Here is a 65491-nt window from a genome sequence, read left to right on the forward strand (position 1 = left end):
CTCTCTCTCTCTCTCTCTCTCTCTCTCTCTGTCTCTCTCTCTCTCTCTCTCTCTCTCTCTGTCAACACACACACACACACACACACACACACACACACACACACACACACACACACTGTAAGGTCTGAAGTGCAAAATTTGAATTACATTCCTTTGTATCTCTCCCTCTCTCTCTCTCTCTCTGTCTCTCTCTCTCTCTCTCTGTCAACACACACACGCACACACACACGCTCAATGGAGTATAAAATAAAGACCGGGGCAGTTCTCTCACTGGAGTCTCTTAGAGTGGAGGCTGCCCTTGCTAGCAAGAAGTTCTGTGTGTTTCTCTTCTCTGAGTCTTTACTGAAGAAGTGTTTTATAACATTTTCCTTAACAACTGACATGTGTTTTTTGTGTAAAAGAGAGAGACACACACACACACACACACACACACACACACACACACACACACACACACACTCACACTCAGCGGCTCAGAGATGAGGGAAAAACAACAGAAATCAGGATAGATTTTAATGTCAGGAGATGCCCTGTGATGCTGGGGCCATTGTGTAAGATTGGAATGTGTACCAGTGGCTGGTGGGTGGTCCTTGAAGGTCCCGGGAGGAGGCGGCGAGGAGGCAGCGGGTGGCTGGGCTTCGGCCTTGGCCCAGGAACGTCATTTATTCTGCGTGGTGCCGCGTGTGCCCTGTGCAGCTTCGATGTGTGCGGCTGACGCTCTGTGGTTCCTGTTCCTGTCATAAAAGGCCCTGTACAAGGGGATAAGAAATGCATCATTGGTTACCAAAATAAAACAGTGTCTTTCTGCCTGTGTCATTCTGTTTGGTTTCTTTGAGCGTTTGTTTCTTAAATACACAGCAAGTGTCACTCTCTCTCTCTCTCTCTCTGTCACACACACACACACACACACACACACACCAAAGCACACACACCAAAGCGCGCACACACACACACACACACACACACACACACACCAAAGCGCGCACACACACACACACACACACACACACACAGACACAGACACTGTGAGGTTTGCAGTGCAAAATTTGAATTTTAGTGCATGGTGATTTGTCTCCCTCCAGTGGCCCACGGCAGGTATGATGAGGCTTAAATGATAGGATAGGTTATGGGGAAAAAGCCAGGAGAGGATGGGACAAAAGTGGAATAACTGAAAAAGTAAGAGGTGTAGAGGGCTGATGTTGGTGTCTAGGTGGGGGTTTTGGTGGGTGCCGGACGCTGTGGCGAAGAGGCCACGCCGATGGCTTCTTCGGTTCTGGAGATATGGCGAATCGGACCAAAAAGGATGGGACAAAACGGTCCCAGTCGGAGAAAGGAAGGTGCAGAGGGCCTGGGTCCACCACCACTGTACTCAGCAGGCCCTGCCGGGTCGTTCGACACGCAGCATGGCAGGGATCGGTGACATAACATGTAGCAGTTTCCCTTCACAGAAGCGTCTGCAGCAGGTGGGTGGAGGAGGAGGCAGCAGAACCAGGCCTTTGGAGCACTGTGTCATCTCCTGGTCCTGATGCTTTGAATCTCCCTCTCTGTCTGTCTGTCTGTCTGTCTGTCTGTCACACACACACACACACACACACACACACACACACACACACACACACACACACACAGAAGCTGGTCAAGTGCTGTGCAACTGGGATTGCACCTGTCGTCCACAGGAGGGCGCCTAGCTGGGAAGTCCAGTACATTCCATATTAAAGTTGTTGCAAGTGCATTTTTTGTGTAAAAGACAGACACACACACACACACACACACACACACACACACACACACACACACACACAGTAAGGTCTGAAGTGCAAAATTTGAATTACATTCCTTTGTATCTCTCCCTCTCTCTCTCTCTCTCTCTCTCTCTCTCTCTGTCTCTCTCTCTCTCTCTCTGTCAACACACACACACACACACACACACACACACACTCAATGGAGTATAAAATAAAGACCGGGGCAGTTCTCTCACTGGAGTCTCTTAGAGTGGAGGCTGCCCTTGCTAGCAAGAAGTTCTGTGTGTTTCTCTTCTCTGAGTCTTTACTGAAGAAGTGTTTTATAACATTTTCCTTAACAACTGACATGTGTTTTTTGTGTAAAAGAGAGAGAGACACACACACACACACACACACACACACACACACACACACACACACACACACTCACACTCACAGGCTCAGAGATGAGGGAAAAACAACAGAAATCAGGATAGATTTTAATGTCAGGAGATGCCCTGTGATGCTGGGGCCATTGTGTAAGATTGGAATGTGTACCAGTGGCTGGTGGGTGGTCCTTGAAGGTCCCAGGAGGAGGCGGCGAGGAGGCAGCGGGTGGCTGGGCTTGAGCTGTGGATCAGGGACGTCATTAATTCTGCCTGGTGCTGCGTGTGCCCTGTGCAGCTTGGATGTCTGCCGCTGACGCTCTGTGGTTCCTGTTCTGCTGATCTCCTGGTCCACACACGGCTTCAGGGTGTACTGTACAAGGGGAGAAGAAATGCATCATTGGTTACCAAAATAAAACAGTGTCTTTCTGCCTGTGTCATTCTGTTTGGTTTCTTTGAGCGTTTGTTTCTTAAATACACAGCAAGTGTCACTCTCTCTCTCTCTCTGTCACACACACACACACACACACACACACACACACACACACACACAGACACTGTGAGGTCTGCAGTTCAAAATTTGAATCTCAGAGCTTGGTGTTTTTGTCTCCCTCCAGTGGACAAATGCAGGTATGATGAGGGTTGGTTAGGTTAGGGGGTAATAGCCAGAGCTTGACGGAATAAAATGGAATAACTGGGAAAGTAAGTGTCGTAGAGGGATGAAAGTGGTGTCTACGGGGGGGTTTCGGGGTGCTCCGGACACCCTGGTGAAGACCCCATGTCGATAGCACCAACGGTTCTGGACTTGGTGTAAATGGGTCCAAATTTGACGGAATAAAAAGGTCAAAGTGGCAGATAGGAGTGTCCGATCGGGCCGATTCCACCACCACTGTACTCAGCAGGCCCTGCCGGGTCGTTCGACACGCAGCATGGCAGGGATCGGTGACATAACATGTAGCAGTTTCCCTTCACAGAAGCGTCTGCAGCAGGTGGGTGGAGGAGGAGGCAGCAGAACCAGGCCTTTGGAGCACTGTGTCATCTCCTGGTCCTGATGCTTTGAATCTCCCTCTCTGTCTGTCTGTCTGTCTGTCTGTCACACACACACACACACACACACAGAAGCTGGTCAAGTGCTGTGCAACTGGGATTGCACCTGTCGTCCACAGGAGGGCGCCTAGCTGGGAAGTCCAGTACATTCCATATTAAAGTTGTTGCAAGTGCATTTTTTGTGTAAAAGACAGACACACACACACACACACACACACACACAGTAAGGTCTGAAGTGCAAAATTTGAATTACATTCCTTTGTATCTCTCCCTCTCTCTCTCTCTCTCTCTCTCTCTCTCTCTCTGTCTCTCTGTCTCTCTCTCTGTCAACACACACACACACACACACACTCACACACACCAAAGCACACAGACAGAAGCTGGTCACAACTGCTGTGCAACTGGGATTGAACCAGGGGGGCTCCCTCTGCTGGCTCAATGCGGTACAAAGTGTCAGAAGCTGTTAGATATCTGCTTTTGACAATCAATTGCACCTGTCATCCACAGGAGGGCGCCTAGCTGGGAAGTCCAGTACATTCCATATTAAAGTTGTTGCAAGTGCATTTTTTGTGTAAAAGACACACACACACACACACACACACACACACACACACACACACACACACACACACTGTAAGGTCTGAAGTGCAAAATTTGAATTACATTCCTTTGTATCTCTCCCTCTCTCTCTCTCTCTCTCTCTCTGTCTCTCTCTCTGTCTCTCTCTCTCTCTCTCTCTCTCTCTCTGTCAACACACACACACACACACACACACACACACACACACACACACACACACACACTGTAAGGTCTGAAGTGCAAAATTTGAATTACATTCCTTTGTATCTCTCCCTCTCTCTCTCTCTCTCTGTCTCTCTCTCTCTCTCTCTGTCAACACACACACGCACACACACACGCTCAATGGAGTATAAAATAAAGACCGGGGCAGTTCTCTCACTGGAGTCTCTTAGAGTGGAGGCTGCCCTTGCTAGCAAGAAGTTCTGTGTGTTTCTCTTCTCTGAGTCTTTACTGAAGAAGTGTTTTATAACATTTTCCTTAACAACTGACATGTGTTTTTTGTGTAAAAGAGAGAGACACACACACACACACACACACACACACACACACACACACACACACACACTCACACTCAGCGGCTCAGAGATGAGGGAAAAACAACAGAAATCAGGATAGATTTTAATGTCAGGAGATGCCCTGTGATGCTGGGGCCATTGTGTAAGATTGGAATGTGTACCAGTGGCTGGTGGGTGGTCCTTGAAGGTCCCGGGAGGAGGCGGCGAGGAGGCAGCGGGTGGCTGGGCTTCGGCCTTGGCCCAGGAACGTCATTTATTCTGCGTGGTGCCGCGTGTGCCCTGTGCAGCTTCGATGTGTGCGGCTGACGCTCTGTGGTTCCTGTTCCTGTCATAAAAGGCCCTGTACAAGGGGATAAGAAATGCATCATTGGTTACCAAAATAAAACAGTGTCTTTCTGCCTGTGTCATTCTGTTTGGTTTCTTTGAGCGTTTGTTTCTTAAATACACAGCAAGTGTCACTCTCTCTCTCTCTCTCTCTGTCACACACACACACACACACACACACACACCAAAGCACACACACCAAAGCGCGCACACACACACACACACACACACACACACACACCAAAGCGCGCACACACACACACACACACACACACACACAGACACAGACACTGTGAGGTTTGCAGTGCAAAATTTGAATTTTAGTGCATGGTGATTTGTCTCCCTCCAGTGGCCCACGGCAGGTATGATGAGGCTTAAATGATAGGATAGGTTATGGGGAAAAAGCCAGGAGAGGATGGGACAAAAGTGGAATAACTGAAAAAGTAAGAGGTGTAGAGGGCTGATGTTGGTGTCTAGGTGGGGGTTTTGGTGGGTGCCGGACGCTGTGGCGAAGAGGCCACGCCGATGGCTTCTTCGGTTCTGGAGATATGGCGAATCGGACCAAAAAGGATGGGACAAAACGGTCCCAGTCGGAGAAAGGAAGGTGCAGAGGGCCTGGGTCCACCACCACTGTACTCAGCAGGCCCTGCCGGGTCGTTCGACACGCAGCATGGCAGGGATCGGTGACATAACATGTAGCAGTTTCCCTTCACAGAAGCGTCTGCAGCAGGTGGGTGGAGGAGGAGGCAGCAGAACCAGGCCTTTGGAGCACTGTGTCATCTCCTGGTCCTGATGCTTTGAATCTCCCTCTCTGTCTGTCTGTCTGTCTGTCTGTCTGTCACACACACACACACACACACACACACACACACACACACACACACACACACACACAGAAGCTGGTCAAGTGCTGTGCAACTGGGATTGCACCTGTCGTCCACAGGAGGGCGCCTAGCTGGGAAGTCCAGTACATTCCATATTAAAGTTGTTGCAAGTGCATTTTTTGTGTAAAAGACAGACACACACACACACACACACACACACACACACACACACACACACACAGTAAGGTCTGAAGTGCAAAATTTGAATTACATTCCTTTGTATCTCTCCCTCTCTCTCTCTCTCTCTCTCTCTCTCTCTCTGTCTCTCTCTCTCTCTCTCTGTCAACACACACACACACACACACACACACACACACTCAATGGAGTATAAAATAAAGACCGGGGCAGTTCTCTCACTGGAGTCTCTTAGAGTGGAGGCTGCCCTTGCTAGCAAGAAGTTCTGTGTGTTTCTCTTCTCTGAGTCTTTACTGAAGAAGTGTTTTATAACATTTTCCTTAACAACTGACATGTGTTTTTTGTGTAAAAGAGAGAGAGACACACACACACACACACACACACACACACACACACACACACACACACACACACACACACTCACACTCACAGGCTCAGAGATGAGGGAAAAACAACAGAAATCAGGATAGATTTTAATGTCAGGAGATGCCCTGTGATGCTGGGGCCATTGTGTAAGATTGGAATGTGTACCAGTGGCTGGTGGGTGGTCCTTGAAGGTCCCGGGAGGAGGCGGCGAGGAGGCAGCGGGTGGCTGGGCTTGAGCTGTGGATCAGGGACGTCATTAATTCTGCCTGGTGCTGCGTGTGCCCTGTGCAGCTTGGATGTCTGCCGCTGACGCTCTGTGGTTCCTGTTCTGCTGATCTCCTGGTCCACACACGGCTTCAGGGTGTACTGTACAAGGGGAGAAGAAATGCATCATTGGTTACCAAAATAAAACAGTGTCTTTCTGCCTGTGTCATTCTGTTTGGTTTCTTTGAGCGTTTGTTTCTTAAATACACAGCAAGTGTCACTCTCTCTCTCTCTCTGTCACACACACACACACACACACACACACACACACACACACACACACACACACACACACACACACAGACACTGTGAGGTCTGCAGTTCAAAATTTGAATCTCAGAGCTTGGTGTTTTTGTCTCCCTCCAGTGGACAAATGCAGGTATGATGAGGGTTGGTTAGGTTAGGTTAGGGGGTAATAGCCAGAGCTTGACGGAATAAAATGGAATAACTGGGAAAGTAAGTGTCGTAGAGGGATGAAAGTGGTGTCTACGGGGGGGTTTCGGGGTGCTCCGGACACCCTGGTGAAGACCCCATGTCGATAGCACCAACGGTTCTGGACTTGGTGTAAATGGGTCCAAATTTGACGGAATAAAAAGGTCAAAGTGGCAGATAGGAGTGTCCGATCGGGCCGATTCCACCACCACTGTACTCAGCAGGCCCTGCCGGGTCGTTCGACACGCAGCATGGCAGGGATCGGTGACATAACATGTAGCAGTTTCCCTTCACAGAAGCGTCTGCAGCAGGTGGGTGGAGGAGGAGGCAGCAGAACCAGGCCTTTGGAGCACTGTGTCATCTCCTGGTCCTGATGCTTTGAATCTCCCTCTCTGTCTGTCTGTCTGTCTGTCTGTCACACACACACACACACACACACAGAAGCTGGTCAAGTGCTGTGCAACTGGGATTGCACCTGTCGTCCACAGGAGGGCGCCTAGCTGGGAAGTCCAGTACATTCCATATTAAAGTTGTTGCAAGTGCATTTTTTGTGTAAAAGACAGACACACACACACACACACACACACACACACACACACACACACACACACACACACAGTAAGGTCTGAAGTGCAAAATTTGAATTACATTCCTTTGTATCTCTCCCTCTCTCTCTCTCTCTCTCTCTCTCTCTCTCTGTCTCTCTCTCTCTCTCTCTGTCAACACACACACACACACACACACTCACACACACCAAAGCACACAGACAGAAGCTGGTCACAACTGCTGTGCAACTGGGATTGAACCAGGGGGGCTCCCTCTGCTGGCTCAATGCGGTACAAAGTGTCAGAAGCTGTTAGATATCTGCTTTTGACAATCAATTGCACCTGTCATCCACAGGAGGGCGCCTAGCTGGGAAGTCCAGTACATTCCATATTAAAGTTGTTGCAAGTGCATTTTTTGTGTAAAAGACAGACACACACACACACACACACACACACACACACACACACACACACACTGTAAGGTCTGAAGTGCAAAATTTGAATTACATTCCTTTGTATCTCTCCCTCTCTCTCTCTCTCTCTCTCTCTCTGTCTCTCTCTCTCTCTCTCTCTCTCTGTCAACACACACACACACACACACACACACACACACACACACACACACACTGTAAGGTCTGAAGTGCAAAATTTGAATTACATTCCTTTGTATCTCTCCCTCTCTCTCTCTCTCTCTGTCTCTCTCTCTCTCTCTCTGTCAACACACACACGCACACACACACGCTCAATGGAGTATAAAATAAAGACCGGGGCAGTTCTCTCACTGGAGTCTCTTAGAGTGGAGGCTGCCCTTGCTAGCAAGAAGTTCTGTGTGTTTCTCTTCTCTGAGTCTTTACTGAAGAAGTGTTTTATAACATTTTCCTTAACAACTGACATGTGTTTTTTGTGTAAAAGAGAGAGACACACACACACACACACACACACACACACACACACACACACACACACACACTCACACTCAGCGGCTCAGAGATGAGGGAAAAACAACAGAAATCAGGATAGATTTTAATGTCAGGAGATGCCCTGTGATGCTGGGGCCATTGTGTAAGATTGGAATGTGTACCAGTGGCTGGTGGGTGGTCCTTGAAGGTCCCAGGAGGAGGCGGCGAGGAGGCAGCGGGTGGCTGGGCTTCGGCCTTGGCCCAGGAACGTCATTTATTCTGCGTGGTGCCGCGTGTGCCCTGTGCAGCTTCGATGTGTGCGGCTGATGCTCTGTGGTTCCTGTTCCTGTCATAAAAGGCCCTGTACAAGGGGATAAGAAATGCATCATTGGTTACCAAAATAAAACAGTGTCTTTCTGCCTGTGTCATTCTGTTTGGTTTCTTTGAGCGTTTGTTTCTTAAATACACAGCAAGTGTCACTCTCTCTCTCTCTCTCTCTGTCACACACACACACACACACACACACCAAAGCACACACACCAAAGCGCGCACACACACACACACACACACACACACCAAAGCGCGCACACACACACACACACACACACAGACACAGACACTGTGAGGTTTGCAGTGCAAAATTTGAATTTTAGTGCATGGTGATTTGTCTCCCTCCAGTGGCCCACGGCAGGTATGATGAGGCTTAAATGATAGGTTATGGGGAAAAAGCCAGGAGAGGATGGGACAAAAGTGGAATAACTGAAAAAGTAAGAGGTGTAGAGGGCTGATGTTGGTGTCTAGGTGGGGGTTTTGGTGGGTGCCGGACGCTGTGGCGAAGAGGCCACGCCGATGGCTTCTTCGGTTCTGGAGATATGGCGAATCGGACCAAAAAGGATGGGACAAAACGGTCCCAGTCGGAGAAAGGAAGGTGCAGAGGGCCTGGGTCCACCACCACTGTACTCAGCAGGCCCTGCCGGGTCGTTCGACACGCAGCATGGCAGGGATCGGTGACATAACATGTAGCAGTTTCCCTTCACAGAAGCGTCTGCAGCAGGTGGGTGGAGGAGGAGGCAGCAGAACCAGGCCTTTGGAGCACTGTGTCATCTCCTGGTCCTGATGCTTTGAATCTCCCTCTCTGTCTGTCTGTCTGTCTGTCTGTCACACACACACACACACACACACACACACACACACACACACACACACACACACACAGAAGCTGGTCAAGTGCTGTGCAACTGGGATTGCACCTGTCGTCCACAGGAGGGCGCCTAGCTGGGAAGTCCAGTACATTCCATATTAAAGTTGTTGCAAGTGCATTTTTTGTGTAAAAGACAGACACACACACACACACACACACACACACACACACAGTAAGGTCTGAAGTGCAAAATTTGAATTACATTCCTTTGTATCTCTCCCTCTCTCTCTCTCTCTCTCTCTCTCTCTCTCTGTCTCTCTCTCTCTCTCTCTGTCAACACACACACACACACACACACACTCACACACACCAAAGCACACAGACAGAAGCTGGTCACAACTGCTGTGCAACTGGGATTGAACCAGGGGGGCTCCCTCTGCTGGCTCAATGCGGTACAAAGTGTCAGAAGCTGTTAGATATCTGCTTTTGACAATCAATTGCACCTGTCATCCACAGGAGGGCGCCTAGCTGGGAAGTCCAGTACATTCCATATTAAAGTTGTTGCAAGTGCATTTTTTGTGTAAAAGACAGACACACACACACACACACACACACACACACACACACACACTGTAAGGTCTGAAGTGCAAAATTTGAATTACATTCCTTTGTATCTCTCCCTCTCTCTCTCTCTCTCTCTCTCTCTGTCTCTCTCTCTCTCTCTCTCTCTCTGTCAACACACACACACACACACACACACACACACACTCAATGGAGTATAAAATAAAGACCGGGGCAGTTCTCTCACTGGAGTCTCTTAGAGTGGAGGCTGCCCTTGCTAGCAAGAAGTTCTGTGTGTTTCTCTTCTCTGAGTCTTTACTGAAGAAGTGTTTTATAACATTTTCCTTAACAACTGACATGTGTTTTTTGTGTAAAAGAGAGAGAGACACACACACACACACACACACACACACACACACACACACACACACACACACACACACTCACACTCACAGGCTCAGAGATGAGGGAAAAACAACAGAAATCAGGATAGATTTTAATGTCAGGAGATGCCCTGTGATGCTGGGGCCATTGTGTAAGATTGGAATGTGTACCAGTGGCTGGTGGGTGGTCCTTGAAGGTCCCGGGAGGAGGCGGCGAGGAGGCAGCGGGTGGCTGGGCTTGAGCTGTGGATCAGGGACGTCATTAATTCTGCCTGGTGCTGCGTGTGCCCTGTGCAGCTTGGATGTCTGCCGCTGACGCTCTGTGGTTCCTGTTCTGCTGATCTCCTGGTCCACACACGGCTTCAGGGTGTACTGTACAAGGGGAGAAGAAATGCATCATTGGTTACCAAAATAAAACAGTGTCTTTCTGCCTGTGTCATTCTGTTTGGTTTCTTTGAGCGTTTGTTTCTTAAATACACAGCAAGTGTCACTCTCTCTCTCTCTCTGTCACACACACACACACACACACACACACACACACACACACACACACACACAGACACTGTGAGGTCTGCAGTTCAAAATTTGAATCTCAGAGCTTGGTGTTTTTGTCTCCCTCCAGTGGACAAATGCAGGTATGATGAGGGTTGGTTAGGTTAGGGGGTAATAGCCAGAGCTTGACGGAATAAAATGGAATAACTGGGAAAGTAAGTGTCGTAGAGGGATGAAAGTGGTGTCTACGGGGGGGTTTCGGGGTGCTCCGGACACCCTGGTGAAGACCCCATGTCGATAGCACCAACGGTTCTGGACTTGGTGTAAATGGGTCCAAATTTGACGGAATAAAAAGGTCAAAGTGGCAGATAGGAGTGTCCGATCGGGCCGATTCCACCACCACTGTACTCAGCAGGCCCTGCCGGGTCGTTCGACACGCAGCATGGCAGGGATCGGTGACATAACATGTAGCAGTTTCCCTTCACAGAAGCGTCTGCAGCAGGTGGGTGGAGGAGGAGGCAGCAGAACCAGGCCTTTGGAGCACTGTGTCATCTCCTGGTCCTGATGCTTTGAATCTCCCTCTCTGTCTGTCTGTCTGTCTGTCTGTCACACACACACACACACACACACAGAAGCTGGTCAAGTGCTGTGCAACTGGGATTGCACCTGTCGTCCACAGGAGGGCGCCTAGCTGGGAAGTCCAGTACATTCCATATTAAAGTTGTTGCAAGTGCATTTTTTGTGTAAAAGACAGACACACACACACACACACACACACACACACACACACACACACACACACACACACACACACAGTAAGGTCTGAAGTGCAAAATTTGAATTACATTCCTTTGTATCTCTCCCTCTCTCTCTCTCTCTCTCTCTCTCTCTCTCTGTCTCTCTCTCTCTCTCTCTGTCAACACACACACACACACACACACTCACACACACCAAAGCACACAGACAGAAGCTGGTCACAACTGCTGTGCAACTGGGATTGAACCAGGGGGGCTCCCTCTGCTGGCTCAATGCGGTACAAAGTGTCAGAAGCTGTTAGATATCTGCTTTTGACAATCAATTGCACCTGTCATCCACAGGAGGGCGCCTAGCTGGGAAGTCCAGTACATTCCATATTAAAGTTGTTGCAAGTGCATTTTTTGTGTAAAAGACAGACACACACACACACACACACACACACACACACACACACACACTGTAAGGTCTGAAGTGCAAAATTTGAATTACATTCCTTTGTATCTCTCCCTCTCTCTCTCTCTCTCTCTCTCTCTGTCTCTCTCTCTCTCTCTCTCTCTCTGTCAACACACACACACACACACACACACACACACACACACACACACACACTGTAAGGTCTGAAGTGCAAAATTTGAATTACATTCCTTTGTATCTCTCCCTCTCTCTCTCTCTCTCTGTCTCTCTCTCTCTCTCTCTGTCAACACACACACGCACACACACACGCTCAATGGAGTATAAAATAAAGACCGGGGCAGTTCTCTCACTGGAGTCTCTTAGAGTGGAGGCTGCCCTTGCTAGCAAGAAGTTCTGTGTGTTTCTCTTCTCTGAGTCTTTACTGAAGAAGTGTTTTATAACATTTTCCTTAACAACTGACATGTGTTTTTTGTGTAAAAGAGAGAGACACACACACACACACACACACACACACACACACACACACACACACACACTCACACTCAGCGGCTCAGAGATGAGGGAAAAACAACAGAAATCAGGATAGATTTTAATGTCAGGAGATGCCCTGTGATGCTGGGGCCATTGTGTAAGATTGGAATGTGTACCAGTGGCTGGTGGGTGGTCCTTGAAGGTCCCAGGAGGAGGCGGCGAGGAGGCAGCGGGTGGCTGGGCTTCGGCCTTGGCCCAGGAACGTCATTTATTCTGCGTGGTGCCGCGTGTGCCCTGTGCAGCTTCGATGTGTGCGGCTGATGCTCTGTGGTTCCTGTTCCTGTCATAAAAGGCCCTGTACAAGGGGATAAGAAATGCATCATTGGTTACCAAAATAAAACAGTGTCTTTCTGCCTGTGTCATTCTGTTTGGTTTCTTTGAGCGTTTGTTTCTTAAATACACAGCAAGTGTCACTCTCTCTCTCTCTCTCTCTGTCACACACACACACACACACACACACCAAAGCACACACACCAAAGCGCGCACACACACACACACACACACACACACCAAAGCGCGCACACACACACACACACACACACAGACACAGACACTGTGAGGTTTGCAGTGCAAAATTTGAATTTTAGTGCATGGTGATTTGTCTCCCTCCAGTGGCCCACGGCAGGTATGATGAGGCTTAAATGATAGGTTATGGGGAAAAAGCCAGGAGAGGATGGGACAAAAGTGGAATAACTGAAAAAGTAAGAGGTGTAGAGGGCTGATGTTGGTGTCTAGGTGGGGGTTTTGGTGGGTGCCGGACGCTGTGGCGAAGAGGCCACGCCGATGGCTTCTTCGGTTCTGGAGATATGGCGAATCGGACCAAAAAGGATGGGACAAAACGGTCCCAGTCGGAGAAAGGAAGGTGCAGAGGGCCTGGGTCCACCACCACTGTACTCAGCAGGCCCTGCCGGGTCGTTCGACACGCAGCATGGCAGGGATCGGTGACATAACATGTAGCAGTTTCCCTTCACAGAAGCGTCTGCAGCAGGTGGGTGGAGGAGGAGGCAGCAGAACCAGGCCTTTGGAGCACTGTGTCATCTCCTGGTCCTGATGCTTTGAATCTCCCTCTCTGTCTGTCTGTCTGTCTGTCTGTCACACACACACACACACACACACACACAGAAGCTGGTCAAGTGCTGTGCAACTGGGATTGCACCTGTCGTCCACAGGAGGGCGCCTAGCTGGGAAGTCCAGTACATTCCATATTAAAGTTGTTGCAAGTGCATTTTTTGTGTAAAAGACAGACACACACACACACACACACACACACACACACACACACACACACACACAGTAAGGTCTGAAGTGCAAAATTTGAATTACATTCCTTTGTATCTCTCCCTCTCTCTCTCTCTCTCTCTCTCTCTCTCTCTCTCTCTCTCTCTCTCTGTCTCTCTCTCTCTCTCTCTGTCAACACACACACACACACACACACACACTCACACACACCAAAGCACACAGACAGAAGCTGGTCACAACTGCTGTGCAACTGGGATTGAACCAGGGGGGCTCCCTCTGCTGGCTCAATGCGGTACAAAGTGTCAGAAGCTGTTAGATATCTGCTTTTGACAATCAATTGCACCTGTCATCCACAGGAGGGCGCCTAGCTGGGAAGTCCAGTACATTCCATATTAAAGTTGTTGCAAGTGCATTTTTTGTGTAAAAGACAGACACACACACACACACACACACACACACACACACACACACTGTAAGGTCTGAAGTGCAAAATTTGAATTACATTCCTTTGTATCTCTCCCTCTCTCTCTCTCTCTCTCTCTCTCTCTCTGTCTCTCTCTCTCTCTCTCTCTCTCTCTCTGTCAACACACACACACACACACACACACACACACACACACACACTGTAAGGTCTGAAGTGCAAAATTTGAATTACATTCCTTTGTATCTCTCCCTCTCTCTCTCTCTCTCTGTCTCTCTCTCTCTCTCTCTGTCAACACACACACGCACACACACACGCTCAATGGAGTATAAAATAAAGACCGGGGCAGTTCTCTCACTGGAGTCTCTTAGAGTGGAGGCTGCCCTTGCTAGCAAGAAGTTCTGTGTGTTTCTCTTCTCTGAGTCTTTACTGAAGAAGTGTTTTATAACATTTTCCTTAACAACTGACATGTGTTTTTTGTGTAAAAGAGAGAGACACACACACACACACACACACACACACACACACACACACACACACACACACACACACACACTCACACTCAGCGGCTCAGAGATGAGGGAAAAACAACAGAAATCAGGATAGATTTTAATGTCAGGAGATGCCCTGTGATGCTGGGGCCATTGTGTAAGATTGGAATGTGTACCAGTGGCTGGTGGGTGGTCCTTGAAGGTCCCAGGAGGAGGCGGCGAGGAGGCAGCGGGTGGCTGGGCTTCGGCCTTGGCCCAGGAACGTCATTTATTCTGCGTGGTGCCGCGTGTGCCCTGTGCAGCTTCGATGTGTGCGGCTGATGCTCTGTGGTTCCTGTTCCTGTCATAAAAGGCCCTGTACAAGGGGATAAGAAATGCATCATTGGTTACCAAAATAAAACAGTGTCTTTCTGCCTGTGTCATTCTGTTTGGTTTCTTTGAGCGTTTGTTTCTTAAATACACAGCAAGTGTCACTCTCTCTCTCTCTCTCTCTGTCACACACACACACACACACACACACCAAAGCACACACACCAAAGCGCGCACACACACACACACACACACACACACCAAAGCGCGCACACACACACACACACACACACACACACAGACACAGACACTGTGAGGTTTGCAGTGCAAAATTTGAATTTTAGTGCATGGTGATTTGTCTCCCTCCAGTGGCCCACGGCAGGTATGATGAGGCTTAAATGATAGGTTATGGGGAAAAAGCCAGGAGAGGATGGGACAAAAGTGGAATAACTGAAAAAGTAAGAGGTGTAGAGGGCTGATGTTGGTGTCTAGGTGGGGGTTTTGGTGGGTGCCGGACGCTGTGGCGAAGAGGCCACGCCGATGGCTTCTTCGGTTCTGGAGATATGGCGAATCGGACCAAAAAGGATGGGACAAAACGGTCCCAGTCGGAGAAAGGAAGGTGCAGAGGGCCTGGGTCCACCACCACTGTACTCAGCAGGCCCTGCCGGGTCGTTCGACACGCAGCATGGCAGGGATCGGTGACATAACATGTAGCAGTTTCCCTTCACAGAAGCGTCTGCAGCAGGTGGGTGGAGGAGGAGGCAGCAGAACCAGGCCTTTGGAGCACTGTGTCATCTCCTGGTCCTGATGCTTTGAATCTCCCTCTCTGTCTGTCTGTCTGTCTGTCTGTCACACACACACACACACACACACACACACACACACACACACACACACACACACACACACACAGAAGCTGGTCAAGTGCTGTGCAACTGGGATTGCACCTGTCGTCCACAGGAGGGCGCCTAGCTGGGAAGTCCAGTACATTCCATATTAAAGTTGTTGCAAGTGCATTTTTTGTGTAAAAGACAGACACACACACACACACACACACACACACACACACACACACTGTAAGGTCTGAAGTGCAAAATTTGAATTACATTCCTTTGTATCTCTCCCTCTCTCTCTCTCTCTCTCTCTCTCTGTCTCTCTCTCTCTCTCTCTCTCTCTGTCAACACACACACACACACACACACACACACACACTCAATGGAGTATAAAATAAAGACCGGGGCAGTTCTCTCACTGGAGTCTCTTAGAGTGGAGGCTGCCCTTGCTAGCAAGAAGTTCTGTGTGTTTCTCTTCTCTGAGTCTTTACTGAAGAAGTGTTTTATAACATTTTCCTTAACAACTGACATGTGTTTTTTGTGTAAAAGAGAGAGAGACACACACACACACACACACACACACACACACACACACACACACACACACACACACTCACACTCACAGGCTCAGAGATGAGGGAAAAACAACAGAAATCAGGATAGATTTTAATGTCAGGAGATGCCCTGTGATGCTGGGGCCATTGTGTAAGATTGGAATGTGTACCAGTGGCTGGTGGGTGGTCCTTGAAGGTCCCGGGAGGAGGCGGCGAGGAGGCAGCGGGTGGCTGGGCTTGAGCTGTGGATCAGGGACGTCATTAATTCTGCCTGGTGCTGCGTGTGCCCTGTGCAGCTTGGATGTCTGCCGCTGACGCTCTGTGGTTCCTGTTCTGCTGATCTCCTGGTCCACACACGGCTTCAGGGTGTACTGTACAAGGGGAGAAGAAATGCATCATTGGTTACCAAAATAAAACAGTGTCTTTCTGCCTGTGTCATTCTGTTTGGTTTCTTTGAGCGTTTGTTTCTTAAATACACAGCAAGTGTCACTCTCTCTCTCTCTCTGTCACACACACACACACACACACACACACACACACACACACACAGACACTGTGAGGTCTGCAGTTCAAAATTTGAATCTCAGAGCTTGGTGTTTTTGTCTCCCTCCAGTGGACAAATGCAGGTATGATGAGGGTTGGTTAGGTTAGGGGGTAATAGCCAGAGCTTGACGGAATAAAATGGAATAACTGGGAAAGTAAGTGTCGTAGAGGGATGAAAGTGGTGTCTACGGGGGGGTTTCGGGGTGCTCCGGACACCCTGGTGAAGACCCCATGTCGATAGCACCAACGGTTCTGGACTTGGTGTAAATGGGTCCAAATTTGACGGAATAAAAAGGTCAAAGTGGCAGATAGGAGTGTCCGATCGGGCCGATTCCACCACCACTGTACTCAGCAGGCCCTGCCGGGTCGTTAGACACGCAGCATGGCAGGGATCGGTGACATAACATGTAGCAGTTTCCCTTCACAGAAGCGTCTGCAGCAGGTGGGTGGAGGAGGAGGCAGCAGAACCAGGCCTTTGGAGCACTGTGTCATCTCCTGGTCCTGATGCTTTGAATCTCCCTCTCTGTCTGTCTGTCTGTCTGTCTGTCACACACACACACACACAGAAGCTGGTCAAGTGCTGTGCAACTGGGATTGCACCTGTCGTCCACAGGAGGGCGCCTAGCTGGGAAGTCCAGTACATTCCATATTAAAGTTGTTGCAAGTGCATTTTTTGTGTAAAAGACAGACACACACACACACACACACACACACACACACACACACACACACACACACACAGTAAGGTCTGAAGTGCAAAATTTGAATTACATTCCTTTGTATCTCTCCCTCTCTCTCTCTCTCTCTCTCTCTCTCTCTCTGTCTCTCTCTCTCTCTCTCTGTCAACACACACACACACACACACACTCACACACACCAAAGCACACAGACAGAAGCTGGTCACAACTGCTGTGCAACTGGGATTGAACCAGGGGGGCTCCCTCTGCTGGCTCAATGCGGTACAAAGTGTCAGAAGCTGTTAGATATCTGCTTTTGACAATCAATTGCACCTGTCATCCACAGGAGGGCGCCTAGCTGGGAAGTCCAGTACATTCCATATTAAAGTTGTTGCAAGTGCATTTTTTGTGTAAAAGACAGACACACACACACACACACACACACACACACACACACACTGTAAGGTCTGAAGTGCAAAATTTGAATTACATTCCTTTGTATCTCTCCCTCTCTCTCTCTCTCTCTCTCTCTCTGTCTCTCTCTCTCTCTCTCTCTCTCTGTCAACACACACACACACACACACACACACACACACACTCAATGGAGTATAAAATAAAGACCGGGGCAGTTCTCTCACTGGAGTCTCTTAGAGTGGAGGCTGCCCTTGCTAGCAAGAAGTTCTGTGTGTTTCTCTTCTCTGAGTCTTTACTGAAGAAGTGTTTTATAACATTTTCCTTAACAACTGACATTTGTTTTTTGTGTAAAAGAGAGAGAGACACACACACACACACACACACACACACACACACACACACACACACACACACACTCACACTCACAGGCTCAGAGATGAGGGAAAAACAACAGAAATCAGGATAGATTTTAATGTCAGGAGATGCCCTGTGATGCTGGGGCCATTGTGTAAGATTGGAATGTGTACCAGTGGCTGGTGGGTGGTCCTTGAAGGTCCCGGGAGGAGGCGGCGAGGAGGCAGCGGGTGGCTGGGCTTGAGCTGTGGATCAGGGACGTCATTAATTCTGCCTGGTGCTGCGTGTGCCCTGTGCAGCTTGGATGTCTGCCGCTGACGCTCTGTGGTTCCTGTTCTGCTGATCTCCTGGTCCACACACGGCTTCAGGGTGTACTGTACAAGGGAAGAAGAAATGCATCATTGGTTACCAAAATAAAACAGTGTCTTTCTGCCTGTGTCATTCTGTTTGGTTTCTTTGAGCGTTTGTTTCTTAAATACACAGCAAGTGTCACTCTCTCTCTCTCTCTGTCACACACACACACACACACACACACACACACACACACACACTGTGAGGTCTGCAGTTCAAAATTTGAATCTCAGAGCTTGGTGTTTTTGTCTCCCTCCAGTGGACAAATGCAGGTATGATGAGGGTTGGTTAGGTTAGGGGGTAATAGCCAGAGCTTGACGGAATAAAATGGAATAACTGGGAAAGTAAGTGTCGTAGAGGGATGAAAGTGGTGTCTACGGGGGGGTTTCGGGGTGCTCCGGACACCCTGGTGAAGACCCCATGTCGATAGCACCAACGGTTCTGGACTTGGTGTAAATGGGTCCAAATTTGACGGAATAAAAAGGTCAAAGTGGCAGATAGGAGTGTCCGATCGGGCCGATTCCACCACCACTGTACTCAGCAGGCCCTGCCGGGTCGTTAGACACGCAGCATGGCAGGGATCGGTGACATAACATGTAGCAGTTTCCCTTCACAGAAGCGTCTGCAGCAGGTGGGTGGAGGAGGAGGCAGCAGAACCAGGCCTTTGGAGCACTGTGTCATCTCCTGGTCCTGATGCTTTGAATCTCCCTCTCTGTCTGTCTGTCTGTCTGTCTGTCACACACACACACACACAGAAGCTGGTCAAGTGCTGTGCAACTGGGATTGCACCTGTCGTCCACAGGAGGGCGCCTAGCTGGGAAGTCCAGTACATTCCATATTAAAGTTGTTGCAAGTGCATTTTTTGTGTAAAAGACAGACAGACACACACACACACACACACACACACACACACACACACACACACACAGTAAGGTCTGAAGTGCAAGATTTGAATTACATTCCTTTGTATCTCTCCCTCTCTCTCTCTCTCTCTCTCTGTCTCTCTCTCTCTCTCTCTGTCAACACACACACACACACACACACACACACACACACTCACACACACCAAAGCACACAGACAGAAGCTGGTCACAACTGCTGTGCAACTGGGATTGAACCAGGGGGGCTCCCTCTGCTGGCTCAATGCGGTACAAAGTGTCAGAAGCTGTTAGATATCTGCTTTTGACAATCAATTGCACCTGTCATCCACAGGAGGGCGCCTAGCTGGGAAGTCCAGTACATTCCATATTAAAGTTGTTGCAAGTGCATTTTTTGTGTAAAAGACAGACACACACACACACACACACACACACACACACACACACACAGTAAGGTCTGAAGTGCAAAATTTGAATTACATTCCTTTGTATCTCTCCCTCTCTCTCTCTCTCTCTCTCTCTCTCTCTGTCTCTCTCTCTCTCTCTCTGTCAACACACACACACACACACACACTCACACACACCAAAGCACACAGACAGAAGCTGGTCACAACTGCTGTGCAACTGGGATTGAACCAGGGGGGCTCCCTCTGCTGGCTCAATGCGGTACAAAGTGTCAGAAGCTGTTAGATATCTGCTTTTGACAATCAATTGCACCTGTCATCCACAGGAGGGCGCCTAGCTGGGAAGTCCAGTACATTCCATATTAAAGTTGTTGCAAGTGCATTTTTTGTGTAAAAGACAGACACACACACACACACACACACACACACACACACACACACACACACACTGTAAGGTCTGAAGTGCAAAATTTGAATTACATTCCTTTGTATCTCTCCCTCTCTCTCTCTCTCTCTCTCTCTCTGTCTCTCTCTCTCTCTCTCTCTCTCTGTCAACACACACACACACACACACACACACACACACACTCAATGGAGTATAAAATAAAGACCGGGGCAGTTCTCTCACTGGAGTCTCTTAGAGTGGAGGCTGCCCTTGCTAGCAAGAAGTTCTGTGTGTTTCTCTTCTCTGAGTCTTTACTGAAGAAGTGTTTTATAACATTTTCCTTAACAACTGACATGTGTTTTTTGTGTAAAAGAGAGAGAGACACACACACACACACACACACACACACACACACACACACACACACACACACACTCACACTCACAGGCTCAGAGATGAGGGAAAAACAACAGAAATCAGGATAGATTTTAATGTCAGGAGATGCCCTGTGATGCTGGGGCCATTGTGTAAGATTGGAATGTGTACCAGTGGCTGGTGGGTGGTCCTTGAAGGTCCCGGGAGGAGGCGGCGAGGAGGCAGCGGGTGGCTGGGCTTGAGCTGTGGATCAGGGACGTCATTAATTCTGCCTGGTGCTGCGTGTGCCCTGTGCAGCTTGGATGTCTGCCGCTGACGCTCTGTGGTTCCTGTTCTGCTGATCTCCTGGTCCACACACGGCTTCAGGGTGTACTGTACAAGGGAAGAAGAAATGCATCATTGGTTACCAAAATAAAACAGTGTCTTTCTGCCTGTGTCATTCTGTTTGGTTTCTTTGAGCGTTTGTTTCTTAAATACACAGCAAGTGTCACTCTCTCTCTCTCTCTGTCACACACACACACACACACACACACACACACACACACTGTGAGGTCTGCAGTTCAAAATTTGAATCTCAGAGCTTGGTGTTTTTGTCTCCCTCCAGTGGACAAATGCAGGTATGATGAGGGTTGGTTAGGTTAGGGGGTAATAGCCAGAGCTTGACGGAATAAAATGGAATAACTGGGAAAGTAAGTGTCGTAGAGGGATGAAAGTGGTGTCTACGGTGGGGTTTCGGGGTGCTCCGGACACCCTGGTGAAGACCCCATGTCGATAGCACCAACGGTTCTGGACTTGGTGTAAATGGGTCCAAATTTGACGGAATAAAAAGGTCAAAGTGGCAGATAGGAGTGTCCGATCGGGCCGATTCCACCACCACTGTACTCAGCAGGCCCTGCCGGGTCGTTAGACACGCAGCATGGCAGGGATCGGTGACATAACATGTAGCAGTTTCCCTTCACAGAAGCGTCTGCAGCAGGTGGGTGGAGGAGGAGGCAGCAGAACCAGGCCTTTGGAGCACTGTGTCATCTCCTGGTCCTGATGCTTTGAATCTCCCTCTCTGTCTGTCTGTCTGTCTGTCTGTCACACACACACACACACAGAAGCTGGTCAAGTGCTGTGCAACTGGGATTGCACCTGTCGTCCACAGGAGGGCGCCTAGCTGGGAAGTCCAGTACATTCCATATTAAAGTTGTTGCAAGTGCATTTTTTGTGTAAAAGACAGACACACACACACACACACACACACACACACACACACACACAGTAAGGTCTGAAGTGCAAAATTTGAATTACATTCCTTTGTATCTCTCCCTCTCTCTCTCTCTCTCTCTCTCTCTCTCTGTCTCTCTCTCTCTCTCTCTGTCAACACACACACACACACACACACTCACACACACCAAAGCACACAGACAGAAGCTGGTCACAACTGCTGTGCAACTGGGATTGAACCAGGGGGGCTCCCTCTGCTGGCTCAATGCGGTACAAAGTGTCAGAAGCTGTTAGATATCTGCTTTTGACAATCAATTGCACCTGTCATCCACAGGAGGGCGCCTAGCTGGGAAGTCCAGTACATTCCATATTAAAGTTGTTGCAAGTGCATTTTTTGTGTAAAAGACAGACACACACACACACACACACACACACACACACACACACACACACACTGTAAGGTCTGAAGTGCAAAATTTGAATTACATTCCTTTGTATCTCTCCCTCTCTCTCTCTCTCTCTCTCTCTCTGTCTCTCTCTCTCTCTCTCTCTCTCTGTCAACACACACACACACACACACACACACACACACACACACTCAATGGAGTATAAAATAAAGACCGGGGCAGTTCTCTCACTGGAGTCTCTTAGAGTGGAGGCTGCCCTTGCTAGCAAGAAGTTCTGTGTGTTTCTCTTCTCTGAGTCTTTACTGAAGAAGTGTTTTATAACATTTTCCTTAACAACTGACATGTGTTTTTTGTGTAAAAGAGAGAGAGACACACACACACACACACACACACACACACACACACACACACTCACACTCACAGGCTCAGAGATGAGGGAAAAACAACAGAAATCAGGATAGATTTTAATGTCAGGAGATGCCCTGTGATGCTGGGGCCATTGTGTAAGATTGGAATGTGTACCAGTGGCTGGTGGGTGGTCCTTGAAGGTCCCGGGAGGAGGCGGCGAGGAGGCAGCGGGTGGCTGGGCTTGAGCTGTGGATCAGGGACGTCATTAATTCTGCCTGGTGCTGCGTGTGCCCTGTGCAGCTTGGATGTCTGCCGCTGACGCTCTGTGGTTCCTGTTCTGCTGATCTCCTGGTCCACACACGGCTTCAGGGTGTACTGTACAAGGGGAGAAGAAATGCATCATTGGTTACCAAAATAAAACAGTGTCTTTCTGCCTGTGTCATTCTGTTTGGTTTCTTTGAGCGTTTGTTTCTTAAATACACAGCAAGTGTCACTCTCTCTCTCTCTCTGTCACACACACACACACACACACACACACACACACACACACACACACACACACACACACACACACAGACACTGTGAGGTCTGCAGTTCAAAATTTGAATCTCAGAGCTTGGTGTTTTTGTCTCCCTCCAGTGGACAAATGCAGGTATGATGAGGGTTGGTTAGGTTAGGTTAGGGGGTAATAGCCAGAGCTTGACGGAATAAAATGGAATAACTGGGAAAGTAAGTGTCGTAGAGGGATGAAAGTGGTGTCTACGGGGGGGTTTCGGGGTGCTCCGGACACCCTGGTGAAGACCCCATGTCGATAGCACCAACGGTTCTGGACTTGGTGTAAATGGGTCCAAATTTGACGGAATAAAAAGGTCAAAGTGGCAGATAGGAGTGTCCGATCGGGCCGATTCCACCACCACTGTACTCAGCAGGCCCTGCCGGGTCGTTAGACACGCAGCATGGCAGGGATCGGTGACATAACATGTAGCAGTTTCCCTTCACAGAAGCGTCTGCAGCAGGTGGGTGGAGGAGGAGGCAGCAGAACCAGGCCTTTGGAGCACTGTGTCATCTCCTGGTCCTGATGCTTTGAATCTCCCTCTCTGTCTGTCTGTCTGTCTGTCTGTCACACACACACACACACAGAAGCTGGTCAAGTGCTGTGCAACTGGGATTGCACCTGTCGTCCACAGGAGGGCGCCTAGCTGGGAAGTCCAGTACATTCCATATTAAAGTTGTTGCAAGTGCATTTTTTGTGTAAAAGACAGACACACACACACACACACACACACACACACACACACACACACACACACACACACACACACACACACAGTAAGGTCTGAAGTGCAAAATTTGAATTACATTCCTTTGTATCTCTCCCTCTCTCTCTCTCTCTCTCTCTCTCTCTCTCTCTGTCTCTCTCTCTGTCAACACACACACACACACACACACTCACACACACCAAAGCACACAGACAGAAGCTGGTCACAACTGCTGTGCAACTGGGATTGAACCAGGGGGGCTCCCTCTGCTGGCTCAATGCGGTACAAAGTGTCAGAAGCTGTTAGATATCTGCTTTTGACAATCAATTGCACCTGTCATCCACAGGAGGGCGCCTAGCTGGGAAGTCCAGTACATTCCATATTAAAGTTGTTGCAAGTGCATTTTTTGTGTAAAAGACAGACACACACACACACACACACACACACACACACACACACTGTAAGGTCTGAAGTGCAAAATTTGAATTACATTCCTTTGTATCTCTCCCTCTCTCTCTCTCTCTCTCTCTCTCTGTCTCTCTCTCTGTCTCTCTCTCTCTGTCAACACACACACACACACACACACACACACACACACACTCAATGGAGTATAAAATAAAGACCGGGGCAGTTCTCTCACTGGAGTCTCTTAGAGTGGAGGCTGCCCTTGCTAGCAAGAAGTTCTGTGTGTTTCTCTTCTCTGAGTCTTTACTGAAGAAGTGTTTTATAACATTTTCCTTAACAACTGACATGTGTTTTTTGTGTAAAAGAGAGAGACACACACACACACACACACACACACACACACACACACACACACACACACACACACTCACACTCAGCGGCTCAGAGATGAGGGAAAAACAACAGAAATCAGGATAGATTTTAATGTCAGGAGATGCCCTGTGATGCTGGGGCCATTGTGTAAGATTGGAATGTGTACCAGTGGCTGGTGGGTGGTCCTTGAAGGTCCCAGGAGGAGGCGGCGAGGAGGCAGCGGGTGGCTGGGCTTGAGCTGTGGATCAGGGACGTCATTAATTCTGCCTGGTGCTGCGTGTGCCCTGTGCAGCTTGGATGTCTGCCGCTGACGCTCTGTGGTTCCTGTTCTGCTGATCTCCTGGTCCACACACGGCTTCAGGGTGTACTGTACAAGGGGAGAAGAAATGCATCATTGGTTACCAAAATAAAACAGTGTCTTTCTGCCTGTGTCATTCTGTTTGGTTTCTTTGAGCGTTTGTTTCTTAAATACACAGCAAGTGTCACTCTCTCTCTCTCTCTGTCACACACACACACACACACACACACACACACACACACACAGACACTGTGAGGTCTGCAGTTCAAAATTTGAATCTCAGAGCTTGGTGTTTTTGTCTCCCTCCAGTGGACAAATGCAGGTATGATGAGGGTTGGTTAGGTTAGGGGGTAATAGCCAGAGCTTGACGGAATAAAATGGAATAACTGGGAAAGTAAGTGTCGTAGAGGGATGAAAGTGGTGTCTACGGGGGGGTTTCGGGGTGCTCCGGACACCCTGGTGAAGACCCCATGTCGATAGCACCAACGGTTCTGGACTTGGTGTAAATGGGTCCAAATTTGACGGAATAAAAAGGTCAAAGTGGCAGATAGGAGTGTCCGATCGGGCCGATTCCACCACCACTGTACTCAGCAGGCCCTGCCGGGTCGTTCGACACGCAGCATGGCAGGGATCGGTGACATAACATGTAGCAGTTTCCCTTCACAGAAGCGTCTGCAGCAGGTGGGTGGAGGAGGAGGCAGCAGAACCAGGCCTTTGGAGCACTGTGTCATCTCCTGGTCCTGATGCTTTGAATCTCCCTCTCTGTCTGTCTGTCTGTCTGTCTGTCACACACACACACACACACACACAGAAGCTGGTCAAGTGCTGTGCAACTGGGATTGCACCTGTCGTCCACAGGAGGGCGCCTAGCTGGGAAGTCCAGTACATTCCATATTAAAGTTGTTGCAAGTGCATTTTTTGTGTAAAAGACAGACACACACACACACACACACACACACACAGTAAGGTCTGAAGTGCAAAATTTGAATTACATTCCTTTGTATCTCTCCCTCTCTCTCTCTCTCTCTCTCTCTCTCTCTCTCTGTCTCTCTGTCTCTCTCTCTGTCAACACACACACACACACACACACTCACACACACCAAAGCACACAGACAGAAGCTGGTCACAACTGCTGTGCAACTGGGATTGAACCAGGGGGGCTCCCTCTGCTGGCTCAATGCGGTACAAAGTGTCAGAAGCTGTTAGATATCTGCTTTTGACAATCAATTGCACCTGTCATCCACAGGAGGGCGCCTAGCTGGGAAGTCCAGTACATTCCATATTAAAGTTGTTGCAAGTGCATTTTTTGTGTAAAAGACACACACACACACACACACACACACACACACACACACACACACACACACACACTGTAAGGTCTGAAGTGCAAAATTTGAATTACATTCCTTTGTATCTCTCCCTCTCTCTCTCTCTCTCTCTCTCTGTCTCTCTCTCTGTCTCTCTCTCTCTCTCTCTCTCTCTCTCTGTCAACACACACACACACACACACACACACACACACACACACACACACACACACACTGTAAGGTCTGAAGTGCAAAATTTGAATTACATTCCTTTGTATCTCTCCCTCTCTCTCTCTCTCTCTGTCTCTCTCTCTCTCTCTCTGTCAACACACACACGCACACACACACGCTCAATGGAGTATAAAATAAAGACCGGGGCAGTTCTCTCACTGGAGTCTCTTAGAGTGGAGGCTGCCCTTGCTAGCAAGAAGTTCTGTGTGTTTCTCTTCTCTGAGTCTTTACTGAAGAAGTGTTTTATAACATTTTCCTTAACAACTGACATGTGTTTTTTGTGTAAAAGAGAGAGACACACACACACACACACACACACACACACACACACACACACACACACACTCACACTCAGCGGCTCAGAGATGAGGGAAAAACAACAGAAATCAGGATAGATTTTAATGTCAGGAGATGCCCTGTGATGCTGGGGCCATTGTGTAAGATTGGAATGTGTACCAGTGGCTGGTGGGTGGTCCTTGAAGGTCCCGGGAGGAGGCGGCGAGGAGGCAGCGGGTGGCTGGGCTTCGGCCTTGGCCCAGGAACGTCATTTATTCTGCGTGGTGCCGCGTGTGCCCTGTGCAGCTTCGATGTGTGCGGCTGACGCTCTGTGGTTCCTGTTCCTGTCATAAAAGGCCCTGTACAAGGGGATAAGAAATGCATCATTGGTTACCAAAATAAAACAGTGTCTTTCTGCCTGTGTCATTCTGTTTGGTTTCTTTGAGCGTTTGTTTCTTAAATACACAGCAAGTGTCACTCTCTCTCTCTCTCTCTCTGTCACACACACACACACACACACACACACACCAAAGCACACACACCAAAGCGCGCACACACACACACACACACACACACACACACACCAAAGCGCGCACACACACACACACACACACACACACACAGACACAGACACTGTGAGGTTTGCAGTGCAAAATTTGAATTTTAGTGCATGGTGATTTGTCTCCCTCCAGTGGCCCACGGCAGGTATGATGAGGCTTAAATGATAGGATAGGTTATGGGGAAAAAGCCAGGAGAGGATGGGACAAAAGTGGAATAACTGAAAAAGTAAGAGGTGTAGAGGGCTGATGTTGGTGTCTAGGTGGGGGTTTTGGTGGGTGCCGGACGCTGTGGCGAAGAGGCCACGCCGATGGCTTCTTCGGTTCTGGAGATATGGCGAATCGGACCAAAAAGGATGGGACAAAACGGTCCCAGTCGGAGAAAGGAAGGTGCAGAGGGCCTGGGTCCACCACCACTGTACTCAGCAGGCCCTGCCGGGTCGTTCGACACGCAGCATGGCAGGGATCGGTGACATAACATGTAGCAGTTTCCCTTCACAGAAGCGTCTGCAGCAGGTGGGTGGAGGAGGAGGCAGCAGAACCAGGCCTTTGGAGCACTGTGTCATCTCCTGGTCCTGATGCTTTGAATCTCCCTCTCTGTCTGTCTGTCTGTCTGTCTGTCTGTCACACACACACACACACACACACACACACACACACACACACACACACACACACACAGAAGCTGGTCAAGTGCTGTGCAACTGGGATTGCACCTGTCGTCCACAGGAGGGCGCCTAGCTGGGAAGTCCAGTACATTCCATATTAAAGTTGTTGCAAGTGCATTTTTTGTGTAAAAGACAGACACACACACACACACACACACACACACACACACAGTAAGGTCTGAAGTGCAAAATTTGAATTACATTCCTTTGTATCTCTCCCTCTCTCTCTCTCTCTCTCTCTCTCTCTCTCTGTCTCTCTCTCTCTCTCTCTGTCAACACACACACACACACACACACACTCACACACACCAAAGCACACAGACAGAAGCTGGTCACAACTGCTGTGCAACTGGGATTGAACCAGGGGGGCTCCCTCTGCTGGCTCAATGCGGTACAAAGTGTCAGAAGCTGTTAGATATCTGCTTTTGACAATCAATTGCACCTGTCATCCACAGGAGGGCGCCTAGCTGGGAAGTCCAGTACATTCCATATTAAAGTTGTTGCAAGTGCATTTTTTGTGTAAAAGACAGACACACACACACACACACACACACACACACACACACACACTGTAAGGTCTGAAGTGCAAAATTTGAATTACATTCCTTTGTATCTCTCCCTCTCTCTCTCTCTCTCTCTCTCTCTGTCTCTCTCTCTCTCTCTCTCTCTCTGTCAACACACACACACACACACACACACACACACACTCAATGGAGTATAAAATAAAGACCGGGGCAGTTCTCTCACTGGAGTCTCTTAGAGTGGAGGCTGCCCTTGCTAGCAAGAAGTTCTGTGTGTTTCTCTTCTCTGAGTCTTTACTGAAGAAGTGTTTTATAACATTTTCCTTAACAACTGACATGTGTTTTTTGTGTAAAAGAGAGAGAGACACACACACACACACACACACACACACACACACACACACACACACACACACACACACTCACACTCACAGGCTCAGAGATGAGGGAAAAACAACAGAAATCAGGATAGATTTTAATGTCAGGAGATGCCCTGTGATGCTGGGGCCATTGTGTAAGATTGGAATGTGTACCAGTGGCTGGTGGGTGGTCCTTGAAGGTCCCGGGAGGAGGCGGCGAGGAGGCAGCGGGTGGCTGGGCTTGAGCTGTGGATCAGGGACGTCATTAATTCTGCCTGGTGCTGCGTGTGCCCTGTGCAGCTTGGATGTCTGCCGCTGACGCTCTGTGGTTCCTGTTCTGCTGATCTCCTGGTCCACACACGGCTTCAGGGTGTACTGTACAAGGGGAGAAGAAATGCATCATTGGTTACCAAAATAAAACAGTGTCTTTCTGCCTGTGTCATTCTGTTTGGTTTCTTTGAGCGTTTGTTTCTTAAATACACAGCAAGTGTCACTCTCTCTCTCTCTCTGTCACACACACACACACACACACACACACACACACACACACACACACACACACACAGACACTGTGAGGTCTGCAGTTCAAAATTTGAATCTCAGAGCTTGGTGTTTTTGTCTCCCTCCAGTGGACAAATGCAGGTATGATGAGGGTTGGTTAGGTTAGGGGGTAATAGCCAGAGCTTGACGGAATAAAATGGAATAACTGGGAAAGTAAGTGTCGTAGAGGGATGAAAGTGGTGTCTACGGGGGGGTTTCGGGGTGCTCCGGACACCCTGGTGAAGACCCCATGTCGATAGCACCAACGGTTCTGGACTTGGTGTAAATGGGTCCAAATTTGACGGAATAAAAAGGTCAAAGTGGCAGATAGGAGTGTCCGATCGGGCCGATTCCACCACCACTGTACTCAGCAGGCCCTGCCGGGTCGTTCGACACGCAGCATGGCAGGGATCGGTGACATAACATGTAGCAGTTTCCCTTCACAGAAGCGTCTGCAGCAGGTGGGTGGAGGAGGAGGCAGCAGAACCAGGCCTTTGGAGCACTGTGTCATCTCCTGGTCCTGATGCTTTGAATCTCCCTCTCTGTCTGTCTGTCTGTCTGTCTGTCACACACACACACACACACACACAGAAGCTGGTCAAGTGCTGTGCAACTGGGATTGCACCTGTCGTCCACAGGAGGGCGCCTAGCTGGGAAGTCCAGTACATTCCATATTAAAGTTGTTGCAAGTGCATTTTTTGTGTAAAAGACAGACACACACACACACACACACACACACACACACACACACACACACACACACACACACACACACAGTAAGGTCTGAAGTGCAAAATTTGAATTACATTCCTTTGTATCTCTCCCTCTCTCTCTCTCTCTCTCTCTCTCTCTCTCTGTCTCTCTCTCTCTCTCTCTGTCAACACACACACACACACACACACTCACACACACCAAAGCACACAGACAGAAGCTGGTCACAACTGCTGTGCAACTGGGATTGAACCAGGGGGGCTCCCTCTGCTGGCTCAATGCGGTACAAAGTGTCAGAAGCTGTTAGATATCTGCTTTTGACAATCAATTGCACCTGTCATCCACAGGAGGGCGCCTAGCTGGGAAGTCCAGTACATTCCATATTAAAGTTGTTGCAAGTGCATTTTTTGTGTAAAAGACAGACACACACACACACACACACACACACACACACACACACACACTGTAAGGTCTGAAGTGCAAAATTTGAATTACATTCCTTTGTATCTCTCCCTCTCTCTCTCTCTCTCTCTCTCTCTGTCTCTCTCTCTCTCTCTCTCTCTCTGTCAACACACACACACACACACACACACACACACACACACACACACACACTGTAAGGTCTGAAGTGCAAAATTTGAATTACATTCCTTTGTATCTCTCCCTCTCTCTCTCTCTCTCTGTCTCTCTCTCTCTCTCTCTGTCAACACACACACGCACACACACACACACACACGCTCAATGGAGTATAAAATAAAGACCGGGGCAGTTCTCTCACTGGAGTCTCTTAGAGTGGAGGCTGCCCTTGCTAGCAAGAAGTTCTGTGTGTTTCTCTTCTCTGAGTCTTTACTGAAGAAGTGTTTTATAACATTTTCCTTAACAACTGACATGTGTTTTTTGTGTAAAAGAGAGAGACACACACACACACACACACACACACACACACACACACACACACACACACTCACACTCAGCGGCTCAGAGATGAGGGAAAAACAACAGAAATCAGGATAGATTTTAATGTCAGGAGATGCCCTGTGATGCTGGGGCCATTGTGTAAGATTGGAATGTGTACCAGTGGCTGGTGGGTGGTCCTTGAAGGTCCCAGGAGGAGGCGGCGAGGAGGCAGCGGGTGGCTGGGCTTCGGCCTTGGCCCAGGAACGTCATTTATTCTGCGTGGTGCCGCGTGTGCCCTGTGCAGCTTCGATGTGTGCGGCTGATGCTCTGTGGTTCCTGTTCCTGTCATAAAAGGCCCTGTACAAGGGGATAAGAAATGCATCATTGGTTACCAAAATAAAACAGTGTCTTTCTGCCTGTGTCATTCTGTTTGGTTTCTTTGAGCGTTTGTTTCTTAAATACACAGCAAGTGTCACTCTCTCTCTCTCTCTCTCTGTCACACACACACACACACACACACACCAAAGCACACACACCAAAGCGCGCACACACACACACACACACACACACACCAAAGCGCGCACACACACACACACACACACACAGACACAGACACTGTGAGGTTTGCAGTGCAAAATTTGAATTTTAGTGCATGGTGATTTGTCTCCCTCCAGTGGCCCACGGCAGGTATGATGAGGCTTAAATGATAGGTTATGGGGAAAAAGCCAGGAGAGGATGGGACAAAAGTGGAATAACTGAAAAAGTAAGAGGTGTAGAGGGCTGATGTTGGTGTCTAGGTGGGGGTTTTGGTGGGTGCCGGACGCTGTGGCGAAGAGGCCACGCCGATGGCTTCTTCGGTTCTGGAGATATGGCGAATCGGACCAAAAAGGATGGGACAAAACGGTCCCAGTCGGAGAAAGGAAGGTGCAGAGGGCCTGGGTCCACCACCACTGTACTCAGCAGGCCCTGCCGGGTCGTTCGACACGCAGCATGGCAGGGATCGGTGACATAACATGTAGCAGTTTCCCTTCACAGAAGCGTCTGCAGCAGGTGGGTGGAGGAGGAGGCAGCAGAACCAGGCCTTTGGAGCACTGTGTCATCTCCTGGTCCTGATGCTTTGAATCTCCCTCTCTGTCTGTCTGTCTGTCTGTCTGTCACACACACACACACACACACACACACAGAAGCTGGTCAAGTGCTGTGCAACTGGGATTGCACCTGTCGTCCACAGGAGGGCGCCTAGCTGGGAAGTCCAGTACATTCCATATTAAAGTTGTTGCAAGTGCATTTTTTGTGTAAAAGACAGACACACACACACACACACACACACACACACACACACACACACACACACAGTAAGGTCTGAAGTGCAAAATTTGAATTACATTCCTTTGTATCTCTCCCTCTCTCTCTCTCTCTCTCTCTCTCTCTCTCTCTCTCTCTCTCTCTCTGTCTCTCTCTCTCTCTCTCTGTCAACACACACACACACACACACACACACTCACACACACCAAAGCACACAGACAGAAGCTGGTCACAACTGCTGTGCAACTGGGATTGAACCAGGGGGGCTCCCTCTGCTGGCTCAATGCGGTACAAAGTGTCAGAAGCTGTTAGATATCTGCTTTTGACAATCAATTGCACCTGTCATCCACAGGAGGGCGCCTAGCTGGGAAGTCCAGTACATTCCATATTAAAGTTGTTGCAAGTGCATTTTTTGTGTAAAAGACAGACACACACACACACACACACACACACACACACACACACACTGTAAGGTCTGAAGTGCAAAATTTGAATTACATTCCTTTGTATCTCTCCCTCTCTCTCTCTCTCTCTCTCTCTCTCTCTGTCTCTCTCTCTCTCTCTCTCTCTCTCTCTGTCAACACACACACACACACACACACACACACACACACACACACTGTAAGGTCTGAAGTGCAAAATTTGAATTACATTCCTTTGTATCTCTCCCTCTCTCTCTCTCTCTCTGTCTCTCTCTCTCTCTCTCTGTCAACACACACACGCACACACACACGCTCAATGGAGTATAAAATAAAGACCGGGGCAGTTCTCTCACTGGAGTCTCTTAGAGTGGAGGCTGCCCTTGCTAGCAAGAAGTTCTGTGTGTTTCTCTTCTCTGAGTCTTTACTGAAGAAGTGTTTTATAACATTTTCCTTAACAACTGACATGTGTTTTTTGTGTAAAAGAGAGAGACACACACACACACACACACACACACACACACACACACACACACACACACACACACACACACTCACACTCAGCGGCTCAGAGATGAGGGAAAAACAACAGAAATCAGGATAGATTTTAATGTCAGGAGATGCCCTGTGATGCTGGGGCCATTGTGTAAGATTGGAATGTGTACCAGTGGCTGGTGGGTGGTCCTTGAAGGTCCCAGGAGGAGGCGGCGAGGAGGCAGCGGGTGGCTGGGCTTCGGCCTTGGCCCAGGAACGTCATTTATTCTGCGTGGTGCCGCGTGTGCCCTGTGCAGCTTCGATGTGTGCGGCTGATGCTCTGTGGTTCCTGTTCCTGTCATAAAAGGCCCTGTACAAGGGGATAAGAAATGCATCATTGGTTACCAAAATAAAACAGTGTCTTTCTGCCTGTGTCATTCTGTTTGGTTTCTTTGAGCGTTTGTTTCTTAAATACACAGCAAGTGTCACTCTCTCTCTCTCTCTCTCTGTCACACACACACACACACACACACACCAAAGCACACACACCAAAGCGCGCACACACACACACACACACACACACACCAAAGCGCGCACACACACACACACACACACACACACACAGACACAGACACTGTGAGGTTTGCAGTGCAAAATTTGAATTTTAGTGCATGGTGATTTGTCTCCCTCCAGTGGCCCACGGCAGGTATGATGAGGCTTAAATGATAGGTTATGGGGAAAAAGCCAGGAGAGGATGGGACAAAAGTGGAATAACTGAAAAAGTAAGAGGTGTAGAGGGCTGATGTTGGTGTCTAGGTGGGGGTTTTGGTGGGTGCCGGACGCTGTGGCGAAGAGGCCACGCCGATGGCTTCTTCGGTTCTGGAGATATGGCGAATCGGACCAAAAAGGATGGGACAAAACGGTCCCAGTCGGAGAAAGGAAGGTGCAGAGGGCCTGGGTCCACCACCACTGTACTCAGCAGGCCCTGCCGGGTCGTTCGACACGCAGCATGGCAGGGATCGGTGACATAACATGTAGCAGTTTCCCTTCACAGAAGCGTCTGCAGCAGGTGGGTGGAGGAGGAGGCAGCAGAACCAGGCCTTTGGAGCACTGTGTCATCTCCTGGTCCTGATGCTTTGAATCTCCCTCTCTGTCTGTCTGTCTGTCTGTCTGTCACACACACACACACACACACACACACACACACACACACACACACACACACACACACACACAGAAGCTGGTCAAGTGCTGTGCAACTGGGATTGCACCTGTCGTCCACAGGAGGGCGCCTAGCTGGGAAGTCCAGTACATTCCATATTAAAGTTGTTGCAAGTGCATTTTTTGTGTAAAAGACAGACACACACACACACACACACACACACACACACACACACACTGTAAGGTCTGAAGTGCAAAATTTGAATTACATTCCTTTGTATCTCTCCCTCTCTCTCTCTCTCTCTCTCTCTCTGTCTCTCTCTCTCTCTCTCTCTCTCTGTCAACACACACACACACACACACACACACACACACTCAATGGAGTATAAAATAAAGACCGGGGCAGTTCTCTCACTGGAGTCTCTTAGAGTGGAGGCTGCCCTTGCTAGCAAGAAGTTCTGTGTGTTTCTCTTCTCTGAGTCTTTACTGAAGAAGTGTTTTATAACATTTTCCTTAACAACTGACATGTGTTTTTTGTGTAAAAGAGAGAGAGACACACACACACACACACACACACACACACACACACACACACACACACACACACACTCACACTCACAGGCTCAGAGATGAGGGAAAAACAACAGAAATCAGGATAGATTTTAATGTCAGGAGATGCCCTGTGATGCTGGGGCCATTGTGTAAGATTGGAATGTGTACCAGTGGCTGGTGGGTGGTCCTTGAAGGTCCCGGGAGGAGGCGGCGAGGAGGCAGCGGGTGGCTGGGCTTGAGCTGTGGATCAGGGACGTCATTAATTCTGCCTGGTGCTGCGTGTGCCCTGTGCAGCTTGGATGTCTGCCGCTGACGCTCTGTGGTTCCTGTTCTGCTGATCTCCTGGTCCACACACGGCTTCAGGGTGTACTGTACAAGGGGAGAAGAAATGCATCATTGGTTACCAAAATAAAACAGTGTCTTTCTGCCTGTGTCATTCTGTTTGGTTTCTTTGAGCGTTTGTTTCTTAAATACACAGCAAGTGTCACTCTCTCTCTCTCTCTGTCACACACACACACACACACACACACACACACACACACACACAGACACTGTGAGGTCTGCAGTTCAAAATTTGAATCTCAGAGCTTGGTGTTTTTGTCTCCCTCCAGTGGACAAATGCAGGTATGATGAGGGTTGGTTAGGTTAGGGGGTAATAGCCAGAGCTTGACGGAATAAAATGGAATAACTGGGAAAGTAAGTGTCGTAGAGGGATGAAAGTGGTGTCTACGGGGGGGTTTCGGGGTGCTCCGGACACCCTGGTGAAGACCCCATGTCGATAGCACCAACGGTTCTGGACTTGGTGTAAATGGGTCCAAATTTGACGGAATAAAAAGGTCAAAGTGGCAGATAGGAGTGTCCGATCGGGCCGATTCCACCACCACTGTACTCAGCAGGCCCTGCCGGGTCGTTAGACACGCAGCATGGCAGGGATCGGTGACATAACATGTAGCAGTTTCCCTTCACAGAAGCGTCTGCAGCAGGTGGGTGGAGGAGGAGGCAGCAGAACCAGGCCTTTGGAGCACTGTGTCATCTCCTGGTCCTGATGCTTTGAATCTCCCTCTCTGTCTGTCTGTCTGTCTGTCTGTCACACACACACACACACAGAAGCTGGTCAAGTGCTGTGCAACTGGGATTGCACCTGTCGTCCACAGGAGGGCGCCTAGCTGGGAAGTCCAGTACATTCCATATTAAAGTTGTTGCAAGTGCATTTTTTGTGTAAAAGACAGACACACACACACACACACACACACACACACACACACACACACACACACACACAGTAAGGTCTGAAGTGCAAAATTTGAATTACATTCCTTTGTATCTCTCCCTCTCTCTCTCTCTCTCTCTCTCTCTCTCTCTGTCTCTCTCTCTCTCTCTCTGTCAACACACACACACACACACACACTCACACACACCAAAGCACACAGACAGAAGCTGGTCACAACTGCTGTGCAACTGGGATTGAACCAGGGGGGCTCCCTCTGCTGGCTCAATGCGGTACAAAGTGTCAGAAGCTGTTAGATATCTGCTTTTGACAATCAATTGCACCTGTCATCCACAGGAGGGCGCCTAGCTGGGAAGTCCAGTACATTCCATATTAAAGTTGTTGCAAGTGCATTTTTTGTGTAAAAGACAGACACACACACACACACACACACACACACACACACACACTGTAAGGTCTGAAGTGCAAAATTTGAATTACATTCCTTTGTATCTCTCCCTCTCTCTCTCTCTCTCTCTCTCTCTGTCTCTCTCTCTCTCTCTCTCTCTCTGTCAACACACACACACACACACACACACACACACACACTCAATGGAGTATAAAATAAAGACCGGGGCAGTTCTCTCACTGGAGTCTCTTAGAGTGGAGGCTGCCCTTGCTAGCAAGAAGTTCTGTGTGTTTCTCTTCTCTGAGTCTTTACTGAAGAAGTGTTTTATAACATTTTCCTTAACAACTGACATTTGTTTTTTGTGTAAAAGAGAGAGAGACACACACACACACACACACACACACACACACACACACACACACACACACACACTCACACTCACAGGCTCAGAGATGAGGGAAAAACAACAGAAATCAGGATAGATTTTAATGTCAGGAGATGCCCTGTGATGCTGGGGCCATTGTGTAAGATTGGAATGTGTACCAGTGGCTGGTGGGTGGTCCTTGAAGGTCCCGGGAGGAGGCGGCGAGGAGGCAGCGGGTGGCTGGGCTTGAGCTGTGGATCAGGGACGTCATTAATTCTGCCTGGTGCTGCGTGTGCCCTGTGCAGCTTGGATGTCTGCCGCTGACGCTCTGTGGTTCCTGTTCTGCTGATCTCCTGGTCCACACACGGCTTCAGGGTGTACTGTACAAGGGAAGAAGAAATGCATCATTGGTTACCAAAATAAAACAGTGTCTTTCTGCCTGTGTCATTCTGTTTGGTTTCTTTGAGCGTTTGTTTCTTAAATACACAGCAAGTGTCACTCTCTCTCTCTCTCTGTCACACACACACACACACACACACACACACACACACACACACTGTGAGGTCTGCAGTTCAAAATTTGAATCTCAGAGCTTGGTGTTTTTGTCTCCCTCCAGTGGACAAATGCAGGTATGATGAGGGTTGGTTAGGTTAGGGGGTAATAGCCAGAGCTTGACGGAATAAAATGGAATAACTGGGAAAGTAAGTGTCGTAGAGGGATGAAAGTGGTGTCTACGGGGGGGTTTCGGGGTGCTCCGGACACCCTGGTGAAGACCCCATGTCGATAGCACCAACGGTTCTGGACTTGGTGTAAATGGGTCCAAATTTGACGGAATAAAAAGGTCAAAGTGGCAGATAGGAGTGTCCGATCGGGCCGATTCCACCACCACTGTACTCAGCAGGCCCTGCCGGGTCGTTAGACACGCAGCATGGCAGGGATCGGTGACATAACATGTAGCAGTTTCCCTTCACAGAAGCGTCTGCAGCAGGTGGGTGGAGGAGGAGGCAGCAGAACCAGGCCTTTGGAGCACTGTGTCATCTCCTGGTCCTGATGCTTTGAATCTCCCTCTCTGTCTGTCTGTCTGTCTGTCTGTCACACACACACACACACAGAAGCTGGTCAAGTGCTGTGCAACTGGGATTGCACCTGTCGTCCACAGGAGGGCGCCTAGCTGGGAAGTCCAGTACATTCCATATTAAAGTTGTTGCAAGTGCATTTTTTGTGTAAAAGACAGACAGACACACACACACACACACACACACACACACACACACACACACACACAGTAAGGTCTGAAGTGCAAGATTTGAATTACATTCCTTTGTATCTCTCCCTCTCTCTCTCTCTCTCTCTCTGTCTCTCTCTCTCTCTCTCTGTCAACACACACACACACACACACACACACACACACACTCACACACACCAAAGCACACAGACAGAAGCTGGTCACAACTGCTGTGCAACTGGGATTGAACCAGGGGGGCTCCCTCTGCTGGCTCAATGCGGTACAAAGTGTCAGAAGCTGTTAGATATCTGCTTTTGACAATCAATTGCACCTGTCATCCACAGGAGGGCGCCTAGCTGGGAAGTCCAGTACATTCCATATTAAAGTTGTTGCAAGTGCATTTTTTGTGTAAAAGACAGACACACACACACACACACACACACACACACACACACACACAGTAAGGTCTGAAGTGCAAAATTTGAATTACATTCCTTTGTATCTCTCCCTCTCTCTCTCTCTCTCTCTCTCTCTCTCTGTCTCTCTCTCTCTCTCTCTGTCAACACACACACACACACACACACTCACACACACCAAAGCACACAGACAGAAGCTGGTCACAACTGCTGTGCAACTGGGATTGAACCAGGGGGGCTCCCTCTGCTGGCTCAATGCGGTACAAAGTGTCAGAAGCTGTTAGATATCTGCTTTTGACAATCAATTGCACCTGTCATCCACAGGAGGGCGCCTAGCTGGGAAGTCCAGTACATTCCATATTAAAGTTGTTGCAAGTGCATTTTTTGTGTAAAAGACAGACACACACACACACACACACACACACACACACACACACACACACACTGTAAGGTCTGAAGTGCAAAATTTGAATTACATTCCTTTGTATCTCTCCCTCTCTCTCTCTCTCTCTCTCTCTCTGTCTCTCTCTCTCTCTCTCTCTCTCTGTCAACACACACACACACACACACACACACACACACACTCAATGGAGTATAAAATAAAGACCGGGGCAGTTCTCTCACTGGAGTCTCTTAGAGTGGAGGCTGCCCTTGCTAGCAAGAAGTTCTGTGTGTTTCTCTTCTCTGAGTCTTTACTGAAGAAGTGTTTTATAACATTTTCCTTAACAACTGACATGTGTTTTTTGTGTAAAAGAGAGAGAGACACACACACACACACACACACACACACACACACACACACACACACACACACTCACACTCACAGGCTCAGAGATGAGGGAAAAACAACAGAAATCAGGATAGATTTTAATGTCAGGAGATGCCCTGTGATGCTGGGGCCATTGTGTAAGATTGGAATGTGTACCAGTGGCTGGTGGGTGGTCCTTGAAGGTCCCGGGAGGAGGCGGCGAGGAGGCAGCGGGTGGCTGGGCTTGAGCTGTGGATCAGGGACGTCATTAATTCTGCCTGGTGCTGCGTGTGCCCTGTGCAGCTTGGATGTCTGCCGCTGACGCTCTGTGGTTCCTGTTCTGCTGATCTCCTGGTCCACACACGGCTTCAGGGTGTACTGTACAAGGGAAGAAGAAATGCATCATTGGTTACCAAAATAAAACAGTGTCTTTCTGCCTGTGTCATTCTGTTTGGTTTCTTTGAGCGTTTGTTTCTTAAATACACAGCAAGTGTCACTCTCTCTCTCTCTCTGTCACACACACACACACACACACACACACACACACACACTGTGAGGTCTGCAGTTCAAAATTTGAATCTCAGAGCTTGGTGTTTTTGTCTCCCTCCAGTGGACAAATGCAGGTATGATGAGGGTTGGTTAGGTTAGGGGGTAATAGCCAGAGCTTGACGGAATAAAATGGAATAACTGGGAAAGTAAGTGTCGTAGAGGGATGAAAGTGGTGTCTACGGTGGGGTTTCGGGGTGCTCCGGACACCCTGGTGAAGACCCCATGTCGATAGCACCAACGGTTCTGGACTTGGTGTAAATGGGTCCAAATTTGACGGAATAAAAAGGTCAAAGTGGCAGATAGGAGTGTCCGATCGGGCCGATTCCACCACCACTGTACTCAGCAGGCCCTGCCGGGTCGTTAGACACGCAGCATGGCAGGGATCGGTGACATAACATGTAGCAGTTTCCCTTCACAGAAGCGTCTGCAGCAGGTGGGTGGAGGAGGAGGCAGCAGAACCAGGCCTTTGGAGCACTGTGTCATCTCCTGGTCCTGATGCTTTGAATCTCCCTCTCTGTCTGTCTGTCTGTCTGTCTGTCACACACACACACACACAGAAGCTGGTCAAGTGCTGTGCAACTGGGATTGCACCTGTCGTCCACAGGAGGGCGCCTAGCTGGGAAGTCCAGTACATTCCATATTAAAGTTGTTGCAAGTGCATTTTTTGTGTAAAAGACAGACACACACACACACACACACACACACACACACACACACACAGTAAGGTCTGAAGTGCAAAATTTGAATTACATTCCTTTGTATCTCTCCCTCTCTCTCTCTCTCTCTCTCTCTCTCTCTGTCTCTCTCTCTCTCTCTCTGTCAACACACACACACACACACACACTCACACACACCAAAGCACACAGACAGAAGCTGGTCACAACTGCTGTGCAACTGGGATTGAACCAGGGGGGCTCCCTCTGCTGGCTCAATGCGGTACAAAGTGTCAGAAGCTGTTAGATATCTGCTTTTGACAATCAATTGCACCTGTCATCCACAGGAGGGCGCCTAGCTGGGAAGTCCAGTACATTCCATATTAAAGTTGTTGCAAGTGCATTTTTTGTGTAAAAGACAGACACACACACACACACACACACACACACACACACACACACACACACTGTAAGGTCTGAAGTGCAAAATTTGAATTACATTCCTTTGTATCTCTCCCTCTCTCTCTCTCTCTCTCTCTCTCTGTCTCTCTCTCTCTCTCTCTCTCTCTGTCAACACACACACACACACACACACACACACACACACACACTCAATGGAGTATAAAATAAAGACCGGGGCAGTTCTCTCACTGGAGTCTCTTAGAGTGGAGGCTGCCCTTGCTAGCAAGAAGTTCTGTGTGTTTCTCTTCTCTGAGTCTTTACTGAAGAAGTGTTTTATAACATTTTCCTTAACAACTGACATGTGTTTTTTGTGTAAAAGAGAGAGAGACACACACACACACACACACACACACACACACACACACACACTCACACTCACAGGCTCAGAGATGAGGGAAAAACAACAGAAATCAGGATAGATTTTAATGTCAGGAGATGCCCTGTGATGCTGGGGCCATTGTGTAAGATTGGAATGTGTACCAGTGGCTGGTGGGTGGTCCTTGAAGGTCCCGGGAGGAGGCGGCGAGGAGGCAGCGGGTGGCTGGGCTTGAGCTGTGGATCAGGGACGTCATTAATTCTGCCTGGTGCTGCGTGTGCCCTGTGCAGCTTGGATGTCTGCCGCTGACGCTCTGTGGTTCCTGTTCTGCTGATCTCCTGGTCCACACACGGCTTCAGGGTGTACTGTACAAGGGGAGAAGAAATGCATCATTGGTTACCAAAATAAAACAGTGTCTTTCTGCCTGTGTCATTCTGTTTGGTTTCTTTGAGCGTTTGTTTCTTAAATACACAGCAAGTGTCACTCTCTCTCTCTCTCTGTCACACACACACACACACACACACACACACACACACACACACACACACACACACACACACACACAGACACTGTGAGGTCTGCAGTTCAAAATTTGAATCTCAGAGCTTGGTGTTTTTGTCTCCCTCCAGTGGACAAATGCAGGTATGATGAGGGTTGGTTAGGTTAGGTTAGGGGGTAATAGCCAGAGCTTGACGGAATAAAATGGAATAACTGGGAAAGTAAGTGTCGTAGAGGGATGAAAGTGGTGTCTACGGGGGGGTTTCGGGGTGCTCCGGACACCCTGGTGAAGACCCCATGTCGATAGCACCAACGGTTCTGGACTTGGTGTAAATGGGTCCAAATTTGACGGAATAAAAAGGTCAAAGTGGCAGATAGGAGTGTCCGATCGGGCCGATTCCACCACCACTGTACTCAGCAGGCCCTGCCGGGTCGTTAGACACGCAGCATGGCAGGGATCGGTGACATAACATGTAGCAGTTTCCCTTCACAGAAGCGTCTGCAGCAGGTGGGTGGAGGAGGAGGCAGCAGAACCAGGCCTTTGGAGCACTGTGTCATCTCCTGGTCCTGATGCTTTGAATCTCCCTCTCTGTCTGTCTGTCTGTCTGTCTGTCACACACACACACACACAGAAGCTGGTCAAGTGCTGTGCAACTGGGATTGCACCTGTCGTCCACAGGAGGGCGCCTAGCTGGGAAGTCCAGTACATTCCATATTAAAGTTGTTGCAAGTGCATTTTTTGTGTAAAAGACAGACACACACACACACACACACACACACACACACACACACACACACACACACACACACACACACACAGTAAGGTCTGAAGTGCAAAATTTGAATTACATTCCTTTGTATCTCTCCCTCTCTCTCTCTCTCTCTCTCTCTCTCTCTCTCTGTCTCTCTCTCTGTCAACACACACACACACACACACACTCACACACACCAAAGCACACAGACAGAAGCTGGTCACAACTGCTGTGCAACTGGGATTGAACCAGGGGGGCTCCCTCTGCTGGCTCAATGCGGTACAAAGTGTCAGAAGCTGTTAGATATCTGCTTTTGACAATCAATTGCACCTGTCATCCACAGGAGGGCGCCTAGCTGGGAAGTCCAGTACATTCCATATTAAAGTTGTTGCAAGTGCATTTTTTGTGTAAAAGACAGACACACACACACACACACACACACACACACACACACACTGTAAGGTCTGAAGTGCAAAATTTGAATTACATTCCTTTGTATCTCTCCCTCTCTCTCTCTCTCTCTCTCTCTCTGTCTCTCTCTCTGTCTCTCTCTCTCTGTCAACACACACACACACACACACACACACACACACACACTCAATGGAGTATAAAATAAAGACCGGGGCAGTTCTCTCACTGGAGTCTCTTAGAGTGGAGGCTGCCCTTGCTAGCAAGAAGTTCTGTGTGTTTCTCTTCTCTGAGTCTTTACTGAAGAAGTGTTTTATAACATTTTCCTTAACAACTGACATGTGTTTTTTGTGTAAAAGAGAGAGACACACACACACACACACACACACACACACACACACACACACACACACACACACACTCACACTCAGCGGCTCAGAGATGAGGGAAAAACAACAGAAATCAGGATAGATTTTAATGTCAGGAGATGCCCTGTGATGCTGGGGCCATTGTGTAAGATTGGAATGTGTACCAGTGGCTGGTGGGTGGTCCTTGAAGGTCCCAGGAGGAGGCGGCGAGGAGGCAGCGGGTGGCTGGGCTTGAGCTGTGGATCAGGGACGTCATTAATTCTGCCTGGTGCTGCGTGTGCCCTGTGCAGCTTGGATGTCTGCCGCTGACGCTCTGTGGTTCCTGTTCTGCTGATCTCCTGGTCCACACACGGCTTCAGGGTGTACTGTACAAGGGGAGAAGAAATGCATCATTGGTTACCAAAATAAAACAGTGTCTTTCTGCCTGTGTCATTCTGTTTGGTTTCTTTGAGCGTTTGTTTCTTAAATACACAGCAAGTGTCACTCTCTCTCTCTCTCTGTCACACACACACACACACACACACACACACACACACACACACACAGACACTGTGAGGTCTGCAGTTCAAAATTTGAATCTCAGAGCTTGGTGTTTTTGTCTCCCTCCAGTGGACAAATGCAGGTATGATGAGGGTTGGTTAGGTTAGGGGGTAATAGCCAGAGCTTGACGGAATAAAATGGAATAACTGGGAAAGTAAGTGTCGTAGAGGGATGAAAGTGGTGTCTACGGGGGGGTTTCGGGGTGCTCCGGACACCCTGGTGAAGACCCCATGTCGATAGCACCAACGGTTCTGGACTTGGTGTAAATGGGTCCAAATTTGACGGAATAAAAAGGTCAAAGTGGCAGATAGGAGTGTCCGATCGGGCCGATTCCACCACCACTGTACTCAGCAGGCCCTGCCGGGTCGTTCGACACGCAGCATGGCAGGGATCGGTGACATAACATGTAGCAGTTTCCCTTCACAGAAGCGTCTGCAGCAGGTGGGTGGAGGAGGAGGCAGCAGAACCAGGCCTTTGGAGCACTGTGTCATCTCCTGGTCCTGATGCTTTGAATCTCCCTCTCTGTCTGTCTGTCTGTCTGTCTGTCACACACACACACACACACACACAGAAGCTGGTCAAGTGCTGTGCAACTGGGATTGCACCTGTCGTCCACAGGAGGGCGCCTAGCTGGGAAGTCCAGTACATTCCATATTAAAGTTGTTGCAAGTGCATTTTTTGTGTAAAAGACAGACACACACACACACACACACACACACACAGTAAGGTCTGAAGTGCAAAATTTGAATTACATTCCTTTGTATCTCTCCCTCTCTCTCTCTCTCTCTCTCTCTCTCTCTCTCTGTCTCTCTGTCTCTCTCTCTGTCAACACACACACACACACACACACTCACACACACCAAAGCACACAGACAGAAGCTGGTCACAACTGCTGTGCAACTGGGATTGAACCAGGGGGGCTCCCTCTGCTGGCTCAATGCGGTACAAAGTGTCAGAAGCTGTTAGATATCTGCTTTTGACAATCAATTGCACCTGTCATCCACAGGAGGGCGCCTAGCTGGGAAGTCCAGTACATTCCATATTAAAGTTGTTGCAAGTGCATTTTTTGTGTAAAAGACACACACACACACACACACACACACACACACACACACACACACACACACACACTGTAAGGTCTGAAGTGCAAAATTTGAATTACATTCCTTTGTATCTCTCCCTCTCTCTCTCTCTCTCTCTCTCTGTCTCTCTCTCTGTCTCTCTCTCTCTCTCTCTCTCTCTCTCTGTCAACACACACACACACACACACACACACACACACACACACACACACACACACACTGTAAGGTCTGAAGTGCAAAATTTGAATTACATTCCTTTGTATCTCTCCCTCTCTCTCTCTCTCTCTGTCTCTCTCTCTCTCTCTCTGTCAACACACACACGCACACACACACGCTCAATGGAGTATAAAATAAAGACCGGGGCAGTTCTCTCACTGGAGTCTCTTAGAGTGGAGGCTGCCCTTGCTAGCAAGAAGTTCTGTGTGTTTCTCTTCTCTGAGTCTTTACTGAAGAAGTGTTTTATAACATTTTCCTTAACAACTGACATGTGTTTTTTGTGTAAAAGAGAGAGACACACACACACACACACACACACACACACACACACACACACACACACACTCACACTCAGCGGCTCAGAGATGAGGGAAAAACAACAGAAATCAGGATAGATTTTAATGTCAGGAGATGCCCTGTGATGCTGGGGCCATTGTGTAAGATTGGAATGTGTACCAGTGGCTGGTGGGTGGTCCTTGAAGGTCCCGGGAGGAGGCGGCGAGGAGGCAGCGGGTGGCTGGGCTTCGGCCTTGGCCCAGGAACGTCATTTATTCTGCGTGGTGCCGCGTGTGCCCTGTGCAGCTTCGATGTGTGCGGCTGACGCTCTGTGGTTCCTGTTCCTGTCATAAAAGGCCCTGTACAAGGGGATAAGAAATGCATCATTGGTTACCAAAATAAAACAGTGTCTTTCTGCCTGTGTCATTCTGTTTGGTTTCTTTGAGCGTTTGTTTCTTAAATACACAGCAAGTGTCACTCTCTCTCTCTCTCTCTCTGTCACACACACACACACACACACACACACACCAAAGCACACACACCAAAGCGCGCACACACACACACACACACACACACACACACACCAAAGCGCGCACACACACACACACACACACACACACACAGACACAGACACTGTGAGGTTTGCAGTGCAAAATTTGAATTTTAGTGCATGGTGATTTGTCTCCCTCCAGTGGCCCACGGCAGGTATGATGAGGCTTAAATGATAGGATAGGTTATGGGGAAAAAGCCAGGAGAGGATGGGACAAAAGTGGAATAACTGAAAAAGTAAGAGGTGTAGAGGGCTGATGTTGGTGTCTAGGTGGGGGTTTTGGTGGGTGCCGGACGCTGTGGCGAAGAGGCCACGCCGATGGCTTCTTCGGTTCTGGAGATATGGCGAATCGGACCAAAAAGGATGGGACAAAACGGTCCCAGTCGGAGAAAGGAAGGTGCAGAGGGCCTGGGTCCACCACCACTGTACTCAGCAGGCCCTGCCGGGTCGTTCGACACGCAGCATGGCAGGGATCGGTGACATAACATGTAGCAGTTTCCCTTCACAGAAGCGTCTGCAGCAGGTGGGTGGAGGAGGAGGCAGCAGAACCAGGCCTTTGGAGCACTGTGTCATCTCCTGGTCCTGATGCTTTGAATCTCCCTCTCTGTCTGTCTGTCTGTCTGTCTGTCTGTCACACACACACACACACACACACACACACACACACACACACACACACACACACACAGAAGCTGGTCAAGTGCTGTGCAACTGGGATTGCACCTGTCGTCCACAGGAGGGCGCCTAGCTGGGAAGTCCAGTACATTCCATATTAAAGTTGTTGCAAGTGCATTTTTTGTGTAAAAGACAGACACACACACACACACACACACACACACACACACACACACACACACAGTAAGGTCTGAAGTGCAAAATTTGAATTACATTCCTTTGTATCTCTCCCTCTCTCTCTCTCTCTCTCTCTCTCTCTCTCTGTCTCTCTCTCTCTCTCTCTGTCAACACACACACACACACACACACACACACACACTCAATGGAGTATAAAATAAAGACCGGGGCAGTTCTCTCACTGGAGTCTCTTAGAGTGGAGGCTGCCCTTGCTAGCAAGAAGTTCTGTGTGTTTCTCTTCTCTGAGTCTTTACTGAAGAAGTGTTTTATAACATTTTCCTTAACAACTGACATGTGTTTTTTGTGTAAAAGAGAGAGAGACACACACACACACACACACACACACACACACACACACACACACACACACACACACACACTCACACTCACAGGCTCAGAGATGAGGGAAAAACAACAGAAATCAGGATAGATTTTAATGTCAGGAGATGCCCTGTGATGCTGGGGCCATTGTGTAAGATTGGAATGTGTACCAGTGGCTGGTGGGTGGTCCTTGAAGGTCCCGGGAGGAGGCGGCGAGGAGGCAGCGGGTGGCTGGGCTTGAGCTGTGGATCAGGGACGTCATTAATTCTGCCTGGTGCTGCGTGTGCCCTGTGCAGCTTGGATGTCTGCCGCTGACGCTCTGTGGTTCCTGTTCTGCTGATCTCCTGGTCCACACACGGCTTCAGGGTGTACTGTACAAGGGGAGAAGAAATGCATCATTGGTTACCAAAATAAAACAGTGTCTTTCTGCCTGTGTCATTCTGTTTGGTTTCTTTGAGCGTTTGTTTCTTAAATACACAGCAAGTGTCACTCTCTCTCTCTCTCTGTCACACACACACACACACACACACACACACACACACACACACACACACACACACACACACACACAGACACTGTGAGGTCTGCAGTTCAAAATTTGAATCTCAGAGCTTGGTGTTTTTGTCTCCCTCCAGTGGACAAATGCAGGTATGATGAGGGTTGGTTAGGTTAGGTTAGGGGGTAATAGCCAGAGCTTGACGGAATAAAATGGAATAACTGGGAAAGTAAGTGTCGTAGAGGGATGAAAGTGGTGTCTACGGGGGGGTTTCGGGGTGCTCCGGACACCCTGGTGAAGACCCCATGTCGATAGCACCAACGGTTCTGGACTTGGTGTAAATGGGTCCAAATTTGACGGAATAAAAAGGTCAAAGTGGCAGATAGGAGTGTCCGATCGGGCCGATTCCACCACCACTGTACTCAGCAGGCCCTGCCGGGTCGTTCGACACGCAGCATGGCAGGGATCGGTGACATAACATGTAGCAGTTTCCCTTCACAGAAGCGTCTGCAGCAGGTGGGTGGAGGAGGAGGCAGCAGAACCAGGCCTTTGGAGCACTGTGTCATCTCCTGGTCCTGATGCTTTGAATCTCCCTCTCTGTCTGTCTGTCTGTCTGTCTGTCACACACACACACACACACACACAGAAGCTGGTCAAGTGCTGTGCAACTGGGATTGCACCTGTCGTCCACAGGAGGGCGCCTAGCTGGGAAGTCCAGTACATTCCATATTAAAGTTGTTGCAAGTGCATTTTTTGTGTAAAAGACAGACACACACACACACACACACACACACACACACACACACACACACACACACACACAGTAAGGTCTGAAGTGCAAAATTTGAATTACATTCCTTTGTATCTCTCCCTCTCTCTCTCTCTCTCTCTCTCTCTCTCTCTGTCTCTCTCTCTCTCTCTCTGTCAACACACACACACACACACACACTCACACACACCAAAGCACACAGACAGAAGCTGGTCACAACTGCTGTGCAACTGGGATTGAACCAGGGGGGCTCCCTCTGCTGGCTCAATGCGGTACAAAGTGTCAGAAGCTGTTAGATATCTGCTTTTGACAATCAATTGCACCTGTCATCCACAGGAGGGCGCCTAGCTGGGAAGTCCAGTACATTCCATATTAAAGTTGTTGCAAGTGCATTTTTTGTGTAAAAGACAGACACACACACACACACACACACACACACACACACACACACACACACTGTAAGGTCTGAAGTGCAAAATTTGAATTACATTCCTTTGTATCTCTCCCTCTCTCTCTCTCTCTCTCTCTCTCTGTCTCTCTCTCTCTCTCTCTCTCTCTGTCAACACACACACACACACACACACACACACACACACACACACACACACTGTAAGGTCTGAAGTGCAAAATTTGAATTACATTCCTTTGTATCTCTCCCTCTCTCTCTCTCTCTCTGTCTCTCTCTCTCTCTCTCTGTCAACACACACACGCACACACACACGCTCAATGGAGTATAAAATAAAGACCGGGGCAGTTCTCTCACTGGAGTCTCTTAGAGTGGAGGCTGCCCTTGCTAGCAAGAAGTTCTGTGTGTTTCTCTTCTCTGAGTCTTTACTGAAGAAGTGTTTTATAACATTTTCCTTAACAACTGACATGTGTTTTTTGTGTAAAAGAGAGAGACACACACACACACACACACACACACACACACACACACACACACACACACACACTCACACTCAGCGGCTCAGAGATGAGGGAAAAACAACAGAAATCAGGATAGATTTTAATGTCAGGAGATGCCCTGTGATGCTGGGGCCATTGTGTAAGATTGGAATGTGTACCAGTGGCTGGTGGGTGGTCCTTGAAGGTCCCAGGAGGAGGCGGCGAGGAGGCAGCGGGTGGCTGGGCTTCGGCCTTGGCCCAGGAACGTCATTTATTCTGCGTGGTGCCGCGTGTGCCCTGTGCAGCTTCGATGTGTGCGGCTGATGCTCTGTGGTTCCTGTTCCTGTCATAAAAGGCCCTGTACAAGGGGATAAGAAATGCATCATTGGTTACCAAAATAAAACAGTGTCTTTCTGCCTGTGTCATTCTGTTTGGTTTCTTTGAGCGTTTGTTTCTTAAATACACAGCAAGTGTCACTCTCTCTCTCTCTCTCTCTGTCACACACACACACACACACACACACCAAAGCACACACACCAAAGCGCGCACACACACACACACACACACACACACCAAAGCGCGCACACACACACACACACACACACAGACACAGACACTGTGAGGTTTGCAGTGCAAAATTTGAATTTTAGTGCATGGTGATTTGTCTCCCTCCAGTGGCCCACGGCAGGTATGATGAGGCTTAAATGATAGGTTATGGGGAAAAAGCCAGGAGAGGATGGGACAAAAGTGGAATAACTGAAAAAGTAAGAGGTGTAGAGGGCTGATGTTGGTGTCTAGGTGGGGGTTTTGGTGGGTGCCGGACGCTGTGGCGAAGAGGCCACGCCGATGGCTTCTTCGGTTCTGGAGATATGGCGAATCGGACCAAAAAGGATGGGACAAAACGGTCCCAGTCGGAGAAAGGAAGGTGCAGAGGGCCTGGGTCCACCACCACTGTACTCAGCAGGCCCTGCCGGGTCGTTCGACACGCAGCATGGCAGGGATCGGTGACATAACATGTAGCAGTTTCCCTTCACAGAAGCGTCTGCAGCAGGTGGGTGGAGGAGGAGGCAGCAGAACCAGGCCTTTGGAGCACTGTGTCATCTCCTGGTCCTGATGCTTTGAATCTCCCTCTCTGTCTGTCTGTCTGTCTGTCTGTCACACACACACACACACACACACACACACACACACACACACACACACACACACACAGAAGCTGGTCAAGTGCTGTGCAACTGGGATTGCACCTGTCGTCCACAGGAGGGCGCCTAGCTGGGAAGTCCAGTACATTCCATATTAAAGTTGTTGCAAGTGCATTTTTTGTGTAAAAGACAGACACACACACACACACACACACACACACACACACAGTAAGGTCTGAAGTGCAAAATTTGAATTACATTCCTTTGTATCTCTCCCTCTCTCTCTCTCTCTCTCTCTCTCTCTCTCTGTCTCTCTCTCTCTCTCTCTGTCAACACACACACACACACACACACACTCACACACACCAAAGCACACAGACAGAAGCTGGTCACAACTGCTGTGCAACTGGGATTGAACCAGGGGGGCTCCCTCTGCTGGCTCAATGCGGTACAAAGTGTCAGAAGCTGTTAGATATCTGCTTTTGACAATCAATTGCACCTGTCATCCACAGGAGGGCGCCTAGCTGGGAAGTCCAGTACATTCCATATTAAAGTTGTTGCAAGTGCATTTTTTGTGTAAAAGACAGACACACACACACACACACACACACACACACACACACACACTGTAAGGTCTGAAGTGCAAAATTTGAATTACATTCCTTTGTATCTCTCCCTCTCTCTCTCTCTCTCTCTCTCTCTGTCTCTCTCTCTCTCTCTCTCTCTCTGTCAACACACACACACACACACACACACACACACACTCAATGGAGTATAAAATAAAGACCGGGGCAGTTCTCTCACTGGAGTCTCTTAGAGTGGAGGCTGCCCTTGCTAGCAAGAAGTTCTGTGTGTTTCTCTTCTCTGAGTCTTTACTGAAGAAGTGTTTTATAACATTTTCCTTAACAACTGACATGTGTTTTTTGTGTAAAAGAGAGAGAGACACACACACACACACACACACACACACACACACACACACACACACACACACACACACTCACACTCACAGGCTCAGAGATGAGGGAAAAACAACAGAAATCAGGATAGATTTTAATGTCAGGAGATGCCCTGTGATGCTGGGGCCATTGTGTAAGATTGGAATGTGTACCAGTGGCTGGTGGGTGGTCCTTGAAGGTCCCGGGAGGAGGCGGCGAGGAGGCAGCGGGTGGCTGGGCTTGAGCTGTGGATCAGGGACGTCATTAATTCTGCCTGGTGCTGCGTGTGCCCTGTGCAGCTTGGATGTCTGCCGCTGACGCTCTGTGGTTCCTGTTCTGCTGATCTCCTGGTCCACACACGGCTTCAGGGTGTACTGTACAAGGGGAGAAGAAATGCATCATTGGTTACCAAAATAAAACAGTGTCTTTCTGCCTGTGTCATTCTGTTTGGTTTCTTTGAGCGTTTGTTTCTTAAATACACAGCAAGTGTCACTCTCTCTCTCTCTCTGTCACACACACACACACACACACACACACACACACACACACACACACACACAGACACTGTGAGGTCTGCAGTTCAAAATTTGAATCTCAGAGCTTGGTGTTTTTGTCTCCCTCCAGTGGACAAATGCAGGTATGATGAGGGTTGGTTAGGTTAGGGGGTAATAGCCAGAGCTTGACGGAATAAAATGGAATAACTGGGAAAGTAAGTGTCGTAGAGGGATGAAAGTGGTGTCTACGGGGGGGTTTCGGGGTGCTCCGGACACCCTGGTGAAGACCCCATGTCGATAGCACCAACGGTTCTGGACTTGGTGTAAATGGGTCCAAATTTGACGGAATAAAAAGGTCAAAGTGGCAGATAGGAGTGTCCGATCGGGCCGATTCCACCACCACTGTACTCAGCAGGCCCTGCCGGGTCGTTCGACACGCAGCATGGCAGGGATCGGTGACATAACATGTAGCAGTTTCCCTTCACAGAAGCGTCTGCAGCAGGTGGGTGGAGGAGGAGGCAGCAGAACCAGGCCTTTGGAGCACTGTGTCATCTCCTGGTCCTGATGCTTTGAATCTCCCTCTCTGTCTGTCTGTCTGTCTGTCTGTCACACACACACACACACACACACAGAAGCTGGTCAAGTGCTGTGCAACTGGGATTGCACCTGTCGTCCACAGGAGGGCGCCTAGCTGGGAAGTCCAGTACATTCCATATTAAAGTTGTTGCAAGTGCATTTTTTGTGTAAAAGACAGACACACACACACACACACACACACACACACACACACACACACACACACACACACACACACAGTAAGGTCTGAAGTGCAAAATTTGAATTACATTCCTTTGTATCTCTCCCTCTCTCTCTCTCTCTCTCTCTCTCTCTCTCTGTCTCTCTCTCTCTCTCTCTGTCAACACACACACACACACACACACTCACACACACCAAAGCACACAGACAGAAGCTGGTCACAACTGCTGTGCAACTGGGATTGAACCAGGGGGGCTCCCTCTGCTGGCTCAATGCGGTACAAAGTGTCAGAAGCTGTTAGATATCTGCTTTTGACAATCAATTGCACCTGTCATCCACAGGAGGGCGCCTAGCTGGGAAGTCCAGTACATTCCATATTAAAGTTGTTGCAAGTGCATTTTTTGTGTAAAAGACAGACACACACACACACACACACACACACACACACACACACACACTGTAAGGTCTGAAGTGCAAAATTTGAATTACATTCCTTTGTATCTCTCCCTCTCTCTCTCTCTCTCTCTCTCTCTGTCTCTCTCTCTCTCTCTCTCTCTCTGTCAACACACACACACACACACACACACACACACACACACACACACACACTGTAAGGTCTGAAGTGCAAAATTTGAATTACATTCCTTTGTATCTCTCCCTCTCTCTCTCTCTCTCTGTCTCTCTCTCTCTCTCTCTGTCAACACACACACGCACACACACACGCTCAATGGAGTATAAAATAAAGACCGGGGCAGTTCTCTCACTGGAGTCTCTTAGAGTGGAGGCTGCCCTTGCTAGCAAGAAGTTCTGTGTGTTTCTCTTCTCTGAGTCTTTACTGAAGAAGTGTTTTATAACATTTTCCTTAACAACTGACATGTGTTTTTTGTGTAAAAGAGAGAGACACACACACACACACACACACACACACACACACACACACACACACACACTCACACTCAGCGGCTCAGAGATGAGGGAAAAACAACAGAAATCAGGATAGATTTTAATGTCAGGAGATGCCCTGTGATGCTGGGGCCATTGTGTAAGATTGGAATGTGTACCAGTGGCTGGTGGGTGGTCCTTGAAGGTCCCAGGAGGAGGCGGCGAGGAGGCAGCGGGTGGCTGGGCTTCGGCCTTGGCCCAGGAACGTCATTTATTCTGCGTGGTGCCGCGTGTGCCCTGTGCAGCTTCGATGTGTGCGGCTGATGCTCTGTGGTTCCTGTTCCTGTCATAAAAGGCCCTGTACAAGGGGATAAGAAATGCATCATTGGTTACCAAAATAAAACAGTGTCTTTCTGCCTGTGTCATTCTGTTTGGTTTCTTTGAGCGTTTGTTTCTTAAATACACAGCAAGTGTCACTCTCTCTCTCTCTCTCTCTGTCACACACACACACACACACACACACCAAAGCACACACACCAAAGCGCGCACACACACACACACACACACACACACCAAAGCGCGCACACACACACACACACACACACAGACACAGACACTGTGAGGTTTGCAGTGCAAAATTTGAATTTTAGTGCATGGTGATTTGTCTCCCTCCAGTGGCCCACGGCAGGTATGATGAGGCTTAAATGATAGGTTATGGGGAAAAAGCCAGGAGAGGATGGGACAAAAGTGGAATAACTGAAAAAGTAAGAGGTGTAGAGGGCTGATGTTGGTGTCTAGGTGGGGGTTTTGGTGGGTGCCGGACGCTGTGGCGAAGAGGCCACGCCGATGGCTTCTTCGGTTCTGGAGATATGGCGAATCGGACCAAAAAGGATGGGACAAAACGGTCCCAGTCGGAGAAAGGAAGGTGCAGAGGGCCTGGGTCCACCACCACTGTACTCAGCAGGCCCTGCCGGGTCGTTCGACACGCAGCATGGCAGGGATCGGTGACATAACATGTAGCAGTTTCCCTTCACAGAAGCGTCTGCAGCAGGTGGGTGGAGGAGGAGGCAGCAGAACCAGGCCTTTGGAGCACTGTGTCATCTCCTGGTCCTGATGCTTTGAATCTCCCTCTCTGTCTGTCTGTCTGTCTGTCTGTCACACACACACACACACACACACACACAGAAGCTGGTCAAGTGCTGTGCAACTGGGATTGCACCTGTCGTCCACAGGAGGGCGCCTAGCTGGGAAGTCCAGTACATTCCATATTAAAGTTGTTGCAAGTGCATTTTTTGTGTAAAAGACAGACACACACACACACACACACACACACACACACACACACACACACACACAGTAAGGTCTGAAGTGCAAAATTTGAATTACATTCCTTTGTATCTCTCCCTCTCTCTCTCTCTCTCTCTCTCTCTCTCTCTCTCTCTCTCTCTCTCTGTCTCTCTCTCTCTCTCTCTGTCAACACACACACACACACACACACACACTCACACACACCAAAGCACACAGACAGAAGCTGGTCACAACTGCTGTGCAACTGGGATTGAACCAGGGGGGCTCCCTCTGCTGGCTCAATGCGGTACAAAGTGTCAGAAGCTGTTAGATATCTGCTTTTGACAATCAATTGCACCTGTCATCCACAGGAGGGCGCCTAGCTGGGAAGTCCAGTACATTCCATATTAAAGTTGTTGCAAGTGCATTTTTTGTGTAAAAGACAGACACACACACACACACACACACACACACACACACACACACTGTAAGGTCTGAAGTGCAAAATTTGAATTACATTCCTTTGTATCTCTCCCTCTCTCTCTCTCTCTCTCTCTCTCTCTCTGTCTCTCTCTCTCTCTCTCTCTCTCTCTCTGTCAACACACACACACACACACACACACACACACACACACACACTGTAAGGTCTGAAGTGCAAAATTTGAATTACATTCCTTTGTATCTCTCCCTCTCTCTCTCTCTCTCTGTCTCTCTCTCTCTCTCTCTGTCAACACACACACGCACACACACACGCTCAATGGAGTATAAAATAAAGACCGGGGCAGTTCTCTCACTGGAGTCTCTTAGAGTGGAGGCTGCCCTTGCTAGCAAGAAGTTCTGTGTGTTTCTCTTCTCTGAGTCTTTACTGAAGAAGTGTTTTATAACATTTTCCTTAACAACTGACATGTGTTTTTTGTGTAAAAGAGAGAGACACACACACACACACACACACACACACACACACACACACACACACACACACACACACACACTCACACTCAGCGGCTCAGAGATGAGGGAAAAACAACAGAAATCAGGATAGATTTTAATGTCAGGAGATGCCCTGTGATGCTGGGGCCATTGTGTAAGATTGGAATGTGTACCAGTGGCTGGTGGGTGGTCCTTGAAGGTCCCAGGAGGAGGCGGCGAGGAGGCAGCGGGTGGCTGGGCTTCGGCCTTGGCCCAGGAACGTCATTTATTCTGCGTGGTGCCGCGTGTGCCCTGTGCAGCTTCGATGTGTGCGGCTGATGCTCTGTGGTTCCTGTTCCTGTCATAAAAGGCCCTGTACAAGGGGATAAGAAATGCATCATTGGTTACCAAAATAAAACAGTGTCTTTCTGCCTGTGTCATTCTGTTTGGTTTCTTTGAGCGTTTGTTTCTTAAATACACAGCAAGTGTCACTCTCTCTCTCTCTCTCTCTGTCACACACACACACACACACACACACCAAAGCACACACACCAAAGCGCGCACACACACACACACACACACACACACCAAAGCGCGCACACACACACACACACACACACACACACAGACACAGACACTGTGAGGTTTGCAGTGCAAAATTTGAATTTTAGTGCATGGTGATTTGTCTCCCTCCAGTGGCCCACGGCAGGTATGATGAGGCTTAAATGATAGGTTATGGGGAAAAAGCCAGGAGAGGATGGGACAAAAGTGGAATAACTGAAAAAGTAAGAGGTGTAGAGGGCTGATGTTGGTGTCTAGGTGGGGGTTTTGGTGGGTGCCGGACGCTGTGGCGAAGAGGCCACGCCGATGGCTTCTTCGGTTCTGGAGATATGGCGAATCGGACCAAAAAGGATGGGACAAAACGGTCCCAGTCGGAGAAAGGAAGGTGCAGAGGGCCTGGGTCCACCACCACTGTACTCAGCAGGCCCTGCCGGGTCGTTCGACACGCAGCATGGCAGGGATCGGTGACATAACATGTAGCAGTTTCCCTTCACAGAAGCGTCTGCAGCAGGTGGGTGGAGGAGGAGGCAGCAGAACCAGGCCTTTGGAGCACTGTGTCATCTCCTGGTCCTGATGCTTTGAATCTCCCTCTCTGTCTGTCTGTCTGTCTGTCTGTCACACACACACACACACACACACACACACACACACACACACACACACACACACACACACACAGAAGCTGGTCAAGTGCTGTGCAACTGGGATTGCACCTGTCGTCCACAGGAGGGCGCCTAGCTGGGAAGTCCAGTACATTCCATATTAAAGTTGTTGCAAGTGCATTTTTTGTGTAAAAGACAGACACACACACACACACACACACACACACACACACACACACTGTAAGGTCTGAAGTGCAAAATTTGAATTACATTCCTTTGTATCTCTCCCTCTCTCTCTCTCTCTCTCTCTCTCTGTCTCTCTCTCTCTCTCTCTCTCTCTGTCAACACACACACACACACACACACACACACACACTCAATGGAGTATAAAATAAAGACCGGGGCAGTTCTCTCACTGGAGTCTCTTAGAGTGGAGGCTGCCCTTGCTAGCAAGAAGTTCTGTGTGTTTCTCTTCTCTGAGTCTTTACTGAAGAAGTGTTTTATAACATTTTCCTTAACAACTGACATGTGTTTTTTGTGTAAAAGAGAGAGAGACACACACACACACACACACACACACACACACACACACACACACACACACACACACTCACACTCACAGGCTCAGAGATGAGGGAAAAACAACAGAAATCAGGATAGATTTTAATGTCAGGAGATGCCCTGTGATGCTGGGGCCATTGTGTAAGATTGGAATGTGTACCAGTGGCTGGTGGGTGGTCCTTGAAGGTCCCGGGAGGAGGCGGCGAGGAGGCAGCGGGTGGCTGGGCTTGAGCTGTGGATCAGGGACGTCATTAATTCTGCCTGGTGCTGCGTGTGCCCTGTGCAGCTTGGATGTCTGCCGCTGACGCTCTGTGGTTCCTGTTCTGCTGATCTCCTGGTCCACACACGGCTTCAGGGTGTACTGTACAAGGGGAGAAGAAATGCATCATTGGTTACCAAAATAAAACAGTGTCTTTCTGCCTGTGTCATTCTGTTTGGTTTCTTTGAGCGTTTGTTTCTTAAATACACAGCAAGTGTCACTCTCTCTCTCTCTCTGTCACACACACACACACACACACACACACACACACACACACACAGACACTGTGAGGTCTGCAGTTCAAAATTTGAATCTCAGAGCTTGGTGTTTTTGTCTCCCTCCAGTGGACAAATGCAGGTATGATGAGGGTTGGTTAGGTTAGGGGGTAATAGCCAGAGCTTGACGGAATAAAATGGAATAACTGGGAAAGTAAGTGTCGTAGAGGGATGAAAGTGGTGTCTACGGGGGGGTTTCGGGGTGCTCCGGACACCCTGGTGAAGACCCCATGTCGATAGCACCAACGGTTCTGGACTTGGTGTAAATGGGTCCAAATTTGACGGAATAAAAAGGTCAAAGTGGCAGATAGGAGTGTCCGATCGGGCCGATTCCACCACCACTGTACTCAGCAGGCCCTGCCGGGTCGTTAGACACGCAGCATGGCAGGGATCGGTGACATAACATGTAGCAGTTTCCCTTCACAGAAGCGTCTGCAGCAGGTGGGTGGAGGAGGAGGCAGCAGAACCAGGCCTTTGGAGCACTGTGTCATCTCCTGGTCCTGATGCTTTGAATCTCCCTCTCTGTCTGTCTGTCTGTCTGTCTGTCACACACACACACACACAGAAGCTGGTCAAGTGCTGTGCAACTGGGATTGCACCTGTCGTCCACAGGAGGGCGCCTAGCTGGGAAGTCCAGTACATTCCATATTAAAGTTGTTGCAAGTGCATTTTTTGTGTAAAAGACAGACACACACACACACACACACACACACACACACACACACACACACACACACACAGTAAGGTCTGAAGTGCAAAATTTGAATTACATTCCTTTGTATCTCTCCCTCTCTCTCTCTCTCTCTCTCTCTCTCTCTCTGTCTCTCTCTCTCTCTCTCTGTCAACACACACACACACACACACACTCACACACACCAAAGCACACAGACAGAAGCTGGTCACAACTGCTGTGCAACTGGGATTGAACCAGGGGGGCTCCCTCTGCTGGCTCAATGCGGTACAAAGTGTCAGAAGCTGTTAGATATCTGCTTTTGACAATCAATTGCACCTGTCATCCACAGGAGGGCGCCTAGCTGGGAAGTCCAGTACATTCCATATTAAAGTTGTTGCAAGTGCATTTTTTGTGTAAAAGACAGACACACACACACACACACACACACACACACACACACACTGTAAGGTCTGAAGTGCAAAATTTGAATTACATTCCTTTGTATCTCTCCCTCTCTCTCTCTCTCTCTCTCTCTCTGTCTCTCTCTCTCTCTCTCTCTCTCTGTCAACACACACACACACACACACACACACACACACACTCAATGGAGTATAAAATAAAGACCGGGGCAGTTCTCTCACTGGAGTCTCTTAGAGTGGAGGCTGCCCTTGCTAGCAAGAAGTTCTGTGTGTTTCTCTTCTCTGAGTCTTTACTGAAGAAGTGTTTTATAACATTTTCCTTAACAACTGACATTTGTTTTTTGTGTAAAAGAGAGAGAGACACACACACACACACACACACACACACACACACACACACACACACACACACACTCACACTCACAGGCTCAGAGATGAGGGAAAAACAACAGAAATCAGGATAGATTTTAATGTCAGGAGATGCCCTGTGATGCTGGGGCCATTGTGTAAGATTGGAATGTGTACCAGTGGCTGGTGGGTGGTCCTTGAAGGTCCCGGGAGGAGGCGGCGAGGAGGCAGCGGGTGGCTGGGCTTGAGCTGTGGATCAGGGACGTCATTAATTCTGCCTGGTGCTGCGTGTGCCCTGTGCAGCTTGGATGTCTGCCGCTGACGCTCTGTGGTTCCTGTTCTGCTGATCTCCTGGTCCACACACGGCTTCAGGGTGTACTGTACAAGGGAAGAAGAAATGCATCATTGGTTACCAAAATAAAACAGTGTCTTTCTGCCTGTGTCATTCTGTTTGGTTTCTTTGAGCGTTTGTTTCTTAAATACACAGCAAGTGTCACTCTCTCTCTCTCTCTGTCACACACACACACACACACACACACACACACACACACACACTGTGAGGTCTGCAGTTCAAAATTTGAATCTCAGAGCTTGGTGTTTTTGTCTCCCTCCAGTGGACAAATGCAGGTATGATGAGGGTTGGTTAGGTTAGGGGGTAATAGCCAGAGCTTGACGGAATAAAATGGAATAACTGGGAAAGTAAGTGTCGTAGAGGGATGAAAGTGGTGTCTACGGGGGGGTTTCGGGGTGCTCCGGACACCCTGGTGAAGACCCCATGTCGATAGCACCAACGGTTCTGGACTTGGTGTAAATGGGTCCAAATTTGACGGAATAAAAAGGTCAAAGTGGCAGATAGGAGTGTCCGATCGGGCCGATTCCACCACCACTGTACTCAGCAGGCCCTGCCGGGTCGTTAGACACGCAGCATGGCAGGGATCGGTGACATAACATGTAGCAGTTTCCCTTCACAGAAGCGTCTGCAGCAGGTGGGTGGAGGAGGAGGCAGCAGAACCAGGCCTTTGGAGCACTGTGTCATCTCCTGGTCCTGATGCTTTGAATCTCCCTCTCTGTCTGTCTGTCTGTCTGTCTGTCACACACACACACACACAGAAGCTGGTCAAGTGCTGTGCAACTGGGATTGCACCTGTCGTCCACAGGAGGGCGCCTAGCTGGGAAGTCCAGTACATTCCATATTAAAGTTGTTGCAAGTGCATTTTTTGTGTAAAAGACAGACAGACACACACACACACACACACACACACACACACACACACACACACACAGTAAGGTCTGAAGTGCAAGATTTGAATTACATTCCTTTGTATCTCTCCCTCTCTCTCTCTCTCTCTCTCTGTCTCTCTCTCTCTCTCTCTGTCAACACACACACACACACACACACACACACACACACTCACACACACCAAAGCACACAGACAGAAGCTGGTCACAACTGCTGTGCAACTGGGATTGAACCAGGGGGGCTCCCTCTGCTGGCTCAATGCGGTACAAAGTGTCAGAAGCTGTTAGATATCTGCTTTTGACAATCAATTGCACCTGTCATCCACAGGAGGGCGCCTAGCTGGGAAGTCCAGTACATTCCATATTAAAGTTGTTGCAAGTGCATTTTTTGTGTAAAAGACAGACACACACACACACACACACACACACACACACACACACACAGTAAGGTCTGAAGTGCAAAATTTGAATTACATTCCTTTGTATCTCTCCCTCTCTCTCTCTCTCTCTCTCTCTCTCTCTGTCTCTCTCTCTCTCTCTCTGTCAACACACACACACACACACACACTCACACACACCAAAGCACACAGACAGAAGCTGGTCACAACTGCTGTGCAACTGGGATTGAACCAGGGGGGCTCCCTCTGCTGGCTCAATGCGGTACAAAGTGTCAGAAGCTGTTAGATATCTGCTTTTGACAATCAATTGCACCTGTCATCCACAGGAGGGCGCCTAGCTGGGAAGTCCAGTACATTCCATATTAAAGTTGTTGCAAGTGCATTTTTTGTGTAAAAGACAGACACACACACACACACACACACACACACACACACACACACACACACTGTAAGGTCTGAAGTGCAAAATTTGAATTACATTCCTTTGTATCTCTCCCTCTCTCTCTCTCTCTCTCTCTCTCTGTCTCTCTCTCTCTCTCTCTCTCTCTGTCAACACACACACACACACACACACACACACACACACTCAATGGAGTATAAAATAAAGACCGGGGCAGTTCTCTCACTGGAGTCTCTTAGAGTGGAGGCTGCCCTTGCTAGCAAGAAGTTCTGTGTGTTTCTCTTCTCTGAGTCTTTACTGAAGAAGTGTTTTATAACATTTTCCTTAACAACTGACATGTGTTTTTTGTGTAAAAGAGAGAGAGACACACACACACACACACACACACACACACACACACACACACACACACACACTCACACTCACAGGCTCAGAGATGAGGGAAAAACAACAGAAATCAGGATAGATTTTAATGTCAGGAGATGCCCTGTGATGCTGGGGCCATTGTGTAAGATTGGAATGTGTACCAGTGGCTGGTGGGTGGTCCTTGAAGGTCCCGGGAGGAGGCGGCGAGGAGGCAGCGGGTGGCTGGGCTTGAGCTGTGGATCAGGGACGTCATTAATTCTGCCTGGTGCTGCGTGTGCCCTGTGCAGCTTGGATGTCTGCCGCTGACGCTCTGTGGTTCCTGTTCTGCTGATCTCCTGGTCCACACACGGCTTCAGGGTGTACTGTACAAGGGAAGAAGAAATGCATCATTGGTTACCAAAATAAAACAGTGTCTTTCTGCCTGTGTCATTCTGTTTGGTTTCTTTGAGCGTTTGTTTCTTAAATACACAGCAAGTGTCACTCTCTCTCTCTCTCTGTCACACACACACACACACACACACACACACACACACACTGTGAGGTCTGCAGTTCAAAATTTGAATCTCAGAGCTTGGTGTTTTTGTCTCCCTCCAGTGGACAAATGCAGGTATGATGAGGGTTGGTTAGGTTAGGGGGTAATAGCCAGAGCTTGACGGAATAAAATGGAATAACTGGGAAAGTAAGTGTCGTAGAGGGATGAAAGTGGTGTCTACGGTGGGGTTTCGGGGTGCTCCGGACACCCTGGTGAAGACCCCATGTCGATAGCACCAACGGTTCTGGACTTGGTGTAAATGGGTCCAAATTTGACGGAATAAAAAGGTCAAAGTGGCAGATAGGAGTGTCCGATCGGGCCGATTCCACCACCACTGTACTCAGCAGGCCCTGCCGGGTCGTTAGACACGCAGCATGGCAGGGATCGGTGACATAACATGTAGCAGTTTCCCTTCACAGAAGCGTCTGCAGCAGGTGGGTGGAGGAGGAGGCAGCAGAACCAGGCCTTTGGAGCACTGTGTCATCTCCTGGTCCTGATGCTTTGAATCTCCCTCTCTGTCTGTCTGTCTGTCTGTCTGTCACACACACACACACACAGAAGCTGGTCAAGTGCTGTGCAACTGGGATTGCACCTGTCGTCCACAGGAGGGCGCCTAGCTGGGAAGTCCAGTACATTCCATATTAAAGTTGTTGCAAGTGCATTTTTTGTGTAAAAGACAGACACACACACACACACACACACACACACACACACACACACAGTAAGGTCTGAAGTGCAAAATTTGAATTACATTCCTTTGTATCTCTCCCTCTCTCTCTCTCTCTCTCTCTCTCTCTCTGTCTCTCTCTCTCTCTCTCTGTCAACACACACACACACACACACACTCACACACACCAAAGCACACAGACAGAAGCTGGTCACAACTGCTGTGCAACTGGGATTGAACCAGGGGGGCTCCCTCTGCTGGCTCAATGCGGTACAAAGTGTCAGAAGCTGTTAGATATCTGCTTTTGACAATCAATTGCACCTGTCATCCACAGGAGGGCGCCTAGCTGGGAAGTCCAGTACATTCCATATTAAAGTTGTTGCAAGTGCATTTTTTGTGTAAAAGACAGACACACACACACACACACACACACACACACACACACACACACACACTGTAAGGTCTGAAGTGCAAAATTTGAATTACATTCCTTTGTATCTCTCCCTCTCTCTCTCTCTCTCTCTCTCTCTGTCTCTCTCTCTCTCTCTCTCTCTCTGTCAACACACACACACACACACACACACACACACACACACACTCAATGGAGTATAAAATAAAGACCGGGGCAGTTCTCTCACTGGAGTCTCTTAGAGTGGAGGCTGCCCTTGCTAGCAAGAAGTTCTGTGTGTTTCTCTTCTCTGAGTCTTTACTGAAGAAGTGTTTTATAACATTTTCCTTAACAACTGACATGTGTTTTTTGTGTAAAAGAGAGAGAGACACACACACACACACACACACACACACACACACACACACACTCACACTCACAGGCTCAGAGATGAGGGAAAAACAACAGAAATCAGGATAGATTTTAATGTCAGGAGATGCCCTGTGATGCTGGGGCCATTGTGTAAGATTGGAATGTGTACCAGTGGCTGGTGGGTGGTCCTTGAAGGTCCCGGGAGGAGGCGGCGAGGAGGCAGCGGGTGGCTGGGCTTGAGCTGTGGATCAGGGACGTCATTAATTCTGCCTGGTGCTGCGTGTGCCCTGTGCAGCTTGGATGTCTGCCGCTGACGCTCTGTGGTTCCTGTTCTGCTGATCTCCTGGTCCACACACGGCTTCAGGGTGTACTGTACAAGGGGAGAAGAAATGCATCATTGGTTACCAAAATAAAACAGTGTCTTTCTGCCTGTGTCATTCTGTTTGGTTTCTTTGAGCGTTTGTTTCTTAAATACACAGCAAGTGTCACTCTCTCTCTCTCTCTGTCACACACACACACACACACACACACACACACACACACACACACACACACACACACACACACACAGACACTGTGAGGTCTGCAGTTCAAAATTTGAATCTCAGAGCTTGGTGTTTTTGTCTCCCTCCAGTGGACAAATGCAGGTATGATGAGGGTTGGTTAGGTTAGGTTAGGGGGTAATAGCCAGAGCTTGACGGAATAAAATGGAATAACTGGGAAAGTAAGTGTCGTAGAGGGATGAAAGTGGTGTCTACGGGGGGGTTTCGGGGTGCTCCGGACACCCTGGTGAAGACCCCATGTCGATAGCACCAACGGTTCTGGACTTGGTGTAAATGGGTCCAAATTTGACGGAATAAAAAGGTCAAAGTGGCAGATAGGAGTGTCCGATCGGGCCGATTCCACCACCACTGTACTCAGCAGGCCCTGCCGGGTCGTTAGACACGCAGCATGGCAGGGATCGGTGACATAACATGTAGCAGTTTCCCTTCACAGAAGCGTCTGCAGCAGGTGGGTGGAGGAGGAGGCAGCAGAACCAGGCCTTTGGAGCACTGTGTCATCTCCTGGTCCTGATGCTTTGAATCTCCCTCTCTGTCTGTCTGTCTGTCTGTCTGTCACACACACACACACACAGAAGCTGGTCAAGTGCTGTGCAACTGGGATTGCACCTGTCGTCCACAGGAGGGCGCCTAGCTGGGAAGTCCAGTACATTCCATATTAAAGTTGTTGCAAGTGCATTTTTTGTGTAAAAGACAGACACACACACACACACACACACACACACACACACACACACACACACACACACACACACACACACAGTAAGGTCTGAAGTGCAAAATTTGAATTACATTCCTTTGTATCTCTCCCTCTCTCTCTCTCTCTCTCTCTCTCTCTCTCTCTGTCTCTCTCTCTGTCAACACACACACACACACACACACTCACACACACCAAAGCACACAGACAGAAGCTGGTCACAACTGCTGTGCAACTGGGATTGAACCAGGGGGGCTCCCTCTGCTGGCTCAATGCGGTACAAAGTGTCAGAAGCTGTTAGATATCTGCTTTTGACAATCAATTGCACCTGTCATCCACAGGAGGGCGCCTAGCTGGGAAGTCCAGTACATTCCATATTAAAGTTGTTGCAAGTGCATTTTTTGTGTAAAAGACAGACACACACACACACACACACACACACACACACACACACTGTAAGGTCTGAAGTGCAAAATTTGAATTACATTCCTTTGTATCTCTCCCTCTCTCTCTCTCTCTCTCTCT

At 48.9% G+C, this 65491-nt stretch overlaps 2 long non-coding RNA genes across 3 annotated transcripts; both read right to left on the minus strand.

Moving 5' to 3' along the window:
* Positions 1-8278: 8278 nt before the first annotated feature.
* On the minus strand, positions 8279-15152 carry LOC147299955 (uncharacterized). The gene is made up of 3 exons (XR_015128213.1): positions 14703-15152; positions 12492-12670; positions 8279-8458 (listed from the first exon to the last, which is right to left on the minus strand). It is a non-coding gene; the product is annotated as an uncharacterized LOC147299955 (long non-coding RNA).
* Positions 15153-31145: 15993 nt separating this feature from the next.
* On the minus strand, positions 31146-56293 carry LOC147299956 (uncharacterized). 2 transcript variants are annotated; one of them, XR_015128212.1, is made up of 5 exons: positions 55844-56293; positions 53633-53811; positions 49421-49599; positions 33358-33536; positions 31146-31325 (listed from the first exon to the last, which is right to left on the minus strand). It is a non-coding gene; the product is annotated as an uncharacterized LOC147299956 (long non-coding RNA). The 2 variants fall into 2 exon arrangements; XR_015128211.1 differs by lacking the exon at positions 55844-56293 and having other exon boundaries at positions 53633-54264.
* Positions 56294-65491: the final 9198 nt, after the last annotated feature.

The sequence above is a fragment of the Aulonocara sp. 'chitande type north' Nkhata Bay genome, unplaced genomic scaffold (genome assembly GCF_057382095.1).
Source record: "Aulonocara sp. 'chitande type north' Nkhata Bay isolate Kocher_YH1m ecotype deep benthic unplaced genomic scaffold, A_spYH_male_GT1.1 unmapped_scaffold_45, whole genome shotgun sequence".
Lineage (NCBI taxonomy): Eukaryota > Metazoa > Chordata > Actinopteri > Cichliformes > Cichlidae > Aulonocara > Aulonocara sp. 'chitande type north' Nkhata Bay.